Genomic DNA, 72,089 nt, shown 5'->3' on the forward strand with positions numbered 1-72,089 from the left:
AATATTCTGGACCAAGGCTACTTTGTAATTCACTCTCCATGTTTAAAGGAAGGAAATGTGCCTTAAAATGCACGTTGAGGTCTTTTCATTATTTAAAAAAAAAAAAAAAAAAAAAGATAAATAGAACTTTGTATTCATTTATTTTATAAAACACTTTTGCCCATAAAAAAAAGAAAAACAAACTCAAAATTTAAAACTTAGCTGTTTAGATTAAAGGAACACATTTTTAAGCCATTAATATGTTATTTTACATATCGACCATGTATAAAATAAGAATGTTTCTGCCTCATATTGCACTTAAAGTTGTGTTCCTAAATACTAAACGGCTATATTAAGACATTTTGAATTGATGTTTATTTAATTTATTTTATTTATTTAATGGATACAAAATAAAATGAAGACAAAGTAGTATATACAATCATTTAAAAGGAGGGGGGGGGGGGGGGGGGGGGGAGGATTCGATTTTGAGCATGGTGTACAACTGCGTTAATCTGTCAGCCAAAACAGGACGCGGCGGGTCACGCCTTAGCGTGTGTGGGCGGGGCCCAGTGTAAGCCCATTAAGGAAATAGGGGCAAGACGGATAAAGCCTGAGTCACCTGCTGAGCACTTCTACCCACTTTATGAGGTACTCTAAATAAGGACGCGCGAGGTCCGACGGCACGACGCGACTCTCACCAGTCGGAAGATCTTGAAGAAGTCCACGTTGGCGTAGAGCGCGTCCTCGATCTTCTGCAGCCGCGGCTGGCTGAGGGCGCACATGGCGTTGCGCACGCCGTGGAGGCCGCGGCGGCTCGGGAAGATGATGAAGCGCTCCAGCAGCGCCTGGCTACACGCGATGTCCTTCAGCTGGACATCCGGGACGCCTGACGCGAACTACAGAGAAATAAAAATAAATATATCAAGGGAAATGAAGAAGAAATAAAATAGAAAAAACCCCGAATTGTCACCTTTATTCTGCTCATCTGATCATTATACACTGCAAATGAACTATATTTCCTTGACTTGGGTCCTAAAAGCTATGACCCAGAGGTTAGCATTAGCAATAGCATTAGCAACACCCAAGCCTCACCTGTTCTATTCGAATCTGGGCATTGGTCAGCTGGTAGACAACAGACTCGGGGAGCTGGGCGTCTCGCAGCAAGAACGCTGTGAGAACCTCGTCGTCCTTCAGGATGTCCTCGATCTTCAGACCGTGACCTGAACCCAACAACAACAACAGACCCATTTTATTTTGATTTCTACTTCCATGTTTCCTTGAAGTTGAACCTGTCAAAAAAGGGCTTTGACTTAAATCCTGTGAATTTCAGTTTGTACCCCGCCTATTGCCTGAAGGGATTTTACGACAGTGCATGTATCAACCAATTTTTTGTTTGGAGCTTCTGTGACTGATGTCATGCATTTGCATACATCTATTTGTGCTTTTAGTCCTGTTATTTTGGTAGGTTTACAGTTCCTGTTTTTGTTCCTCGGTAGAGACCAAGTTTTTGTAAGCAAAAGACTTTAATTTGAATCTTCTTTGACGGGTGGGAAGCATTTTTGTACGTTTGTTGGTGTTATATGCGGTTTTATTTTGGTAAGGTTCAACTTCCTGTTTTGCTCCCTCGGCAAGACTTTCAGCTGGAGCTGATATCGACCTGTCCCTGTCAACAACAAAAATGTTATATTATTATGAAAGTAGTGTTGTACGTTTGAGTCAATTTGTTTGATTTTTGTGTACTTTATTTATCTATTTATCGTGTGAGTGCGTGCGTGTGTAGGAAAGTCCAACTTCCTTTCTTGTCCATGGTCTTGTGTAATTGATAAGTCTCACCTACACCCAATATCAAACAACTTTTTGAGAACACAGCACTTTGCTTTAGACATCATATGACGGTGTCATGTGTTTGAGCTCGTCTGTGGTTTTATTTTGGTAGGTTCATACTTCCTGCTTTTGTTCCCATGCCGTTGATAGGACTCAAAGCCAGAGCCAGTATTGATGAACGTTTTGTAACCAAAGACTTTGATTGAAATTTCATGCAACCATTGTACTACCTTTCAGTCCATCTGTTTGTGCTATTAATGTTTTTATTAGGTTGGTTTTCTACTTCCTGTTTCTTTTCACTCACTATGACTCTTAGCTGGAGGCAGTTCTGTATTGACCAACTTTTTGTAAACAAAGCATTTTGATTTCGATCTTCTGACGTGTGGCATATTTGAGTCCAACCGTGGTTTTATTTTGGTAGGTTTCTACTTCCTGTCTTTGTTACCATGCCCTTGATAGGACTCTAAACCAGTGTTGGCCAACTCGTTTTTGTCAAATAAAAGGGATTTGATTTGGATCTGAGGGTCTTTATTGGGTGGATAGCTGCCACCCAATCTCCATCACACCTGATATGACGGCCGGGTTGTTGCGTAGCATGTCCATGAAGTCGGAGAAGGTGGACACCTCCTTCCACAGACGTCCCAGCTGGTGCACCTCCGCGTCGCTGAACATCTCTAAGATGTCCGTGTAGAAGCGGGACAATCTGAAGCAACAACAACAAAGAAAAGACGTCAAATGGGTTGGCAACCAGGATTGGGCAAGCCAGGCGTAGTGTGACGATAAAAAACGAAGTCACTCACACTGAATTGTTGTAGTTGGAGACCACCCCCGGAAACTCTCCTCTGGTGGGGTGTCTGAAGCAGGGGTTGTTGGCATTGCAGAAGATGCCATGGATCCACGGAAGGACACCCGCAGACGGCATAGCCTTGTTGGGAAAATGACCTGGAACCAGCATGTGGGAGGAATGTTGTAGAAAGCTAAGCTAGGCTAGCAAGGATACGCACAACACCGTCACATGACATGATGTCACCCTGCAATGGTGTGTGGTCCATGTTTACCTCTGTCCAAACAAGACGCTAATTTTAACACTCATGCCCTTTTGGACTATTTAGCTAACCAAAACAAAAGCACCTACTGACCCATGAAATCTGACTCTTTTTTTTTTTTCTATCTCCAAGTTAATGGTCTTTGTTTGTCCGAATTTTACAATTTCTTTTCTCCAGCATACTAAAGTGTGAAGTTTTGTTGTATTAATATACTGGCAAATTAAACTTGGTGCTGTTTTAGTTCATCACTTTTGCATTGCTTTTGATTCCTTTCTTAAAACCAATTGGCAGGGAACCATCGCATGTGTCTACTGGTGGAATTCTGTGGAATCAATTTTAGCTCAAGTTAGTAAATGTGATTCCAGACCACGTCAACAGAACATGATTTGACTGAAGTGATTCAATTCATTTTCCATGAAAAAAAAAAAAATGCATTTTTTGTATGTAAAAAGTCAAAAATACTTCTGGAAAAAATCGACAAGTTGTATTTTCCTGACTATCTTAAAGGATCATTGTGCAGTTTGTCACTTTTTTTCACTCACGACTGCCACCTCTGGCCCAAAGTGTAACTGCAGCATCTGTTTAGGCTCGTTCATTGTGCGCGTGCGAGTACGTGCATGATCTTAAAATGACAGCACAGTTGACAAGGGAAGGCAGACATGACTTCAAATGAGGGAAGAAAACCTCCGCCCTTGCCCTCACCAAAGAAACTGTAGAGTGTGCGGACCCGCACACTCTACTATAAAGGGAAGATAAAAGCTGATAGATGCAGTCAGAGTAAAACAGTCAGGGCTCTTTGTACTCATCTGGGCATTGGTGGAGCATGTACGATACAGAAAAAGCTTTAACATTACCTTTTTAAACGGCACAATGCACCTTTAAAACATAAGAAAATTTAATTTTTCAAGATTTTTTTTAATAAAAGCACTTTTTTTTTTTTAAATAAATGTTTTAATTTTTTTAGATACACATTTGTATTGAGGGGAAAAAGTATATTACAAAAGCATTTTCAAGAAAAAAAAGTTGCATTTTTCTAGATTAAAAAGTTGAATTTCTAAATATATTTTAAATAGATAAAAAAAAAAAATGTACATTTTTGTAATATGTTAAAATGACTATAAATGGACCCCGCTATTCATGGGTGATAGTTAGTGACCAAGCCTAACTGTGAATGTCATAAAGCCTCGAGTAATTAACACCCCCTTATAACTGCCATGAGAAGAAAAAAAAAAACATCCTGGAAAAAATACAAACACGTGGCGGTTTCCTCTCAAAAGCTGTTCCCGTGTCACGTAATGTCACTCCTCACTTTTTTGCTGAATTCCCAACATGGACAAGTACCAATCGTCAGGGACCAATCAAAGAAAAGCTGTCTTTCATGTTCAATTTGGGGAAAGCCGCCATCCAATCAGAGGAAAGCTTATTTACATTTCATTTAGAGCCCACGCTCACTTGTCATACTCCGTGACGTATCGCTAATATTTATAACTATTGAATCGATGCCTCTCCCATCCTCAGTTGCGTGCTCTTACATTCATGTTGCTGGTAGAGCGGGTTGGCCTTCCTCAGCCACACCAGACCGATGAACAGCAACACGGGCCACAAGAGCTCCACCAGGAAACGGATCTGCAGCAAACGAGCTCATTAGAAACGGAAAGCATTTGAAACAGGTCGAAAGAGCTCGAGATGGACCGTTTTTGTTGTGACCTTTTGCCTTTTTCGCAGCGTCCAGTTCTTCCAGAGCAACAGGCAGATTTGAGAGCCCGTCTTCATGGCTCCCCCTCAGAGGGAGTCATGTGACTTTGCAAAACCTGTGGAAACAATTCGGCAGGCTCCTTTTTGAATAGACATCTCCCCAAACACAAACAAACAAAACCTGAAGTCACCAATTATATTAATTCATACAATACTGCATATGTTATCATTTACATGCAGTCATGATGGTGTTAAGTGCTGGGCCACTTTGTACTCTGTTGCTAACCAAAACAGCAACACCTACAGAAACGCGTAAATTCAAGTGTGGAGCCTTGCGGTAATAATGTGCTGTATAGTAAATGTTTCTGTTATAATATTTAATCACTTTTTCTTGTTACCTTTCCGAGTTTGCATGGTTCTCCGAGTGATCCGTGAAGTCCAATTTGGCTCAAGCAAATGTGTTTAAAGGTATGCCAAAACAACATAGAAAAAAGTATTTTCTGTTTTTAAAAAGTCCAAATATTTCAAGATTTTTTTTTCAAGATAAGTTGTATTGTTTGAGGAAAAAAAAAGTCTTAACATTACTAGTAAATGTATTTTATCAAGACAAATTATTTCGTTTTTGGGGAAAAGGTGTACAAGGTTTTTTTTGTTTTTTGTTTTTTCATGAGAAAATATTGTATTTTTCTAGATTGTAAGGTTGTAGACTTTCATTTATTTTAGATATAAATGACTACTGGTATGTTATATATTTATTTCTACATAGGAAAGGTGTCTGCGATTGGCTGGCGACCAGTCCAGGGTGTCCCCCGCCTACTGCCCAGAGCCAGCTGAGATAGGCGCCAGCAACCCCCGTGACCCTTGTGAGGAATAAGCGGTCAAGAAAATGGATGGATGGATGGATGGATAGGAAAGGTGTATTAATGAATTTAGGATAACTAACTTATTTCTTCTGATAAAGAGTTGTAATTTTCTTGATAAAATGTTGCATTTTATAATGAGTAAATCAAAGGCTGGAATTTTACTAAGTCATATTTTTCTAGACATAAAACAAAAAATGATAACAGTGTAACTTTTTAGAGGGAGGGGGAACATGATTTTTCTAGAGAAAAAGTTGTACTTTCTAGATAAAGGGTTATATTTAAATGAGCAAAAGTCCATAATTTTCTAGTTCCTAATTATTTTCAAAAATAATTTCAATAAAATAAAAAAGGTGTACTTTTCTCAAGAAGACTATTGCAAAGGCCTATTTTCTAGATAATAATAATAAAAAAAATTGAGTTAACAAAAGTGCTTCTGGCTAAAAGCAATTTATGAGATTTTTAATAGCTAAAAGTTTATTTTTTCCAGATTACCAGTTATAATATTGCGCTAAAAGTCTTTTTCTATAAAAAAAAAAAAAAAAGTATGTGAAAAGTGTATTTTTATAGCTTAAAATGTGTGTATTAGTCAGTCATATTTTCGAGAAAAGAAAAAAATGTTTTGGGAAATGTATTATTTTCTAGATAAAATCTAGTTTATTAGGTTTTCTGTGTATTTTTCTGGACAAGAAAGTGGAAATTTTTTTCTTGATAAAAAGAGTGTAAAGTTACAAGAAAAGTTAATTTTCTAGATTTAAAAAAAATCTTGATAAAAAAAAACAGCCATACTTTTCATTCTGTATAAAAAGTTATTTTGCACAACATTATGAAGAAGTCATATTTTTCCAGACCTAAGTCCTATTTTAATTGTTATAATATTCCAAGCTGTCCAAATATTCTGAGCACACAATCAATCCGTTTGCTCAGAGAGAATCTACAGTAGCGGGCTGCCTTCTGCATCCGACCAATCGCTTGTGATTGAGAAACAACACAGGAAACAACGAAACAGACTAACATGGAATTATGTTTTGGTTTTGGCCAAGCAAATGCAACATGTGGAGGCTTCGTCAACCGTTGGCGGATGTAGCGTGAGTGAAGGTTTAAATGCAGACCTCAGAACAAAAACATGAAAGCAATATTATAAAAACTTGTAATTCCCATCCAGGTAAGATGCGGATGACAAGAGTACACGGGGAGTAATTTGTTTGGACAAGCTATGATGTCATGCAGAGGGTGCAGGTGGAAGAAAATGAGCAAAAAAAGGGAGAGTTGATGGAAATGATGATGCTGGAAGGCAAAAATGCTGACACGTTTTGTAATTTAAGTTGCAGGGTCATAGGCAGGTCATAAATTACAAAAAACTTTATTAGAATTTTTTTCTGAGAAGTTTGAAACAAAATTGTAGTAGTATGATAAAATGTTTATTTTGAAGTTTTTTTTCCCAGTCAGACTATCATGACAATTTTTTTTCAATTATTGTTTCAAGAAAAAATGTTAAGTATATAAAGCCTAATATTTCTTTAAAAAAAAAAAAAAAAAACTCATGAATTTCAAAAATAAAGTCAGAATATTACCTGAGAGAAGTCTTTTTTTTTTTTTTTAAATAAAAAATTGGAGATTGAAGTAACTTGTAATTACAAAAATAAAAAAATCAATAAATGAATATATATATATTTTTTTATTGTTTGTGATAAGTCATAATGCCATGAGAATAAAAGTGGGTGGGGCTTTTGCATTAAAAGTTTAAAAGTTGTACCTATTCAAGAAAGAAATTCGGAATTCCAAAAAGAATATTCATTTTTTTTAATAAGAAAAAAGTCTGACTACTCTGCAGTAAAGTCTTATTTTTTTCTTTCTCGAAAAAATGTCATAAATTCTCAATATAAAGTTGTATTATTACCCGAAAGAGTTTCTTTTAACTCAAAAGTTCTATTTTTTTTGTGATAACTTTTTTCAAGACAAAAAAAGTCACAATATTAGGAGACCGAATTGTACTAAACCAACATTGAAAACAAATAAAAGTGTATATAGACACACATAAATCATATCTTGCATGAAGTTTTTTTCCCCAGAGGGATCCAAGTAAGCAGTAGCACAGCAATTCTTCGTATTTCAAATTCTTCCACAGAGCCTGACACTCCATTACGACACGTGGCAATGCAAATGAAACAGTGCATCGTGTTTGTGTGTGAATCTTACCTGAGAGGGGGCAGCGTGTCCAAAGTCCACCGCATGAAGACCACCAGGCTCCAGCAACAAGGTATACGACGCTGCAAACACACGCCCGATGGTCGGACAGAGGTACGGACGGACAGACGGACGTCACTCTGCTCAGCGGTGGCAGCCACAGAAACAGCAACACTCCTAATCTGATTGCTCTAATCTCCCGGCTCAGCTCTGGACCGCCGCCGCAAAAAAAAAAAAAAAAAAAAAAAGACAACAGTCATCACCCATTTTGAAGCCCAACTAACAGAGGGGTGAGAGTGAAAGTGATTTTCATCTTTCAACTTTCTACACTTCTCAACCATTCCAAACTTCAACATGTTCCAAAAGTTTAGACGGTACTTTGCTCTCATTCCACAAATTCTACATTTTTTTATGCAAAAAAAAAAAACAAAAAAAAATCCCCATTCATTGAGGTTTATATCATTACTATTCAAAATTCTAAATATTCAGCTCATTCAATTCACCTCACCATTCAATCTGGTATATTTCAATCATGCAAAACCTTTCAATATTCCACATAATTTTACATTTTTGACCCACATTCCCACAATTCCCTCATACCAAAAATCCCCATTTAAAAGGCAAAGGTAAAAAAAAAAATTCTACCTGCATTGAAATGTTATTTTATAGTGGCGTCATTTTTTGTTAAAGTTAATTTAATTTGATAAGGCGCCATAAGTATTTTTTCTACATATATTATTTTTGATTATAAGTCAAACACGAGGTTCTTTTTTTTTTTTTTTTTAAACATAAAGACTTCTCCATATAAAAGTTGGAATACTACAGGAAAAAATATAAATAAATAAAAAATATATATAAAAAATAAAATAAAATAAAAAGCTGTATTATTATGAGGAAGAAAAATTGGCATTTTTCGAGAGTCAAAATATTATGGGGAAGAGGTTATTTTCTAAATAAGAATTATTTTTGAAACATTATTTGAGAACTTGTTTTTTGACATAATATTTTAGAAAAAATATTATGACAATATACAAACGTGGACAAAACTGTTGGTACAAAATGGTCAATGATATCACTTGAAACTTGCAAAACAATACATTACAAAACAATTCAAGAAAAACATCTTTCGAGATTAAAAACATATTAATGGTAAAAACGTTTTCTTTTTCCAATGTCAAAATAACAAAAGATAGTGTTTATTTTAAAGATAAGCATTAAAGACAAAATTGTAATGTAATTGCTTTTTTTTGTTTTGTTTTTCCCCCCAAAAAAGGTAATTTTGTACACTATAAATTATTTCAATATAGTTCGAACATGACAAGAAGAAACTGAACTTTTTGACAAAGTATTTTTGCTATAAAATCACTTTTTTTTTTTTTTTTTTTAAGAAAAAAAGTTACAATGAGAATGTCTTTTTCAAGATAAAAAAAACAATGGTATGAGAATGTCTTATATTTCAGAAACATTTTCAACTTTGGAACTTCTTATAAATAAAAACTTGTCATTGTCTTAATTTTTCAAGGTATTATTCGCAACATAATGAGAAAATGTTTGTTTTTTTTTATGAAAAAAGGTCAAAATATCACAAGATTGAAGCCCTATATTTCTCTAATGAGAAATGATTTCTCGAGATAGACCACCAATAAAGTGAACGAAAACGGAATGTACATGACATGCAACACATCCGAGGTGAGTCACTCTGCTGAGCGGCTCACCAAGGTGCCTCAGGTGTCACCGATAATTAGGTGACAAGTGTGTCACGCAACATCATAGCGACAGGGAAATAAACACATGATTTCTCAAATTGTTCAGACAGAAATAAACCAGAAATTTGCCATTAAAAAACTTTTTTTTTTAATCTGCGGCGAGAAGTGCCGCACGTCAACTGTGAGGTTGCCACGGCAACCAGACACAACAAACATGCAGTATGAAGAATGGAGAGGAAAATCGATAAATATGCTTTACATATCCACAATAGGAGGTACCAATCATGGTAGAGTATCAGAGCCACACGGAAAAGAAACAAATGACTAAAATACAAAAGAAAAAAAAAAGTTGGACTGTTATGGGATTTTCCAGGAAAAAGTCACAATGTTACAAATGCTGTAATATAAGAATAAAATGTTTTTATTTATTTATTTATTTATTTTTTTTAAACAGACTATTCTGAGAAAGTCGCATTTTCCAAGATAAAAAGAGTTAAAAGTTTTTCAGAGAAAAGTCGGGACTATTTGATAAGTGAAAATGTATTTTGCAGATTAAAAAAGGTTCATTTTTCTGCTAATTTCTTTTCAATTTAAAAAGTTCTATTATGAGTAAAAAAGCTGAAATACTACAAGAATCAAGTTCTCTTTTAAGAAAAATAAAATCCAGTAATTACACTCCCCAGACCCTCATGATAAAAAAAAAAAAAAAATCATATTAAGTGACTGCATGGCTTCAAAGTCGCGCCCTCATCTCATGCATCTGTCAAGCCTTCGCTTCATACCCAAAGTCCAATTACCACCAAATACATCCTTCAAAATCTTTCATTAATAAATATTACAAATACTCACTCCAGTTTTGATATTAATAGTAGGTATACAGTATACAGTACAGTATAAAAAATGCAGATAAACCTCTGGTTCTCACAAAAAAAACAACAACAGAAATGGTAGGGAATCCAATAAAAACATCAAATATGGTATATTTTAAATGTACTGAAAAAAATGAATGATGGCAAATCTCAAGTACGTGGGGGTCCAGTCTATACCATACTTCTCTGACAAAAACCTGACTTTTTTTTCCCTGAAGAATTTCATGTAGTGTGACTTTTTCACAATTATGCATTTGTTGTGAAGAAACAAAAAACATAAGCCGTCAACCCAACCTTGTGTTTTCCTTTGAAAAATACTAATTGTGGCATCTCACTGACTGGTGAATGATTGCGAATGTTGCGAATTTTGGGTTTTGGTCAGAGTTCGTAAAAGTTTGCAGAAGAAGAAGAAGGACACTTTTTATGAAACCTGACAAAAACCGCTCAGTGAGATACCAGCTTAAAGGATGAATGTCTTTAAAAAAAAAAAAAAAAAAAAAAAAAAAAAAAAAAAAAAGACCCTCAAAACATTCCAAATTAGATTCCCCCAGGAAAATCATGTTGTATATGTTTTCCGTGTGGCCTCGATGCTCTTTGGTAGAAGACAATGTAACAACATTTAAAGGAGTACAAAAAAACAAACAAACAAAAAGACAACATTTAGCTTCAACGTTCTGCTTGGTATAAAATCTGCATTAAGTGCATTGCAGGATGAATTTGGGGACACAAAGAAGGGAAAATGATCGGCTGGCTCCAGTTTCAGTGGTTTTTGTTCAGAATGAGAAGATTTTGGAATATATTAGCACTTGGAACACTTTGATGTTGTCGCATCGTCCTGTTCGCTTGTCAGACGAAGTGGGCCTCTCTGTGTTCCAGCTCCTGCAGCCGCCGAGGTCGCAGTCTTTGGTACGTAGCCTTGACCTCGCCGGGGTCCGAGTCGTCAGGGCTGCCGGGCGGCGGCGACTGCGGCGGCGACTGCGGGGGCGACAGGGAAGCCGCCCCGGGGTCGATGGCGCTGTCGGTGGAGTCCTGCGTCTGGAGGCGGGCGGGCGGGGGGCTGGGCGACGCGACGGCGGCGGCGGTGGGCCAGTCGGGGAGAGTCCTGGCCCTGCTGACGGGGGGCTTGTAGAAGGTCCCCGGCGGGGGTTGCAAAGTCCTCGGGGGTCGGAGCGTCAACGGTGAATTGGATGGCGGCTCGTCCTGCTCCGAAGTCCACGCGGGTTTGACGGACACGGCGTAGGGGTTGTTGGTGGCGGTGTTGACACCGGGCAGTTTGGCCATTATCATGGCGGTCTTGGGAGTGACGTCGTAATGTTTGTACTTCCTGTCCCACGTCCGCCGCTGCATGGCCCGGGTGTCGATGAAGGGCGTAATGTAGTAGGCGCTGACGCGCGATGAGCCGCCGCGGGCCGCCGCCGCTTTCTCCGCTCCCGGCGTCTCCGTGACGACTTCCGCCGGCGGGTCGGCGCGCTCCGCCGGCGCGGGGAGCCGTTCCAGAGGCATGCTGATGGGACGGCCCGCCGGCCGGACGCGATTGGCTCGGAGCTGCACCATCGACGCCAGCGTGGACGACGACGACGCGGAGATGGCGGGAGCGGTGCGGTCGAGGCTCGATCCCTCGACGACGCCGTTGACGCCGTCCGGGGTGTCCGTCCGGTCGGTTCCGGGCTGGACCTCCTGGACCTCGCCCAGGATGTGAGAGGACGGGATCACGGAGGAGAACCGCTTGTACACTTTGGCACTCTGCACAGAAAAAAAAGGTGCTTGGTGAGGACGTTATATGGCGGCTTGCAGTTGGGGACTTCCAAAGGATTTTGAATCACAATAAACAAAATGAGAACACATTGTTGGTGATTGATACTAAAATGATAACAGATTGCTAACATATAGCATGCCAGCAAATACAGAACGATACATAAGGATTTTAATAATTGTAGTAGTAATAACAGAAATTATGCAATTAAATTACTAACAAAATGAAGTAGCTGTTCATTTGAAGTAAAAATTGAAATATTGCTTATTATCAATCACTGAAACAGTATTATTCAATTTTAATCACTACATTATTCTTTCTAACAATAATGTAAATCCTTTAATGCAGTAATTAATCGTGATAAAAAAAATTGCATTTGAAAGCAGTATTTTTTTTAATTTTAATGAAATGTGTACATCCTTTAAAAAATATTTTTACTATTATTTAATATAATTTGTTACTAATAATAGTGTAAAAATTTGAATGTCTGTCATTAGGAATTAAATTTTACATTTTATTTAATTAATTTATTAAACTTCAACATTTTATTATGCTATAATAATATTAAATATAATGATAATAATAATGAAAATTATTTAATAATACTTTCATATAAAGATTGATTTCTGTTTGAATGTCTACACAATTACATTCTTATTTGACTTTGTTTCAATAGCCTTTTTTTTTTAAATGTGTTTTACTCTTATTTAATATAATTTGTTACTAATAATAATGTAAAAATGTGATTTTTTAAAATATTTTATTTCATGAATTTATTCAACTTTAAAAATAATTTATTATGCTATAATTTTTATATATTTTCATTTTTATATATATTTTCCCACAAATTTATACTACTGGCTACTCCCACGAATTACTGACCAAAAATCCATCAATAAATGTTTTTCTCCCCCCCATAAACTGATGTTTTGGAAGATGCAAGGATTCTACCTGATGCCAGCGAAATCTGCTCTTTACCTCTTTGATGTCCGTCAGGGAGGCAGAATGTCTGCTGAGGCGCTGCAGCTTCTCCTGTGGGGTGAGGGTGGGCGACGTCAGGCCGGCTGAAGCGGTGGCAGAGGCGCCGTCCGACCCACCCGGGCAGTCGAATACCACCGGGAAGTGTCGGACCAGAAGCTCCACCATGAGGGCCTGGTACGGGTAGTCCACCAGAGAAGACAAGGACACCTCGGCGTCCACCTGCCGCGGCTTCACCAGCGTGGGGCCGAAGATGATGCCCAGGTTGCTCGCCGTCATCTTGTTCTCTTCCGCCTGCTCTGCCACTCTGCACAACACCAACATGTGATATAGTACAACGGAGTAAAAAGTGTGCTGTGGTGTGTTTGACTGACTATTTTCATTCTTGCTGGCAGCTTTATCCAACCAAATCTTGAAATATAAAACTCAAGGAACAACTTCATAGTTTTTTATTTTGTTTCTATCTTTATGCTGTTCAATTTTGTTTGCATTATGAAAGAGAGCCCGAGTAGATGAAGCGACAGTTGCTTCATAGGTTGTAATGCATGTTACCGCCACCTACAGCACTGGAGTGGAATAGCACCTCTTGACATGTCATTGACGATAATGTGAGATTGTTGGGCTGTGGCTGAGGTGACATTCTCATCTCTTCACGACATTTGAGGACAGTCTACCTGTTGAGGTGCGCCATGAGGAAATGCAATGTGCGGTAGTTGGCGGCAGGCAGCTGGCGCAGCAGGTCCCTGATGCGGAGGACCACGCGGTTGAGGTGGACGCTGGGCCCACCGGGCTTCTTGGTCTCGCCTTCCTGGGCCTCGTCCACCACCACGCGCTGGTACTCTTTGGCCAGGCCGATGAAGTCGTTGTAGTAGCGGTAGAGGATCAGCGGCTCAGGTAACTGCGCACACGGCACAATGGAAACGTTACATCTGTCCTTCGCCGCACACAAAACGACGTGACTCGAGCAAACTGCGTGGAACCACGTTACGTTGAACGCATCAGTCGGAACTCTAAATGAAAACAAACAACGGATGAAATTGATGATCTGCTGAATTTACTTCTCCAAGCTAAGACATTTTTTTTTTTTTTAACAATTTTGTTGGAGTCTGAGCTGGAGTTGAGACTGTGCTCAAAGCCGGCCTCTTCTTGTTTTTTTTTTGTTTTTTTTTCAGTTTTCATCTCAATTGTGTGATACGCTCGCTAACTCAGCACTACATGTCTGTGGGGACGAGCATGACATCACCCTCCATCCCTCCACTCCATCCACCTCCAAGAAACTCCCTGAACACTCCTCAGTGAAGGGAAGATACAAGCCGATAGGCGCAGTTGCAGTTAAAAAATAGGGTTCTTTGTACTTACGGTATCTGGGTATTGGTGGAACATGCATGATGTAGAAAATCTTTAACATTAACATTTTAAGCTCCATAACGCATTTTTAATACTGCTTATGTGTTCTTTTTCCAAGTTAATAAATACATTTTATTTATTTATTTATTTTTAGAAATAAGTCATATTTTTCCATTACAGTCATATTTTGAAAATCATAACACTATGAGAAAAAAGTTGTAATTTTTTAGTTTTATTTTATCAATTTTAAAAAGTTGTAATATCACAAGAAAATTTGAATTTTTCAGGATAAAAATCTTAAATTTAAAAAGTTTTACTTTGATTGTTGACATTCATACATTGTAATATATAAGACAGAACAAAGACATCAAAACATCAAGATACTAATTCACATTTTATTGACAAAATGTCAAAATTTTTTAAGCTATATTATAATACAGAAAAGTAGCGCTCTCATTAGGGTCTGACAAATTAATCTGCCAGGCCATTTAATCGTCCAATACTGTGTTAGCAGCCCCGCCCCCCCACCCCAACACACACACAATTTTTTCGTTTTTTTTTTTTTTTTTTTTTTTTTTTTAAACACACAAACACATTACAATGTAAGACAAACATAATGGCATTACCCCTCCAAAAAAATTGCCAAAAATATTGTCTGATATTTGTCAGTTATTATCTGTTGTTAGTTGAAAAAGTTTAAAAAAAATAATAATAATAAAAAATAAAGATGTTTTGTAAAATAGTCAAATGTTCTGCCTGGAATCCAATATTTGTATTGTTGCGAAATAAGGGACCAAAAAATAAGTTCTTTCAATTCATTATTTATATATTTTCAAATTAATCGGCTGATTAATTACCAAATATCAAATATCAGAATCTGCATCGGCCTAAAAAAAGATATATCGGTTGGGCCCTAGTTTCAATTAAGTATTTTTGCAGTTTGACGGAAAACATGCCAAAGGTTGGTCACATTTTCTTCAGTGTTTTCACATTTTCAAGATAGCATTCAGAAACATTTGTATTTTTGTGATAAAAAGTTGTAATGATAACAAAAAAAAAAAGGTCGTGGCTTGGATGGAAGATCTATGGATTTAGTATCATCCAATCAGATTACTCCCATGTAATCCCCTATGCTGCTCGCAGCCTCGTGGAAACGTGTCTCAATATGCACCACAGGTACTTGTAACGACGCCGTTTGTTGATGTTGCCCCCCTCACCTGTCTCAGGTAGAGCTTGAGCACGTTGCTGATATCGTGTGGCGACAGCTCCGACAGCTCCACCAGGTCTTTGCCGTTCTCGAAGGCCTGGCAAAGTTTCTCCACGCGCGACTTGGCGCCATTCACGCGGTAAATGCCCTATGAAAAACATAATGCAAGTAAATTTGCAGTGTGTACCCCTTTTCAGCCAGTGCCTCGAAAACTACGTTAGGGGAGACTGTGCTTCTAAAAAAAAAACACGTTAGTCTGGAGGCTGTTATTATGTGTTTCTCATGAAAATAAAACACACGTAACAGTAAGATCCACTAGGTTATTTACGATCTTGAGGGATCGTTACCTTAATGTTGAGAGCGCGGCTTTCGATCTCAGAGGTGCACTTCTTGATGATGAAGGGGATACCGTCGGCGCTATTTTTGGATGCCTGGGTGAAGTTGATGCCGAAGAGCTGCAGCCTGCCTTGCAGCTTCTTGTGGCCGCACTGGATGGCCAGTGTCTCCAGACACTTCTTGTGGCAGGCAAGCGAACACTGGAAGATGGGAGGGGGAAAAAATTGAGACGAGGCACTGTCATTTCATAAAGATGGCGTACAGTCGTACGTTACCTCCTCGCACTCGGCCCCGTGGAAGACCACCAGGCTGTCGCACTCACGACACTTGGACGGCGCTCGGAGCTTCCTCAGCTTGTGCGTTAGCGCCGCTTTGGACATCTGAGCGTTGCGGAAGGGTCCGGGAGAGCTCGCCGTCTCCGTTACCATCTCGGCCAGACCTGAATAGAACAGAGAAGAATAGTCACTCAGACGATGTGATGTGAGAAAAGCTAGAGGAAGTGAAGTCTGGCCAAGAATATCAGGACTCTCCGAAGAAAAAAAACACACAAAAAAACACACACACACAAAGGCTTGGTATATTATTGCCTAGCATATGCTAATGTTTACACAATAGTGAAGATATGAAGAAATCATTTAAGAAGTCCAAATATATATATATATATATATATATATATATATATATATATATATATATATATATATATATATATATATATATATATATATATTTATTTATTGTCATTTTCTAGAAAAAACGTTGGCTTTTTAGGTAAGAAAGTAGTAATTTTTTCAACTAGTTTTTTTCAGAAAAAGGAAATTTATGAGGATAATCAAAATTTTTCTATTGAAAAGACAAAGTGAAGTAATACAAATACAAAATATAGATGCATTTTTAAAGACTCATAATATGAGAATAAAGTTGCATTCTTTCAGGGCGTTGAAAGAATGTCAATGAACGTGTTTTGTCAATGGAAAAAGGTCATCTTACAGGAAAAAAACATTATGAAAACACGCAGTCTTTCAAAATAAAGTTTAAATTTTTCTCTAAAAGTCTTCGTTTAAAAAAAAAGGCAGATAATTTCAGATAAAACGTTTTATCTTTACAAGATACAAAAAAAAAAACGTAATCAAATGAGGTTAAATTTGTAATCTTGTGTGAATATAGCAGTACTTTTCAAGATTATGAGAATATACGAGTATTTTTCAAGATTAAAATCAGAAGTGATGAACATGAAGTGACATTTTTCCAAGGAAAAATATGTATTTTTTTTAAAGATTTATTATTACTAGATTTACTTAACTGACCCATGAGCTGCCCACAAAGCAAGTGAGAATTGCACAACCTTTGCTCAAAAGTAACATTACTTGGAGTTGCCTGAGAAAAATGAACGAGTGGTGAAGGTCTAACTGCTCAACAAAATTTCTGAAAGCTGACCATCACAGGAAGTAAAAAGACTTTGACTCAGAGAGAGACAAAGGAATACCAAGAATGTAATGTGAGTGGTGAGTGACTCATTTGTCAAGGTTCCTGAGAGTGAGGCCAAATATGTGCCACTTATAGCACATTTCCACCCTTGGAAGATCATTGCACAATTGGAACGAGTGTCTAAAATTAGTTCCTCAGTCGTTCTTTGGAAACCAAAGAAGTGCATGGTAAGTAGGGAGGACAACACTACCAAACATTTCAGTAAAATTGGGGTGAGTAGGTCATACCGTTGTCCAAAGGTGATGGGGGTTCTCTCTCGTCCAGGTCGTCAGCAGAAGACATGGTGCCAGTGGAGGGAGTTCTCGGAAGACGCCGCTTAAAGTCACCTGTGTCGACACATTTAAAAAAACATTGTGAACCATGCAGCACCATATGTTGCCGGCATACAGTAGATGAACAGATACATTATCCATCCATCCATTTTCTTGACTGCTTATTCCTCACAAGGGTCGCGGGGGGTGCTGGATCCTATCTCAGCTGGCTTTGGACTGGTTGCCAGCCAATCACAGGGCACCAGATACATTATTTGTAGTAAATAAATATTCAGTCCCAGACCAATTAACTATAATGAGATACTGTTGCCACCCATAAATAACCCTTTTTCTCTTCATACCTGGACTGGCAGAGGGGGAGTCCATAGACCTGGACTCACTGCTGCCCCCCGCACTCTCCGAATCGCTGCACATCCCACCCTGGCTTCCAGGACTGCCGGAGGTCCAGGTTCGCAGCGGCGGGGCCTGCCCCTTCAACCCTGTGGGGGACAGGTTTGCCGTTAGTCCCGTGAATCAGAGAAACGGACGCTGTTCATCCGCCATTTCATGGATGCTCACCTGGGATGTCGGTGCTGCTGTTGGAGCGGCGCGAGGCGATTCCAGGCCGGCGGTGCAGCGGGCTGTCCACCTCGTCGCCGCTGAGGACGTCGCAGGAGGTGAGCGAGGTCTGAGACAAGTTGCCATGGGATGAGTGGGTGCTGCCCACTGACCGCTTGGTGAACACGAACCTGCAGGAGAGAGGGAACATCACAGCCAGCCATTCTCCAGACTTGAACACAACACAGATCTGCTAATGACGAGAGTTGAAGGGAGTAGCCTGACAAAATGATTCTTTCCATACATGGATCAGACACCAGCCAGTCACAAGGCACATATAGACAGACACACATTCACACTTACACTCACAACTATGGACATTTTAAGAGTCTTCAATGAAGTTAACATGTCTGTTTTTCTAATGTGGGCGACAGTTAAAGTTGAAAGTCAGAAGTTGCTCCCTTGTTTGTGTCTATGTTTGAACATCAGAGAGAACTTCTCATGGCAAGGCGTCTCTTAATGAGGGTTTTCCCTACACATATATAAAAGGGGAACATAAACTTAACATGTCACGACACATGTGAGGTTTGTCTTGGCTTTCATGTACTGGTTTTTACGACTAAAATCAAAGCAAAATAGTATAGGAGTTACTTTTAGGGTAGCTAAACCTCCATGCTCAAATGTAAACACTTGAAGGCCTTTGAGGATAGATGTTTCTTCCAAGCGTGTAAAATAAAAAGAAGTCGGCTCCAGATGTTGAGTTGTTAATTTCTTTTTCATTGAAACAAATTAATAAACAAAAATACTATATACGATAAATGTATTATTTAAACAACAACAACAAAAACACTGTGGAAATAGGTGCTCAAAAAAATGCTACTTTAAAAATGGTACTTGAAAATCTCAATATTGTTAGTTTTTCATTTCTTTTCATGAAATACTACTAATGATAAAAATAACAACAATAATAAAGTTTATATGACTAATAACATTATTAATTATGAAAAATGGTAATAAATTAATGTGTTTCTCTCAAATCAACTCAAATTTAGATATAGGTGCTCAAATTATAAAATAAAAAAGGGAATTTCAAATTTTGGAATTTTTATTAATTTGAAACAAATTAATTAATACCAAAGACACTTTTTGGATTCTATGCATTCTATATATTCTATTTATATATTTATTGTTTTACTTTATGGGGTTAAAAAAACAACAAGGTAAACTCCAAAGATACAAAATACAAAATAAATAAATAAATAAGGTTTTTCATCTTGTAAATTACAATATTTACAACAATATAAAAATGAAATAAAATATAATAATAATAATGTTAATAATAATAATAATAATAATAATAATAATAAAATATAAATATAAATATGAAATAAAGACAATTCTATATGTGAGAAATCCAAAGGCAGTTTAAATGCACATTATTATTATTATTATTATTATTATTAGTAGTAGTAGTAGTAGTAGTAGTTGTAGTATAAGTTAGCATTAGTAGTACTAGTAGTAGCAGTAGTAGTGTCAAACCCTTTAAAAAAAAAACTACACAATCATTTTATTTTCACGTTTCAGGCACCTGTGTTTGAACCCTGATGTCTTTTTTTTTTTTTTTTTTTTAAACGTTTCCCTATGGGTAGTGTGTGTGGGAAGCGGCATGTTTGGACAGAAATGTGAGAGGCAAGCTCTCACACTCGCAATCTGCACACTTGCATTCAAGCCTGCGCCACAGATATTTCCTGAGAGGAAGGCCAACACATTCACATTCTCTCTCTCTTCCTCCCAATCTGACTCATTGTTACTTGTCGCTCCTCTGAAAGTACAACCCCAACGCACGGATGACTTACACGCCGAACAGTTACTTCCATTTGGACAATTGTGCCATTTCATGTGCTGAAAAATGCTCAAAAAGGTCTGGAAAGTTAATTTGTTTAATTTGTTATATAATGACTAGTGCATGGCGCCACATTTTTTCTTTACAGGGTACATGATTTCAAACCGGCGCAATTATTGGAGCCAATAGTCTTTTTGTATTCACCACACCCGTATCATGATGAAAAAGCTTGAAAAAAAATCCCAAATTTGTCAAATAGTAGTACCAAGGTTATATTGACACATTCCTTTTATACAGGGTAAGACAGTTGAAATATCAAGGCTAAGGATATTTTATGCTGGCAAAGAAGTTTAATTGGTTTTCTAGATTTAATTATAACTACCATGTTTCCAGTGGTGGAGTTTTTTACCCAACTGCAGCCGTGGGAGGCATTTTCATAATAATATCGGAGAGATGAAAGATCATGTTAAATATTGCGGTGATCTACAGCATTAAGTCGCTACCCTTAAAATTCATCCGAGGAACTACATGTACTTGTTGCTGCTGTGTTTACCAACAGCGTCTATAAACTTCCATACCTGGTGCTGTCTGAAGAAACCGAGTCGGAGTGCACGCGCTCCCTGGGCAAATGTCGGGGCAGGCGGCGCACAAACTCCGAATAGCACTCGCCGGGCTCGTACAGCTTGGCGCCATCACTCAGCGCTTGGTGATGGGCGGGAAGCGACGCCATCTGTGCGTGCTGCATCTGGAACCAGTTGACCGTCACCTGGGGGCAAGAAGAGCAGGACACAATAATGAATAGAATAGAAGAGTATAATCAGACATTTGATTATACACGTGCCCCATGTCATTAGACCCAAATTCTGCTTGTACCATTTGGTAGAATGCTCTGTTTGGATTGGCACACATAAAGTCTTAATACAGAACAATCCAGTATGTTTGAACAAGAAAAAAAAATTAAGAGAATAAATCAAAATACTAGAAAAAACTCAGTCGGATGCGGTGACATTCCACAAATCTATAAAATGAATTACATCCTACCTACAGTCCCAGAAATGTCAACGTGGTTGGTATGTTCCACGTCCACCCGCTATAGGTGAATTTCCGCGAAGTACAGGTTGTAATAAATAAATAAATTGTTCGTTTTTTGGGGGAGAGTCACGCATCTGCTGTGCAAAAACCAACCCATGATACATTCCCCACTAGAGATGTAACGATAACGGCAATATCGTGGTATCGCAACATTAAAACTGCCACAGTATATTGTCGTCGTCATGTCACGATATTAAAGGCAGCACATCCGTTTAAAAAAAGTCAGGTTGATTTCCATTTGTGCAGTTCTAGCACCTTCTAGTGGCTAGTTTTTTAGTGCAGTTTAACTTTCACAAGGCATGTTTTGGTCCTTATATGTTTAAAATCCATGCGAATGGTCAGATGAAGGGGAACGTAATATATGCTTGTGATCTGACTTAATATGTGGAGGAACGCAATGTGCTTGCATTAGCAAATAAGTTAGTAAGTTATTTGAGATTCTAAGTTGTTTATAAGCATTGCTGTAATGTACAAGAGCACAAAATTGTCTTTTTTTTTTTTTTAAATTAGTATGAGCACATTTTTTACAATATTGTGACCCTTTTTTGTATCGCCAACCTCCCCACAATATCGTGATAATTATCGTATCGTGACCTTCATATCGTGATATCGTATCATGATGTTTGAATATCGTTACATCCCTATTTCCCACCCTACTAAACACTTTTTAACGTGATCAAATTTAATAAGAAAAATAGCTGTACTCTAGTAAGGCTTTTTCTATATAAATAAGTTCATGGCTTTAAATAATCATTAAAAAAAAGGTTTAGTAATTGTTTGGATGGATAATTACTAATTTTATTTTTGTTTAAAGGAAAGGAAAAGTATTATAGCTAACTTCTAAATGTCATGTTTTGGTTCTGTTTAGGGTGGGTTTTGCTTTGTTTTTGTTGGGTTTTTAGTTTGTCATGTTTATGTTCTGATTTCCTGATTTTCCCTAGTCTCGTTAAGCCTTTCCATGTCCACCTGTGTTTGCCTGCCCTTCCTCATGTGCCAACCAATCAGCACCCCCTTCCACTTGTGTCTTGCCCAGCTGTGTCTCGTCGTGTGTAATTAGTGTGTGTACTTAGTTTTCGGTTTTCGCTTCAGTTCTTGTTGGTTCATTATTCTTGTTTCCCCACGTTCATGTTGTCATAGTTTTAGTCTGCTCCTGTCTAGTTTTTCCCTTTGGTATTTTTGTATTCTTTGTCACCAAGCCCTGTTTGCAACTTTAGTTTTTGTTGGATTAAATTTACTTTTTTTTTTTTCGCACCTCTGCCTCCCTGACTCGTCCGCCTTCTGCATTTGGGTCTACCACCACACTTCATAGTTCCTGACACTAAAGGTATTTCCTGGTTCCGCTGACGTACTTTCGACGAAACATGTCCGCCTTTACCGAGCAGTATGGAAATGCTATCCACTGCCGTTCACATTGAATTATCAGGCAGGTATGCCGCAACATTCGTCTGATTATACTTTATGCATATGAGTAGCGAAGTAGTAGTAGACCACTGTAAGTGACAATAACAACAATAAAATGTGTCCCACCGCCTTGAGCGTGAGGTCGCACTGGAAAACGGTCTCTCTGATCTGAGTGAGGATGGTGCGTTTGACATTGGCCAGGTCCATCCTTCTGACGCCCGCGTCAGCCATGCTGCTCTGGTATTGTTCCTGGGCCTCCTCAGCCTAACGGCGCAACACAATGACACGTTCAAGAGATGTGGAAAGGAGTGACCATGGTGGCGTTTAATGGACCTTCTGCAGGGCCTCCTCCTCCAGCCTCCTCTTCCTCTCGAGCTGCTTGTTGCCAGCATTGGGCTGCTCCTCCAGGGAGCGGCTGGTGGATGAGCGGGCCTTCTGATACTCTTCTCGCCTCTGGGCCTTCAGGGCCCGAGCCTTTCGTAGGCTCGTGTCCGCCTCGTGCTGGAATAGAACAGATGCAGATAATGTTAAATGTTCCTTCTTGTATTTTGTTTTCACTTTTTCAATTCATTTTTCGTGTATTAGTATACATGTGTAATATTCACCATTTTCTTCTGCTCCTTCTGCCACTGCTCCTTGAGGTCTTTCCTCAGTTTGTCCAGTTCATTCTTACGGGCCAGGAGAGGCTAACAAGTGAGCAGAAGAAGGACAATGTCATTGTTTTCCTAGTTTAAACATTTAGTCTAAAACAAATTCGTGTAAGTCATATTACTGCTGACAAAGCTTCATAAAAAGAAAACGTATACAGAATATACATTTGATAAATATAGCCTTTTACAAGTATTTAGTTTGAAATGACTGTTATTGGATAAAATAATTGTAATTTTTTAAAATTTACTTTAGAAAATGTTAATTTTATTGCATTCTTTTAGGGTTTTTATAAGGTTTTAGTGCATATTATATGTAATATGTAATGCAGTAAATTATATATATATATATATATATATATATATATATATATATATATATATATATATATATATACTGTATTAATGTGTTGTAAAATAATTTAGAATAAATCATGTTCGAGAAAAATGCAATACAATTTTAAAATAATTCAATTAATTAGAGAGGCTTCTTATAATATTTATTATATTAACTTATATCAATTTTTCCATTATTATGCCATCCTCTTTAAATTGTTTAATACTATTATTGACTGAAAAACATTTGCTTTATTGATCTTATTTTTAAATTATTTTACAAATTATAATTACATCATATTTTATTCCTCCACTATGCAACAACGCTGGACAAACTGCTATAATTTTGATTTAAGAATTAAATGAAAGGAAGCATTCATTTATTGGATTTAATTTTTTGCAATATTAAAGATTTTGCGGTTTTATTTCCCCTCATAATGCATCACCTTGATACATTTGTAAAAAATTGTTTCATGTTAACAATTAATTTACTATTAGTATAACTTTTACAGTTAAATTTTTTGTCATTGCTTTTGAGGTTGAGTTTGAGATGTATTAATTTTATTAATTTCGCCTCACAGGATTAATAAAGTATATTTATCTACCTATTAAGCAAAATCATCAACATGTAGTTGTTCAAAAATATAACAACATAATTGCTAATATAATTACATACATACATCACCCAAAAACACAGGGATCATATAAACTTGAGCAAGCAGCTCATAACCACGAGATCCCAATGGTGGGCAGTGAATGCGTCAACACAGGTAAAGTGACCGATTAAAAAAGATAACATTCTGTCAACTAACAGTGTATTCTTATACTGTCCAACCTGTATGAATTTATTGGTCTGCAAGGCCATGGCGGTTTGCATGAGGAGTTGGTTGTATTCAATGTCGTTCTTGAAGGTGGAATTGTAGATGTCGCCAAAGGGCATGTAGTCCTGCACAGAGCCAACGTGTTAATCCATCCTCTCCAAGAACATAATCATTCATCAAGAAGGTGAGTGGAGTTTAAAATAAATACACAACCTGTTGCGTCATCAGCGACTTGGCCGACTCGGCCAGTTTGGCGTAACTTTTGGCACACTCCATATCTAGAAGACATTAAAAGGACTGTTCATGCCAATTCTGCCAGTTTCATTTAGAAACATGAAATTTTACAGCAATGTCTATCATGAGAAGACCAACAACAACAAAAAGACTCAAAATTACATGCCGGAAAAGACAAAAGAATGTCAGCCATTTTAGTTTCAATTTAGTTTTAATGTCATTTTGGCCATTTCCAGGTGTCCTTCAAAGGCAAACTCATTGTATGACTTTGTCTAATTGCTACCAACATTTGTTTGCATGTCTGTCATGAGTAGACCAACAAAAAAGTTCTAAGAAGAACCTATTAAGGTTATTACAACACTTTCCAAGGGTCCTTCAAAGACAGGTTTCATCCTTGAATTTTTGTCCAATTGCTACCAAACTACAGCATGTTTGATGACTCGCTAAGTTTCACTCAGCAACATGAAATGTTACAGCGATGTCTATCATGAGTACAGTAGAAGCCATGTTCGAATAAGACATTTGTCAGTTGGCACGCCCCCTCCCCGCCCACAAAATGCGACGAGCAGTGCCCTCTGACATTTGCTAGTCAAGATGAGCTGAAGTGCATTCACAGTAATGGCAAAGTTTTCAAATCTTCCTTGTGACTTGTGAGTCAGGTTTTTACAGGACGGCGATATTTCTCCTCGAAGCAAGCAGACGGTGCTTTACATTTCTTTCGTGAAGGGTATCTTCACTCCATCACCATGCAATTTTGCCCAAAAATAAAAGCAAATACACATCGCTATCTGCTGCTACAGAAGTCAGTAAAAGACAATTGCCTCACTCACTTTGACCGATCAGCAAAACCAAAGTTTTTGGACATTGTTCCTGTTCAAGCAGGGCAAAAATGAATTTATATTACCTCATAGTTTCAATGTTTAGATGGCATTTATAGTAAATGGCAAGTCAACAAACACGTGGATAGTTAGCTACCCGGACCTATCGTTAGCCTTTGGCTAAAAACATCAATGGAGAACATTACCTTAGTGCAGACGTAGTAGTTTCTGGTCATTTTGGAGGGATTCAACTGGTTGTGTGGTCTTCCACAAAGTTTGATCCAGCGCAGACATTTTTCATAGTTGTTTGAGGGTTTAGGGAATGGAATAAACCGGACACCTCCTTCCAGTTGGTCGGCGTAACTCCTCTCTCTCTTGCACAAGCCGTGACTACAGCATTTAACCATTTTTATTATTATTATTATTATTATTTTCTTGGCTTTGGATATCCACGCAATGCACCACCGGGAGCTGGATTGCTTTTGTTTGTCTGCAGCAAAAGGCACGTGCCGTCGCAGACATGTCTTGCGTCGTGATTGGTTTACTAGGTCATGCGGGCGTGGTTTGTTGACTCACCATAAAAAAATAGTAAAATAAAAAACGTATCCCTAATAACTAGGTTAGAGATTGGTCAAAAATCTTATGTTGCAGTACTTTACTGTGTGGAGCGGGCCTCACCCATGGTCACTCTTTTCTCCATCCAGGCCAGCAGATCTTTGATGTACTTGGACCAGGCTTTGGCGTACAGCAGGGCTGACTCCACCCCATTGTCATGCTTCAGCAGTATCAGGTCCACCTCCTCCTCGCGTGACAAAGGAACATCTGGGCCTGAGGGGAATGATTACGATAGGTATTTTTTATACAAATTAAATCGGTTCCCAGTAGGGGTGTGAATTGCCTAGTACCTGACGATTCGATTCGTATCACGATTCACAGGTCACGATTCGATTCGATACCGATTAATCCCGATACGAATTTATAAATCGATTGTTGCAATTTTTTTTCATTCAAATTTAGAAAATACTAATCAGTAAGCTTGTAGAGTGTAAGATTTATATGAAAATGTATTATTTATTTATCTGAAATTTCAGTCTTATAGAGGTTGTAATCTGTTTCATGTTTGACCAGCATTAAAATAAAATATTAAGGCTTAATGTTCCGTTCATATAACATTCTTCCATGCTCAAGGTGTGAATCCTAACCCGAAGTCAGACGTTTTGTTGAATATTTTTCCATTAAAAATGGAAGTTTAAAAAGCGATTCACACACACACACACACACACACACACACCCCCACACACACACACACACACACACACACACACACACAAAAAAGGCAATGATGATAAGACGTTGAATCGTTAAGACTACCGAATGAACGATTCTGAGCTCTTAAAAAATAAATAAATAATAATCGTTTTTTTTTTTTTATCGATTCGAGAATCGCGCGATGTAGTATCGCGATATATCGCCGAATCGATTTTTTTTAACACCCCTAGTTCCCAGGTTGTTTAATTAAATATAAACACACCAAAAAAAAACGTTCATGATGTTTTTTGCTGTCTTTAAAGCAACACTAAGGAACGTTCAGTTTGCGTTGATTATGGCGGCACCATATGGACAAAGGTGGTAATGTTATGCCTGAAGGAAGACCTCATTTCCCATGAGGACGAGCACAATGCTCATGCCAGCGCGTGAGAGTCAGGTCCATGGTGGTTCTTGACTGTCCTTTTGTCCAGGTAGCTTCTCTTTTTCTTTTTTCTTTTTTTTTGTCTCCTCAAAACTTTTCAGTTGTTTTGCAACTTCTGCCAGGAAAGTAGTAATCGTGAGTCGACATTCAAATTGAGAAAGGGCTAAGTGACGTATCCATAAATCAATCAGTATATTTGTATTTTTTGTGTGTGGCAGTGTTCCTACCATCCTCCTCAAAGTTGTTTAGTGCCAGTAAAAATAATACAGACCCCCTCAGGCCATGTCAAAACTACCATTCAACTATTTTTAAGTCGATGTGTCATCAGAAGTGTTATGAAAATATTTTGTTAAGGTTGAAAAGTTCCTAAGTGCTACTACATTTAAGCATTTTTTCCCCCCGCCAAAATTTCAATAGGGTATCATGAATCGGTAGTTGAAGTTCTATATTGGTTATGGGTAAATTCTTCTTAAAGACATACTAATCTAATACACAAGTTTTAAGACATGGGTGTGTGGGCTAGTTATGTTTATTCATTCAAAGAAATCTTGATAAGCCAATTTCTTATGTTCTATTGGGCAGGATTACTTTGCCTAAAGAGAGTCCTCATTTCAGTACTATTCTCATATTTCAAGCCCAGTTTTTGCAGTGTAGTGGTCCTGTGTAATCAAGCTGTTGCTTGAATATGGAGGTTTCTTTTGCTCAGATAGCTACCAAGTCAGGAGCAGGTTGGGTCGGAACTCAACTGTAAACCGAAGATGCCGCTTATAATCTGACAATGCTCAAATATGCATCAAGCAATACTGCCGGTCTCTTGAGCTTTTTGAGTTTGAGGTTACAGTGGTTCGGTGTAGTCTGGCCACCGCTTGAAAAAATCAAGCCGTCAATTACATCGCCATGGTGTCAAAGGTAAGATTTAATCATTATATGCCTATAGTTAACTGTGGAAGGGCTTAAAATACTGTGGTGTAATCCTTTTAAGGGGAAATCCAAATCACTCTGAAATACTCTAAAATACTGTGTTGCGCACCACACAAGGAATCATATCACACGCTTGCAGGCATGCAAGGACAGACTCCGAGTGAAAGACTTGCACAAAGAGGACTACATCACTTGAGCTGGGGTGGTGGGGACAATGCTTTCCTCAAGCATACTTCAACAGTAGCCAACAAGCCAATTATCATCTCTCCAACAACTAGTGGCCTTTTTTTCACATAAGGATTTGAACATGTGCCCTCTCATTCTAAAGCCCAAATCATAACAGACTGGCACGGACATGATCGTGGCTTTTGGCATCAAATTAAAATGGTGGATTTTCAGGTAGCCGCCAAGTCATTGCTGGATACTTCTTCACATTCTGTCCCTTTAAAAAAAAAAAAAAAACGCTAGGAGTTAGATGCTAAAACAGAAAACACATGGAGATGAGGAAGTGGATGCCACTGCAGGAGGATGTGAAAATGCTGGCATCTTCTAAAAAAGACAATCGCCACCCCCCACTTCTACTCCGAGCCCATGTGTTTCCCATCCGACGCAAGCCCGCTCCCGAACAGGCCTCGGAATGTCAGACATTCAGGCCAGCAGGGAAAACGTGTGGTCCGGCAGAAATAACAGGGCGGGTCTCCACCTCAGACATTCCTAAATCACGCCGGGAGCTCACAAGTTGACAACGTTGGCCTGCCCTTGGCGAATGCGCCGTAAACACGCCGTTCCACGCCCCTTGAACGATGGAAGGCCGACGCCCACTCACCAGCGAGGTCGTTCTTCTCTGCTCTGTCGTCCTCGGGTTCCACGGCGAGGTTGTCAAAAGACTGCAAAAAAGGAGGAGGAGGACGCAGCTTCACGTGACAAGAAGGCAAAAGCAGACATGCAATTAACAAGCAGCTGTGCTCTTGACACCCAAATTAGCGTTTGTCTTTGAGGCTTTTTAGTTGTTGGAATCCAAGCCTTCAACTAAAACAAGTAAAAGGATTGTTTGTTTTTTTTAAATGAGGGGAAAATGCTTTACCCTGCTTCTTCTGGCCTGGGGGGTCCCCAACCCTGAGCCATTGTCCACATCTCCCATAAGGAAGTCAGAAACTCTGAAACAAAAAAAAACAACACAATATTAATAAAACTACCATCAGGAAAATGTCAACTAACTTACAATGACACACACAATCATTGTGATGCAACACTGGCTTGCTAAAACAAATGTGTAATAGTGTTTGACTTTGGCAGGATAACCCCAAATTGTACACATTGCATCTAGAATAAATGGTGGACCAGTCTGGACTATTTTGAGGCTGCATTAGTGCGAGTGTGCTAGTCTTCGTATCAGCTTCCCACCACTCTAAGACAACTTAATGACACCTTGCTGTTCGATTTAATAAATTGAAAAACAAGGCTTAGCTTGGGTTAGCCTCTGACCGCGTCAACACAAACTGTATTTAATACAGTGGGTTTAAACAACACATTCTAAATCAAAGTGATGCTCCACTGGCTTGCAAAAAGGCATACAATGTGATTGGCAATGCTTGAGCTTATATTTTAGCATCTTTGTGGACTAGCCTGAGCACCTCTGAGATTGAATTAATGCTTGCTTTGCATCCGCGCTAACATGACTTCTCTAAGTTGCAAAACAAAAAAAGTGGTCATACAGTTCAACTTTGAGGCATACAAGTAAAATAAAACAATGTCTGCTTGGTTATTCTAGCTCAATGTTTAGCACCTAAATTAATTAGTTTGGCTTAGCTCAGCTTCTGCCAATCTTCATGCCGACGCTATGCTATATAGACAACAACATAGTATTCCTACTTGGCAATGCTGCATCTCTTACTGTAGTATCTAAAATAATCATGGACCAGCATAGACACTGCTCATATTGTGCTAGCATTAGTGTTGCTAAGGTTACAGTGCTATTACACCATACCAATACGCTGAGACAACATTTTATATACTGCATTGTTATGTTCTTGTTTAGGATGCACAATCATTTAGTTTCCTCACTTTAAAAAGCTCTCACATTGCCTGTCAGTCATCTGAGAAGTCATGAAACATGGGGAAGAGAAAAATGTTTCTATAAGTCTAATCATGTCATATCTTAATATCATAACTGTTTCGCGTAGGCAGCGTGAAAGCGCACACTGTAGACGTAATATCCGACTTTGGTTGGCTTTTGTGTAAAAGACAGTCACCAGGAAACCAAGGAGTAAATTTTGCTACATTTAATTAATAGTTCAAAGTCTATACTAAAGTGAAAACGGTTCTGCACTCACACATTGCCGAATGTAAACGCCAAGGTATCGATGGACGCATGAATCTCGCCAAACGTGCCAACTACGTTGTCCGGTCTGACTTCCTTGAAGTTGATGCCTGCAGAGAGACAGAAAAGCAAAATATCACTGGCCTGGCAGAGTGCGTTTAATCCAGATGTTTTATTTACACAGTAACAGGCCAAATAGCCTCAGGCTGTTTTCCAGAGGTGGAAGTCTTAAGTGTCAAATCTTCAAGTTCAAGTTTCAATCAAGTTCAAGTTTCAAGCAAGTCAAGTCCTTACTTGGGTTAATAGACAAGTCACAAGTCAAGTCATACAATCTTGCCAACATATGAGGTGTAGCAGAAAGATCCAAGGACTGGTGGCACAAAATTATATGACGATATATATTTTAAATCTGTAAAAAAAATAAAAATACACATTTTTTTCCCCTTTGAACTTTCCAGTATTCATGCACTCCTGGAGCTTCTCTGCGGTTCCTTCGTCGTGGACGGTCCCTTGACTTTAGGAAATGGTGGCGGGGGGGCTGATCACATGCGGCCAGATTGTGTGAGTATGGAGGTTGCTCCAGCACTCCAATGTTGTTCTTCTCACTCGTCCTGGAACATTTCTGAGACACCTACATTCGCTCTTACCTTTGAGTTGCAAAGGTTGCATGTTGACATTCTCTTAATGTTTTTAAAACCATATTGTTGAATCCAAGTTTAATAGTCCTTAGATCTCCCTCCATGACACTAGCTAGCTTGAGGTGGCCTCTGTAGTCTGCATGACAGCATACTGGTGTGTTACCTGATTTGCGGATACCACACAAAAAATCAACACAAGACCTGTCAAGTCAAATGTAAGTCGAGTCTTAGGAAAACCAAATTCAAGTTGCGTTGAGTCTTCCATAAATTGCAGCCAAGCAATCCCAAGTCCTAAAACTGGCGACTTGTCTGACACTTGTCAAGTGCTCGTTCCCCCTCTGCTGCTTTCTTCCCAAAAATTACACATAACTGTTCAGGATCTTAAACCAAAACAGTCACCTTTCGACAATCTTGAATTCAAATCCAATCCAGGGTGATGTAGTCCGCAATGAAAAAGTGTGAATTCTCGCCCATCCTTCGGAATCTTGCAGCAAAAAGTTGAGGACCGTCGAAGGTGAAAAATCTTCAGGAAGCACTTTCCTCAGCAAGAACGCCGTTTGTGACTAAAGTGGCAGTCGGTGACGTTGGACGTAGTGTTTCCTGTCTGGGCTGTAACAGGAAACACTCGTGCACAGCTCCACTTCTGTCACTCTCTTGCTTTCCTTAAAAAACTTGAATACGTAAGGCTAAGGTCCAAAGTCCGCTACTGTTTTTTGTTTTCTTTTTGGAAAGGCTTTACCATTTTCGGTCCATGACGGCAAATTCCTGGGTGACGGCGTATTCCCCCACCAGCCAAAAAGATCTTATTTTGCGTTTTGAGAAGGCTCTCGAGAAGCGCTGCTGAACGCTGCTGTGCGACTCCGCACTGCACTGGCTTCTTCCTCAGGACATCCTGTGGCTCTCGGAACAATAATTCCAGCGCTTGCCCCCAACTCCCTCCCATCCCTCGACACTGTTGATTCACTCTCACCTAGTTTGCGTCTGAAGAATTGGAACAACAAAGTGACGTCGTCAATGCTTGCGTGTCCAATATTTTCCTATTGTGCCTTTTAAATTCCTTCCTAAATATGTTATAATGTAATATGTTTAAAAAATAATATTACAAAGTATGTAACAATTAATTAACTCATGTTGTGATTTAATGTGATTTAAAGTACAAAAAAGACAGATTAATTATAATTTAAATACAAAACATTTTTAAGTGATATTTTACAGATAAATTATGTTTCTCTCTACACACAAAAAAATGAAAAATTTAAGTCGTACATCAAGAGATAACAGAGCACACTGTGAACTGGGGACAAAAAAAAAATGGAGCGCACAACCTGTAGGGGTGCTGTTATGCCAAGTATTACAGTACAAGTATTTGATCATTAATTTTGGACACTTTTGTTGCTGATTGTCTATATAAGTGGGAAAATGCATGTTTGGATATTTAAATAACATTGTTGTTTTTTTTAATATATATATAATTTTAAAAATGGAATAAAAAAAAAACTTTTTAGGATTCACAGCACATTTATAATTAAAAAATATTCTATAAATTCAAAAAAATTAGGACAATTTTCAATAATCACATTGTTAAAGGGATACTTGACTCACTGAGCCATTTACAGCAGTAAAAATGACATCACCTGTGCTGAAGAATTAGGTAACGACCAATCGTGGCTCAGTTTACTGACCAAACCCAGAAAACAGGTGAGCCATGATTGGCCGTTACCTACTTCCTCAGCACAGATGATGTCATCATCAGTCGACAGCAAGTAGAAAAAAAATATACTTTTTAAAGGTATTAATTGTACATGATAAATAATGAAGTTATCAAATTCATTTTGGATAAATATTAAAAAAATATTAACTTTTCACTGCTCAAAATTGTTCAATGAGTCAAGTGTCCCTTTAATTTGCTGTTTGATCATAATTTATTTTTTCAAAAATACATACAAAAAATTCACTCATTATTATAATTTCTCATTAAAACAGTTATTCATATATTTTTTAATTGATGTTAATCATAAATCAAATAAAAATAAAAATTAATTACAATTACACTATATTTTTAAATGTTGCCCCGCTACTTTGCGGTTTGGTTTCTGTGGGTTCAACTGTATCGTGGATTTTGATTTGTGACTCTTTGTGACATTTGTAACGCAGTTTCTGGTTAAAATAAGCAATTTTAATTAGGGATGCACGATAATGCTATTTTCAACCGATACCGATAAGCCAATAATTTAGAAGTGCCGATGTCGATAACTGATAAGTAAGCCGATAATTGTTTACCAAATTAACTTGAATACAAATATGCTTTTGAGTCCTACTTTAAGTCTAACAAATACATTGAAACATTGTATAAATTTTGCACAATGTTTCAATGTATGTAAAGCACCATGAAGCTGAATTTTATTGATATGAGCCACAACCACAACAGATGGACCAATGTGGCATGTCTATAATTATTGCTGGATTTCTTTATTATCTGGTTTATCTGTATGAAATCAAATTGGCAATAATTATCGGCAGATTTCTCTATTATCTGCTTTATCTGTTTGACGTCAAATTGGTCGATAATTGCCGATAATTATCGGCCACCGATATTATTGTGCATCCCTAATTTTAATATTAAAAAGATAAACTTGAATGTAATTATTCAGCCGACGTTTCAACTTAAAAAACAACTCATGCTCTACTTCGCGGCGTGGATTTGGAACGTATCACCAGTGAAAAGTGAGGAAACACTGTATTATTAAAAACATTCCATTAAAAAAAAAACACTGCTCAAATATAATTTACAATGGAAAAAATGTTAAAAGAACTACAATAAATTATGAATTACAATAAAGAATGAATGAAATGTAAAAAATAACTCACACTGCACACTACGATATCATGCAATTGAGAAATGGCAAAAAAAAAAATGCAAGTGCATCATATTTTGGGTGGACAAAAGGGAGGCACCTATTTCTTTTCACACTTTGATCACCAATTTTCCCTGGAAGTGGGAAATGCCACTCTCATATAGCGGCTGCAAGACGAGTTTGTCCTTGACATTTTCCCACATGTGAAAAAAAGTGCCTTTGGGAGTCATTCAGAACAATGAAGCAGCAAGCGGCACACGTTAACGATCGGTGTCAGCAGCATCTGTAAACGAGTTGGGCGAGCGTGTGTTTGCGGTGTTTGTCTAAGTGCGCGCTGGCGGGCTTCCAGACGCCGCAGGTGTCGCGACAAACGTGGCGAGGAGACACAGCGAGGCCTGTTATCATGCAAGTGTCGCGCTCCTCTGCGCTTACTCATCAGTGTTCACAAATGCCTCTTCAGGATTGGAAGCAACCGTTTTAATCAGAAGCTTGAAGAAAGTCATTTCAGGAAGAGGCACATGAAGCGAAGAACAACACAAGCTGACTTGAAATGATCATTTAATGCGAGGTTCAGACTGGAAATGAAATATCGCGTCGCCTCTTGTGTTCGCGTGCTGCGGTGTCATCTTTAGCAACGGGAATAATTGGCTGCTTTAACGTCTCGTGCAAATGTGGATGGACACTGGCCGCCTCTCACGCCTTGTTAGCAACAGACGAAGGAGTCGTTTGCAAACAGATGCTGGCGGACCTTCGATATCAACTAGGTTAGCATTAGCGAGAACAAAGCTACAACAAGCTAGTTTTAGCGTGGGTATCAAACCCAACCCGTTGTCGAAGTAAGTGTATACTCTTGCCTCTGTATCTTTGACACACTGCGTGCACAGATCATGTGACCGCATGCTCCAATAAGAGCCGCATATGTGCAGTGGTGCGGAAATTAATGGGACAAAACAACATCCTTGGTTCTCCAGTCGGCCAGGGTACACGACGTGGGATCCCGTTGCTTAAAGTACCCATTATTTCCGTGGAGTTGGTACACTGCGGCAACGGCTAGTGTAGGCTTCCACAACTATACTGTGTTTGAATCAGATAAGTTAATGTCTTAGTAAGCGTGTTAAGATAAAGCGCAATTTAAGTGCACTACATAGCTTTTAAAGTGTTAGTTTGGATTTTTTGACATGAATCTCTCTTTCATCCTCACCTCCAGTGTGTGCGATCAGCACTGACTTACCCCTGACAGCGTTCTGTGACACGAGTTCTGGTCCGGTGTTGGACGAGAGGAAAATAGTCCAGCAAGCTGGCTGGGGTCACGGAAATAAAGCGTTTTTCTTCTAAAAACAATTTGTTCTAAAGAGTGATACATTTGCATCACAATACTCCTTTTCTGAAAAAAAGTCAGACGCCATTACGGCCGGGCACTACTTTTCTGTTAGTTCGTATCACTGCGCTCCATAGACAGCTGATCGACGCGCTGCAGACATCTGATCTGCGTGCCTTCCGCCTTCGACAAGACGAACAACTTGTAGATTAGTACGCGTCTATTAGCTGCATGCGGTGCACCGCGCAGTGATACGTAGTGCCTGGCAGTAATGGCGTCTGACTTTTTTCAGAAAGGAGTATTGTGATGCAAAATATATCACTCCTTTGAACACAAATTGTTTTTAGAAGAAAAACGCTTTATTTCCGTGACCCCAGCCAGCTTGCTGGACTATTTTCCTCTTGTCCAACACCGGACCAGAACTCGTGTCACAGAACGCTGTCTGGGGTAAGTCAGTGATGATCGCACACACTGAAGGTGAGGATGAAATAGAGATTCATGTCAAAAAAATCCGAACTATCCCTTTAATATTTTGATCAAATTGGATTTTTCACATGTTGGACTATGAAGCTTTTTTTTTTTTTTTTTTTTAGGGAAAAGTGCAATACGCAAGCGATTCAAGTTTATTCGAGACTTGGTCGTAAACGTGAATGAGAATCTTTATTGCTGATGATGGCCCCGAGACCAGGCACTAAATTTTATATTAAAAAAAAACATCTTCATTCTAATATACATATTAGAAAGTATACATTTCTATCATTTAAAAATTAACAATACTTAAACAGTCAAATGTCAACCATACAATATAATGATTTCTTGAGCTCTCAATAACTATTTTGGTTTGGAATGAATGTTTTTATGTTTGATCTGCTGCACATGTCATCTAGACATCATTGAAAATAAGGGATTGCCCTTAGTGGCCTAGAGCTTTCCAATTAAAATAGCTATGAAACAAAAAACAGTTTCTCCTCAAGAGAAAATGGAGCATTCTATAATGACATAGAAATGAGACAAGTGCCCCACACCCCCAGCCCCAAAATGCTATTTTTGCCATCTAGATGCATTTGGACACAGCCTAACTGTTCTCTTGAAAGGCAGATCGTTAATTAACAGTCAACATTCATCAGTTTGATGCTCTATAAATAATGTAAGCATCATTTACAGTTCAGTAATAATTTACTTGGATTGGTGCCATGTTTCCAGTGTGATTGAAGTGCAATGGACCATGCTGTTTCCTTTTTGGCATTGTATACATGCATTCCCTGGCACTGGGTCATGCCTCGGAGCTTTCAAAATAGAGCAGGTGAGCGCGCTGTGACATTTCTAGGCCAGGTGTCGCGTTAGCAGCATGCTCAGTTAGCCACCGCTTACCTTTCACCTTGGCAATGAGCGTGCCGGCTTTGCCCAGGATGTCCACCGAGTTGAGGGCCTGGTGTTTGGCGATGACGGCCTTGAGGACGCGCAGCAGCTCGGCCAGGCGCTCCTGGACCACCTGTTGGAGAGTCTCCGAGCTCTCTGGGGAGGAGAGGAGGAGGCACAAAAGTGTGGTCGGTTCAGTTGCTCGGTACAAAGTCGCAGTCACACTCATTCTTGACATTCTTTTGGTCTTTGCAACAACAACAAAAATCACTTGGCGCATGCTTATCTTGCCTTAAAACACACAATACAAGTGGACGTTTTGCTTCTGGGGCCCTAAAACCTGTTTAATTGGCCTCGTACACAACATTGTGGAGTGACCACATGTCACAATGTAGTAGCATGCTAATTGCAGTTAAAGACACCATGTAATCTCCACATAAGATAAAACGATCTAATATGTAGGAGGCAGATTTGGAAAAGCAAAGAGGTCACCCCAGAACATAAACCAGGATGCACACAACATTGTGGAGTCTCCTAGTGTCAAGGTCTACTAGAACACTAATTGTCAAATAAGGTGTTAATGCAAGATCATCTTATGAAGTTGGAACATTTGGCAGAACAAGTCACCCTAAAACGATCATTTGACACACATTTTGGAGTGACTAATGTGTCACAATTTACTAGAATGCTACACACTGTAGATTCCACATAATGCAATATTATTTATTAGAGAACAGGCAGACTGAACACATAAATAAATAAACTTGGACGCACACAATATTGTGGAGCAACCACTGCAGACAACCAGAATGATAAGATCATCTATTATGAGGCGGACCGGACAGAGCAATGAAGTCTCCCTGAAACATAAACATGGACTGGACATACACAACAATGTGGAGTGACCACAATGTGTCTAGGACGCTAATCATTGTAAAAGATGCCTCCACGCAATACAAGATTATCTATTACAGAAGAAGCAGCCTGGGCACAACAACAAAAGTTACAGAACATAAACATGGACGTACATAACATTGTGGAGCAATCACGTGTCAGTCTACTAAATGCTAATGGTCGTTAAAAATGTTTACATCACAAAACAAAAGACCATCTATTACAGAGAAGGCAGACTGAGTGGGACCAAACATGAAGGTACGCAACAATGTGGCGGGACGACATCTCAGAAATGACTAGACCGCTAATTGCTGTGAAAAAGATGACGTGTCTCCATAATTCAAGATAATCTATTACGGAGGAGAAGGAGTGGATGGAATAAATAAGGCACAAAAAAATCCTTTCAAATAAACTGAAACAAAATGAATGAATTGGTCAAACAATAATCCTCTTTAAAGAGAACAAAATACCATCATTACCACCAAGATCTCCACACTTTTAATAAGTGACTGTCTGCATGCTCCATAGGTGTTGCTGTTTTGGTTAGCAATAGCATAGGCCGTCAACAGTGGAGCAACAGCCGGCAGTAGATGAAATGGGCGTGGGAAGAGCAGTAATGAGGGGCTGTGGAAGCAAAACGAGGCCCCAACCAACCATGCAATCACACATGTGGGAAAAGACAGAAGGGCGGAACTGAGACAGGAGGCTTTCTGAAATAGAACAACAAAACAGGACACAAACAAAAAGTGAAGCTTTGGAAGACAACACTTGTGGTTGGCTGAGATGCAGTGAGGAAAGAACAGTGACACGTTGCATCACGTCGCAAATGGTGATGAAACACCTGTCAACGGAAGAGGCTTGTGTGACAGGAAGCTCGGTGACAATGCGCTTTCTTGTGGTTCGGTGGTCGCGTGCGAGGCGCCTAACAACTCGTGGCTCTTAAGGTGACATTAAGATGCAAACAAGGCATATTTGGGGATTAGACCGGCACTGTTAGGGCCACCTGTGAAATACTCGACATATGCTGCATTGAATTAAACAGTAACCAAGACCACAATTTCTGGATCGTGGACGGACGATTGATTGAATGATTGATCGACTGACTGACTGATTGACAGACAGACAGAGATTCTTTTAGAAATACATGTCACAAAAAACAAAAACAAGGAAGTGGCAAAATCTTTTGATGCGGTGTGAACAACACGGCAGTACTTCAATCAGACAATGACAAACGATAGCATCATTTATCACTTCAGAGACCGGTCACACCTTTCTCGGCATTATTGGCACCTTTTACGGATAAAGTAGGTGAACGATGTCACGTCTTGGCAATGCGCAACAGGTAACTTCATGTCTGTGTGTGTCTGTGCGTCTGTGATATGCGGGGAAGGGAGGTGGGCAGTAGAGTCATCTGGTTTTCATCAGGAGGCAGGCGGGATGAGAGGCAGGATTTATTGGAACGCTGAAGGAATTACAGGGGGGAGTGAAAATGAGAGGCTGGGTGTTTTTCTCAGCCCTTCACTCGACGTAACATATGCACTCATGCACACGCGCACTGGCATGCGCACACATCAACACACACACACAAACACACATTACGCATGCAGAGTAAGAATCGTCCAATTTCTCCATGGATTTAAATGGTGCCTTTCCACTTCTAGAAGCTTTTATCCAAGAGCTTCCGGTGTTTCGATCACGGGAACTTTCATCTAAATGTAGATTGCGTAGCCAAAAAAAAAAGCCCCTGCTCCATGGTAATTACTTTTTGAGCAAGGACTCCCGAAGAGATCTAATCTTGGAACCTTTCAGGGACTACCAAATACAGTACTAAGTGCTAAGAACTAAAAGTTCCAGGAGTTCCAAGTTCCAAGACGAGACTGAAGACGGCATTTTCATCTGTTGCCGTAATGGGTCTTATAACAAACGTGCACAACATTCCGCGTCGTCCAATCAGTTTGAAGTATTGTACAGCAAGTCCCTCCTTTCCCAAACGGATCTGCTGAGTGAAGTTACAGGTTGATAATGTGAAGAACTACTGAGTGAATCACAATTAACAATCTGGCTATTGACTTTACCGTGGCATGCCCCTCCCCGCCCACTAAATGCGACAAGCAGCGCCCTCGGACATTTACCGGTCGAGATGAGCTGAAGTGCATTCACAGTAATGGCAAAGTTGTCAAATCTTCCTTGTGATTTTTCGGTCAGGTATTTTCAGGACGCCGATATTTAAGAGTAAAAGGGCTTTACATTTTTTGAGTGAAAGGTATCTTCACTCCCTCACCATGCAATTTCACCCATAAACAAACGAAATACACAAAGGAAATACACATCACTGCTGCTGCAGAAGTCATAAAAAGACAGTCGCCTCGCTCACTTTGACCGATTGTCGGCAAAACCGAAGTTTTTGGACATTGTTCCTGTCAAGCAAGGTAAGATTGAATTTATATTTTACCTAATAGTTTCAATGTTTTGTTGGCATTTATCGTTGGTAATGGTAAGTCAACAAACGCGTGGATGGTTAGCTACCCAAAGCTATCGTTAGCCTTTGACTAAAAACAACAATGGAGAACATTACTTAATGCAGACGTAGTAGTTTCTGGTCATTTTGGAGGGATTCAACTGGTTGTGTGGTATTCCACAAAGTTTGATCCAGCGCAGACATTTTTGTAGTTGTTTGAGGGTTTAGGGAATGGAATATACCGGACACCTTCCACTCGATCAGGATAATGGATCTCTCTCGTACACAAGCTAAGCCGTGACTACAGCAGGACGCCAGTTAGTCGATCGGGATAACTGTTATCACTCTTAAACAAGCCGTGACCACAGCGTTTAACCATTTTTATTGATTTTTTTTCTTGCCTTTGGATAACCACGCAATGCAACACCAAGAGCTGGAATGCTTTGTTTGTCCTTAGCAAAACTCACATGCCGGCGCAGACATGACATCTTGCGTCTTGATTGGTTTACTAGGTTATGCAGGTGTGGTTTACGGTAAGGTCAATTGCCAGGTTAACCCAGAACTATAGGAACGTGAAATGGAGATGCATCATCAACGACCTTTGGAGAGAGGAGACATTTGTCATCAGACTAAATCCCTCATCAGTGGTTAGCAAATTCGCGAGGTTCCAGAACCTTTGCGACATATATCAGGTTGGAACCTTGTGGTTGCTAGAGCTACAATTACAAAGAACTAAACATTAATGGTCAACTTATTATTTAATTTGTTTTACTGTTTACAATTGGGCTACGTGTAGGGAGTGGCGGCCTTAGCTCTATAGATGAATTGCTTTGTAGTTAAAGACTTATGTTAACCCCTTGCAGGCATGTGACCGGGCGGGGTCACATGCCTAGTAAAATTGCGAAAAATGCATTTTCATTACACTTTTGAAATATACTTCCATATCGTCATGTCTCAAAAAAAAAAAAAACTCATGAGGTTGTAAAAAACGTTTTCGTGATAGTTGATGTTTTGCAACATTTTTGTTTCCATTACCAGGTTGCTCCTGCACAATTTGCATTTTGCGCATTTCTGAGGGTAATGGAAACTCAGCTACTCATCAATGGCTTCCCAAGATTACAGAACAAAGCTAACAGGGGAGACATAAGGCTCACCTGCTCACCACGAGACCTCCCCTGCCACTCCTACGCACCCATGCCTGGAGAGTTGCTCTTTGAAGTACCCCCACCCTCCACCACTTAAAGCCACTGACAATGGACCCTCATTAAAGTGCTCACCCTCTTTCCCTTTCGGGTATGTTCAGCTCGCCGCTGCTTGAAGCGCTTTAACAATCAAAGGAGAAGCAAGAAGCACACACTGGATTAGCATGAAGCCGGAGCCCCTCTCAGTTTGCTGCATGCAAACGAATTACCGTCCCAATCACGTGTTTTCTTTCCTGGAAGGTTTGAAACGGATCTACTTGTTCACCCCCTTTTGTAAAGATGTTAGACAGACATGATGGAATTAATAAAAATTAGGAGGGTGGGTATGATGGTGGTTGAGTTTGTCAATAGTCGACTTCTGGTCGTTGAAGCGGCAACCAACATTACAAGTTTCGCTCTCGCCATGCTAGCTTATCCCATTGCACTCACAACAAAACAAGAGCACCCAAAAAAAAAAATCTATATAACTGTCTAATTCTTAGCCCACTGATCAGAGTACAGTGCTGGGGTTTAGTTCCCCTTTCTGAGCAAGAAAAATAACCAATATATTGTTAAATTAATGACGTGTAACCATGTGCCAATCATCTATTAGCTTCGTGTCCAATTGGACCACTTAGATCACTGACCACCCCCACACTCCCCCCACACCGCAACCATCCACAATGACAGAAAAACACGGAAAAAGCACGAGTGTTTACAAAACAGAAAGGGGAATGAAGCCATGAGCTCCGATCTCAAGTGACAGCTCACACTGACCGCTTGCTATTGTTTGCGCGGGAGGCTGCCTGTTCACGGTGGTGTGTGACAGCACAGAGAAAGCCAGCGAGAATCAGCCATGAGTGCTTTTGTCACAACAATGGCATTAGAAAAAAAAGAGGCCTGGAAATGCGCTGCCTGATTGCGGTGATGGTGGCTGAGCAGGTGGTAGGGGGGGTCCGTGCCATTGTTTTTGGTAGAGATAACAGTGGTCAGGGCCTGCATTGTGGAAAGGAAGAGACACCCCCACCCAAGCCCTCATCAGTCACCCCCACCGTCCACCGCCTCGTTTCCCCTTGCCATGATGAGACCATATCCCACTCCCACTTTTAGGAACTGGCATGGAAAAGGAGTGTAGAATATTTGCAGCATTTATGCAATCTCGGTTGCGCTCTTAAATTTGGATTTACCAGAGTTCTTTCACAGAACATATTAAGTAAGTGTCAGGATGTGTTACTGTTGTACATATACTCCAGGGATGGCCCCTGACCCCATTTGGGATGGCTACTTGATGAAACACCCCTCGCCCCCCTTTTTGTTGTATTGCAAATCTTAAAAAAAATTAAAAAAAATAAAAATAATTCAGAAATTGCTGATTCACATCCAGTAGCACTGAAAGAAAGGTTGTCTGATGTTATCTTGCAGTAAATAAATTGGATTTATTTTAGCAGATATGTTTTTGTGTTTGGGATTATTTTTCAGTTTGACACCTTTGGATAATTAAACATGCCCCGCACCAAACAGACCCTGTTACTGAGAAACAAACTTAACATGAGTGTTTAAAAAAACAAAACAATGCAGGCCTACATTTGGTGTGGGGGGTCCCCGACATAGGGGGAGGTCAATCTAATCCAAAGCTTCAGGTGGTCTGACAGAGGTTATAACCCCCCTCAAGTCCCTCTCTCTCTGGCTGATAACAACCGGCAATCAGCGAGCCTGTCTGGACACGTGATGAGTTTCACACAAAACAAGCCACAGCAGCTCCAGTGAGAAAAGTACCCTGGAAAAAAAATGGCTTTGAGTGCTTTTTTTGCCAAGAGCCTGGTTTGTCCGACCCCTTCCTTGAGGATTCAGGCAGGGTGACGCATGTTGACTCAGCCCACCTGACACAAGTTGCGCTCTCTATTATTCACTTTGAGTCATTTCTACAGAGAAACGTCAGCGAAATGGCATTTTAAAACAAAAAAAGGGTCTGATACAGGAAACACATGTAACAAATTTACATTGCCAGGCCACATGCAACGTGATCTGTATCAGGTGGAATTGTTTTGTCAGGATTCTGTCAGCAAACACGACTTACACCCCTCCTCAACCCCTCGTCCAAACAATTTTGGTCACCGCTGCCTGGAGTTTTGCATGCGTTGTTTGGAGGCTGAGCAGGGGCCACAGACGTTGCCCAGACAGTAAACAGCATGCGCTCCATAAACAGCTACCTGCTTGAGAGCGGGTGGGGGTGTCACTGTGTGAGGTCCGGCCTATGCCTTGGGTCTCTTGATACAGCACCAAAGCAACATCCTTCAATCAACATCAATTGGTAGGCTGTGAAGATTCAAAGTCATAGTTGTACACCTTTTACAACTGATTTTAATGTGTTTCCGCAAGTCCCATGGGGGAAATACGCAGCGTCAAAGGCTGAGGCTGTAACGGCAGGTCTACATCAAAGGCACAGAGACAGAATTTTCCCTTCCCAGATAGTACGAAAGACTGAATAATGGCTTTGTAAAGGGGAATATCAAAAACCCGGGACCGGGCTGTACGGTGTCGGTGTAACACATGGTATGCATTTAATTGTAGTTTTGTGATCCCCTTTCACATCGTTCCTGTTTTTTTCCTATCTCAGTGATCTAAGTCAAACGCACTGCAATGAAATTTCCCAGCTTCCAAGGTGGTATCATTGTTGGAATGACAGCCGCGTAAAAAGGTATAACAGCAAACCGGGACAAGAATGCAAGTAGCCTGGTATGTATGCTATGTTTTTAAAATGTTATTACCATTAGCCTATATCTGGGCTGGAATATTAAAACGCTTGGAACACGTTCATATTTGAATGCATTTGCATCAGCCCCTTTACAATACCCCCATGTTTTTTTTCCTGTTTGTAGTCTGTATTAAAAGTCCAGCTTCTGAGGTAGTATCAGAGGCAGCAGGACATCAGTTTGATAATAGAGAATATCAGAAAGCCGAGACCTAGTTGTGAAGTTAAACACCTTCGTTTAATTGCGTTTCTGTTTTCACCTTTCACTTATTCTTTTACCCGAGTCAGTGGTATAACAAAGGCACCGTTACAGGAATAGAATAGTATGAAAGGAGTAGTGTCAGCAGCAGAAGGACAGCTGTGTGAAATATCAGGAAGCTTTTAAAATGTTATCACAGGCATATTTTACACACCACACCTAATGCAGATGCTGTCTATTAGGAGCAGGCTCAGTGTGAGAGTGATCTTTTTCAATTTGTATAGGTGTAGGACGTCTCCTATGTACCTGAAGTCTCCTATGTATCTTTCTCATAGTTGCCATACTTTCTAGTACTCCTGAAAGTATGGCAACTATGAGAATGTGCCCTGGAGATGACTTTTGCTGCAACAACAGGGTGACGCACAGAGCTGCAAAAAAAAAAAAAAAAAAAAAAACTGGTCCCAGGTTGTAAATTTCTCGCCTCTCCTTCACCGCGACCAATCCACTAGACAAACATCCCCCCTGGCCCATAATCATAAATAACCACCCCAGGAAACACGGTGCAACCAAGAGCTCGCACAAAAACATCCTTCACGTGGCATCACGGGAGGGGGGAGTTACAGCCCCCGACAAATCCCACTCTTTTCTTTCTCCCGGCCCATTAAGCCATTATGTCGTTAGGATGGCTGTCGATTGAAGGCGCCACCCGCGAGCTGCCACTTGAGCTGGCACACTTGGCCGGGTATTTCATGCCAACCACTCACGATTTATGGCCAGTAAAGAGGGACGTAACTGGGTGGGGACAAGACATTTCATTTAAAAAAAAATGAAATCCATCCATTTTCTAAAGTGCTAGTTGGCTTCAGGTCATGGAAGTCAATAGCCCCTCTCACACTTGCTATAAAAGCTTTGCCCCAAAATGAGGTGGTTTATTTCCTTCTCAGTACCTTTCATGTAGAGGGAAAGGCTTTGTCGTGAAAATGGCAACATGTGATGCCGTGCCGGGTTGACCCTGGGAAAAATTTTGGCCTTCTACAACGATTGTCGTCATGATACTTTACAAAGGAGAAAACTACAGCACATTTGAGTCAGTGAACTCAGAACATAGCTGGGTCAATTTGATCCGGCATTCCGTACCGGTGCAGACCCAGCTGATAATACCTCCAAATCCAACGGCAACCCGCGGAAAAGCCAGCTTTGACGTGCAGTGTGAAAAGCACTACAAGCGGCTTTCCTTTTGCGTTACGGCTCTGATAGATAAAGGCTAGGTCACGTTCACCTTTACTTGTTCTGTCTTTGTACCTTTCACACAGAAAAGCAACCTGCCGAAAAGAAGATTGGAGTGGGAAAGCGGCAATAGGCGGAGTGCCTCCTGATTTACAGCTCTGATGCTACTGCCCCCAAAGACAGAAGATAACCAGGTTGACACTACCCCCAAATCTTGGAAATTGCCATCATTCCGTGTCTGTACCATTCACACAAAACAGAAACCCAATAGTGTACAGGGGGCTACATGCGACATCCGACTTGTGTTACTCTACAAATACTACGCTCTACTACTACTACTATCATTCGGAAGATTAAAGATGTATTCAAGGTTCTTTTTTCTTGCTGTGTCTTCTGAGTGGATCATCTAAACAATTGGTTCCTGATCCTGTCAATCAATGTAACATAACGACGTCGTGCGTGCTCGTTCCGAGCTGCGCATACGCAGCAGGAATGGAGATGAAGATGAAGATGAGCTCGCACGTTCCGACATTTGATAGGTGGCTTCCCCCCGGACGAACAGGAGAGCTGGTAGGATGGTCTTTCGCATGCGCATTTTAAAAAAAAGTGACACACGTTTGGCTTCTACTTTCCAAGAAAAATCTTTGAATATGCTTTTAATGCAACAATGACAGGTTTCACAGGCAGGTGGCGTGAAAGGAGCCACAGTGACGCGACGACGGCATGCAGTATTGTGAAATACAACAATGCAGTTTGACTGGAATACAATACAATCTTATCAACATGTTGCGATGGCACTGACAAACACTTTTCTTTGTGGAACGAGGGTAGAGTGAGTGCTATATTTGACACCTTAGTAAAATATTTCAACCGCAGTCACGCAGTCGGAAAGGCTGTGAAAAATAAGATGCCCGACGTTCTTAGACAAAGAAAGACTTTTTTTCTAAGGACGCCCTGAGGGCAATGTCCAGTAAAACCGGCCACTGATGCGTTGAGTGGGCCCTGCGAGCAAAATTTAGCTGGCTGGCCGTGGGTTATTCCAGGGAAGGGAGGCTTTTTCCACGTCAGCGTGGCTCACAGCTACCCTAGTACTGCTCTATTGAAGGCTCTGCGCGGCCACAAGTGAACATTTGTTCTAAAGGAATGCCGAGTATGCGAGAGAGTGGGGGGGTGAGGGGTGCGTCGGCTCAAGCTAGTACGTCGAAGACGGCTTTATTCTATTTTATCACCCCCCCACCCGATTAAAAGCATTAGCCAAGGCAGGACAGGACGTGTAGATATAGTATAACGAGCAGATGCTCAGAATGTCAACAAGGGGACAGAGTTATGTGACACCCCTGGCACATAATGTGACAACAAGTGCATTTATCCAATGTTGAAAAAAAACTAGTGCTGTCAAACGATGACAATTTTTAATCTGATTAATCACACTTTTTAATTTTAATTAATCACGATTAATCAGCTAAATTACTTACGTATTTGCGTCATATAAAATAAATACAAAATACTGTACCGTAATATTTTGACATTAACGCATTTTATTATCTGTAAGTCATTTGCAAACATTGATTAAATGCATGTATTTAATTAATTAAACGCAAATTACTTTTGTTTTATCTAAAGTCCCGTCGGGGTGTTTTTTAAAGCGAAATTTACCACCGAGCACACCAACTGGAGTCATTTTGGAACAACCAGCGTAGGAAATGTCGTGCATTGACCTCATCACTGACTTACGCAGCCTTCAATATAACCATCCGCGGTTACGTTCAAGGCTCGAGTGCGGTCAAAAAAAATAGTACGATTAATATGCGTTAATACGTGATTAATGCGACATTTTTCTGCGATTAATTACCGTATTTTCCGCACTATAAGCCGCACCTAAAAGCCTTCAATTTTTTCAAAAGCTGACCATGCGCCTTATAATCCAGTGCGCCTTATATATGGATCAATATTGAGCCGCAACAGGTCTCGCTGTCAAGACGCTATCGTGACCCTGCACGATCGGTGACGCGCATGCGCAGAAGATCCCGCCATCTTGGATCGCTAGCTAATACTAATACTTTACCTCAGAGAAATAATGAGACAAGGGAAGAAACAAGGAACACATGACAAAAACACCAACCACAGACAAATGCACCCAAAAACACCAAAAGAAAACAAAATCCCAACCCCACAGAACCAAAACATGACAGGGGGTGCTCTTACTGCTTACAACAAATATGTGAATTATAGGCCGAAGTTAGAATACTTGATTGCATTGTTTTCCAATACCTTCCTTTCAGTGTACCACACAAAAGAATTTTCAAGTGCAAAAATATGCAGAAAAACATAACCTGACAATTTTAACTTTAGTTTTAGGCCATGTATATATATATATATATATATATATATATATATATATATATATTAGGGGTGTTAAAAATCGATTCGGCGATATATCGCGATACTACATCGCGCGATTCTCGAATCGATTCAATCTTTTTTTTTTTTTTTTTTTTTTTAAGAGCTCAGAATTGTTCATTCGGTAGTCTTACCGATTCAACGTCTTATCATCATTGCCTTTTTTTTTTTTTTTTTTGTGTGTGTGTGAATCGATTTTTAAACTTCCATTTTTAATGGCAAAATATTCAACAAAACGTCTGACTTCGGGTTAGGATTCACACCTTGAGCATGGAAGAATGTTATATGAACGGAACATTAAGCCTTAATATTTTATTTTAATGCTGTTCAAACATGAAACAGATTACAACCTCTATAAGACTGAAATTTCAGATAAATAAATAATACATTTTCATATAAATCTTACACTCTACAAGCTTACTGATTAGTATTTTCTAAATTTGAATGAAAAAAAATCGCAACAATCGACTTATAAATTCGTATCGGGATTAATCGGTATCGAATCGAATCGTGACCTGTGAATCGTGATACGAATCGAATCGTCAGGTACTAGGCAATTCACACCCCTAATATATATATATATATATATATATATATATATATATATATACACACACACACACACACACTGTGTCAATCCAGAAGCAACACAATGAGTGAGATCTGGCAAAGCACGATTTATTCATGATGTATGATGTCCTTTAACACTAAATCACATTTATGATTTTTTTAATGTTTTTTTTTTTTGCCATGAAGTGATGACTTTGAAATAAAAATCTTAAGCCTTTCTCACATGTGAAAGAAAAACGTCTTCTTTGACAGAGTTGCATTTGAAATACAGGATGTACAAGAGAGTGTTCAACTAAAACGGGAGACAATGTTAACATTAATAATGCACACTAAGCATGAATATATATAATATTATTGGATCTTAATGGACATATTGTCATTGTCCTCTGAAAAACAATTATGTAATATATATATAAATATATATATATATATATATTTTTTTTTACATTTTTGGGATGTCTGCATTCAGTTTCATCCCATAAACGGAAAGAAAGAAAGAAAGAAAGAAAGAAAGAAAGAAAGAAAGAAAGAAAGAAAGAAAAAAAAGACAAAAATGGACATAAGTGTTTTTCACAGGACAGCGACGATACAAAAGGATGGATTAGGATGTAATTCACACAAAATATCGTTCTGTCAGCCATGCATCATCACACCCAAATTGAGTTATCAAATAAAACCTACTTATACATTTACAGTTGTGTTTTAACATCCAAGTCGTAGAGTAATGGTGGAAGCCATAAAGCGGCAGGTGGCATAAAGGAACCTACAGGGGCGGACAGCGACTTTTCTGGGAACGGGGTCAGGGTTCACCCATTGGGTCACAAGAGCCTCACCTTCTTCAGACCTGACCTAGTAGTTGTGAGGAGCGGAGGTGGGGAGGTGGCAGTGGGTTGCACACCAATAGCTTTCCCCCGGGCCGTGAGCTACTAAACTAAAAGCCTCAAATACACCTCAGCTAAGGTGTTAAATTCCTGGGTTAACTGGTTCCTGCTGTTCTGGCTCACGCTGCCGTTGGTGTAGCGACGACATGTCGGACCGTAATGGAGGGAACACAGAGTGCGTCATCTTGTTTGTTTACATTCGTTCAGCTTACACGTGGTGGTGATTTGCAAGCTTAGCACTTTGGCTCCATTTTTAATATTATTAAATTATGGGCTGTATCTGTCTGTCAATCACAGCACACTCCCGAAGGTTTTGAACATTAGCATGCTGCCTAGTATTTTTAGATTTTTCATCACATTTTTCTCTTTTAACATGTATAGTTACGTACTTTTCATCTAAAGCTTTTTATGTCAAATAGTTGTATAGTCGTTGTCTAATATACAGTGTTCCCTCGTTTTCCGCTGGGGTTAGGTTCCAAAAAATACCCGCAATAAATGAAATCCGCAAAGTCGTTAGCTTTATGTTTTACAACTCTTATAAATGTTTTAAGGCTCTAAAATCCCCGACCGCACAATTTATACTTTTCTCATTGAGGCATTTACATGTTCTCACATTTCTCTCTTGTTCAAACATTGACAATGTTCAAACCTTCATAAATTTTATAAAATGGGTCTATTACTGTAAAAAAAATATGCAAATTGCACTTTAAAAAAAATCCGCGATACAGCGAGACCGCGAAAAGTGAACCGCGTTATAGCGAGGGAAGACTGTATGTACATTTCAGCAAATATGTATCTTTTTTTAAATAAAATATTTCCCAGTTTATTAAAAAAATAAATAAATCTCACTCAAAAACACGACATTTCAAAGTAATGATTCAGTTACTAGGTTTGGTCAGTAACGTCAGAAAATGACAAAAAATTTTGATCACAGATAACCATGATTATTTTGCTCGCTGAACTGGTAACTCGTCTTATTTTTCAGCATGCATCTGATGAACAACTGGCAAATAACCAGTACGAATGCTTTAGTTGTACAGTGTAGTACAGTGCAGAGCTCCCCACACCCACAAACAATTACACGCACTGTGAAAAGCTAGCTTTTTATCCAGCCTCAACAGACTGAGGGATTAAGCCTTGTGACAGCGAACGATACGTAACGCCATTATTATTGTTGTTGTTATTATTGATGCATTAAGCTGCTTACAATATCAGGAGAGGACACTCACAAACCTTTTGCGACGTTCATTGAACACACGCACAGGCACATGCAATGACTCACTCACGGAGACCGTCCTCCTCCAAGCACAGGAATGGTTAAACAAATCACTCCCGCTGCCAGGAGCGCTGTTGGACCTCAGCGTGTTTGTGTGTGTGCGTGTGAGTGTGCATTTTTGTGTAGCAGTGCAGTAGGGGTCAAACTGCAGCTAAGTCATCGTAGCATAACAAAGCAAATGGAGCAAACCTTCGCCCAACTGGGATAAAATATTGATCTCAATGTATCGTTTTACGCTTGCAATTTGTAGCAATAGACCAGTGTCAAAAATCTGTCGCAATGTCAGGACCATGATGTATTGTTTTTTGCTTATGAGATATTAATTGATCAGTTTTACACAGGAGAAGGGCAAATTACAGTATAGGTGATGTGATGTGTTTTCTCACAGTACACCAGTGGTGTCCAAATTCCGGGGCCATTTGCGGCCCGCCGTCCATTTTTTCGTGGCTCAGTTCAAATAAAATAAACAAAAATGTTTGGAGATGGTCAAAGTAAGAAGGCATGGTGTTGAAAAACATAGGTGCTATTAAAACTTATTTTAAGTTGAACTAAAATTCAAAAAAACAATTTCGTTAACGAAATAAAATAAAAATGAAAAGTATGTCACACAGAAGTGACGTCATCTAGCAGCAGCCAATAGAAAAGCACCTTCAGATGACATCGCTTCCATGGTGTTTTTTGATTATTGCACACAAGTAATACACATTTAAAAAAAGTAATACTAACACTGAAACTAAACTAAAACTAAGCATTTATTAAAGAACTAAAACTAATAAAAACTAACAGAACCACCCTGAAAGCTAATAAAAAACTAACTAAAATTAAAAATTCCAAAACTATAATAATCCTACTGCCATATTACAAATAAAATGGTTTATATACTATAGTATTTTTCTAAATATGCAAAAGCACAAATAAATTATTTGTACAATTTTTAGGACTAAACACAATTTCTCTTCATAACATTATGTGGCCCTTGCGTCCTTCTGAGTTTCTTTATGTGGCCCTCAAATTAAAAAGTTTGGACACCCCTGCCGCACACTAACAATATTGAAGCAGAAAATATTATACTTATACTAATATACTTAGTGTATACTAGTATACTGTATATATTTGAATCAGAGTGGGACAATATATATGAATATCCAGTATAAATACCCATGTGTAAAATATTACGTAATTAGTTTTGTAAGTCAGGTGGGCACGACATGAGCATCCAGACTGCAGTCCAGCTATTGATGACGTTAACGTTGTGTCCAAATGTTTATCAAAACACTGTTATGGCCATTGCGAATGCCCCGTGTCTCACCTGGACTCTGGAAGGCTTCCTTAAGGTGCAGCAGCACGTTGGCGAACCACCTGACGTCGTTCACCAGCATCATGACGTACTCCGGGTCCACTCCGGGCGGGCATGACGCCGTCACTGATGTACCCGATGGATCTGCGCCGCTCCGCGGGTTGTGGGAGCGACGCCTGTGCCCGCCGTCCCAGGTCTTGGTGGAGCCGGCCGACAGCGAGCCCGTCAGGGAATTGGAGTGATGTCGAGACGCCCCGGGGGCGTGACCTCGCTTCACGCCGCTGCCTTCGCTGCTCTTACGGAGCATCCTGGCAGCGGGGTGGTGGTGGCGGGGAACTAGTTTACGACGCAGCCAACCAGACCATCAATGACTCCTCCTAGTAACACACAGGATCAAGATGATGGTCTCCTTACTAGTGCACGAGTTTAGTCACATAAGTGGATACAGTAGGAAGATATATATTGATATTGTGATGTATGATGTTGTAGTGTTATGATACAATATTCATACCAAGTGTCAAATATTGGTCAGTTTTAACTAGGGGTGTCCCGATAAAATGTTCTCACATCCAATACGATGCCGATATTGCAGATTACAGTAGAGTACTGTCCGATACGGTTATCGCTCCAATAAGATAGCAACACAGGAATTATACATTGTTTTTTTCATTTTTTAGTATGAAATGTTCGAAGAGAGGGCGGCACGGTGGATGATTGGTGACTGGTGGATGATTGGTTAGCACGTCCACCTCCCAGTTCTGAGGACTCGGGTTCGAGTCCTGGCTCCGGCTCTGGGTGGAGTTTGCATGTTCTTCCCGTGCCTGCGTGGGTCTTCTTCCCTGGGTACTCCGGTCTCCTCCCACATTCCAAAGACATGCATGGCAGGTTAATTGGGCGCTCCGAATTGTCCCTTGGTGTGCTTGTGAGTGTGGATGGAGGTTTGTCTCTGTGTGCCCTGCGATTGGATGGCAACCAGCCTACTGCCCAAAGCCAGCTGAGATAGGCTCCAGCACCCCCCGTGACCCTTGTGAGGATTAAGCGGTCAGGAAAATGGATGGATGGATGTTAGAAGCGACTTTATCAAGTGAAATTATGACCTATTTATGCCAAACTTTTGGGTTAATATGAGCGCTAATATCTGAGATTTTATAATACTGTTTTTTGACTGATATTGGACTGATATTTGCTATCAATATCGGATCAGGAAATCCCTAATTTTAACTAGAGTGAGACAATATATAGATGTCATCATGTATTGTTCTCCCAATACACTATTGCTACTAACACATCATCGATCACTTTTTTACTGGGATTGTGACAAAACGTGACGTATCACTTTTCTCTTAAAGTATGATATCAATAAATACATTATGTCAAATATCAATCAATTTTAACTAGGGACGATGTATATCGCAATACATCATTTTTGTTTATAATACAGTATTAACATAAAGGGGTTCAACAATAGTCACATTTATCAAGCGGTATGACAAATATTAATATTGTCATGCATCATTCATGGTCTTTTATAATACACCTGACAAATAGCCATCCATCTATTTAATGCTCACAAGGGTCGTGGGGGCGCTGGAGGCAATCCCAGCCAGTTTCAGCCCTGATAAATATCAGTTTTATAAATATAGACATGGCTCTTTTATGTTGGCTTATATTGCAGTATCAGTACAGAAGCATCAAATATGAATAGTGAACAAAACATTGATATCGTGATATACTGTGTGTTCAATGAGGCGCCTGCAAGCCGGCAGCCTACAGGTCTGCTAACTTCTTTATGTAGTTTTCTACTCTTGTATTTACTCATTTTACTTATTATTATTATTATTATTATTATTATTATTATTATTATTATTATTTTTGTATTTATTGATTTTACTTTTGTTTTATGTTTGATTTTACGTACAGTACTTTGCTTCTGGTTGTTGTAACAGTGCTCTATAATTTAAGTTGTGCTGAGTGTTTTTTCTAGCATCAATTTCAATCAAATACAACCGGATGTGACAAAATAAAATGATATCGTTCTCTGTCAGTATCAATACTGTAGCGTCAAGTATCGTCATTAATGATCCAAATATCATTATTTTAGCCATAATATTTTTAATACAGATAATAAATAAATAAATACAGAAACAAATATATTTTTCATCCGCTATGCCTTGTGTAGACAGCAGACAGCATTATCGACATTTGATGCTGAGTACCGAAGTCCGATAAACATCATGATTACTTACAACCATACGATGGAGATTTTTTTTTATGATAAAACATGAGTCATAACGTTCGATAAACCTTCATCCCAGGGCTGATCTAAGGTGATGTTCGGTATTGTTATCAAAAGTGTTAAAGAGCATATTTACAATACTTAGTTCGCGTATACAGTAATACTAGCTTGGAATGTTGTACTGTACTGTATTCAATCTTCCAACATCGGTTATGAAGTATTTCGCTGGCAGAGTCTAAAGAAAAAAACGTGCGTTTTCACCACTCACCTGCCCAGCACATGGACATGGCAGCAAATATATCCAGTCAGTTACGGAGCAAAAGTATTCCCTTTCGAGGTGGGGAACAATAGAATAACAACTTTAAAAGAGCACAGCGTGGTAAAAGCGTCTCGACTGTAAATGTACAAGCAACTGGAGCCCAAGCAGAAACAACTCTCAAATCATTCGTCATGAACGAGTCCGCTCGTCACGTGTGGCTCGAAACGATTGTTGATTGGTAGAAGACATAGCGAAGAGGGCAGGGCCCTGGTGACGCTTGCTGGACAAGCGGACGTGTGGGGATTTAAAAGCTTAATCATCAAATGAACCCAAAATGAATGGCTTTTTTTTGGTCGTGTTTAAAGTCTAGTTGTTATCTTGAGGGGAGCGAATCGTCAGACGCGACAGAAAGGGGTTGATAAGCATCACGAAGTCATACTTGGTTACAGTAGTGTTGACTAACTGCACTTGTTTCGAGCGCACTTCAAGGTATCGTGAAAAAGTTGAGCTATTTGAGCACAACCATTTCACAACAGTTATTTGATGTTTTTTTTTTTAAATACAAATCACTCATTTAAATTAACATATAGTTTACTCCTTATGGTTAAATATGGTTAAGTATGAGATTCGAATCCATATTTGGGTTATTTTGGGTAGTTTGCGTTGCCCATGCTGCCATCTAGTGTGCAAAGATATCAGCGCATCTTGGCTTCAGAGATGATTCAGGCGCTTGTGGTTTGTTTTCTTTTGTACAGCCACAATATTAGTACACCACAAGCTAATGACATCCTATACAAGCGTGGTTATTTTCTTTTAAATGAATGTAAGAACCAAGAACGTGTTTTCTTTAATGATTGACATTGTCTCTCTCATTATCGTTACACAAGCAATATCAATCATCGTTTTTTTTGTTTTTTTTCCCCCCAGATCTAAACTAGGTGTGGGATAAAATGTCAACGTGGCGTATTGTTCAATCGTCAATTATAGTTTGAACTAAGCAAATACAAGTACAGGTATTGACCAGTTTACACACGAATGGCATCCAAAATATCAATGATATATCATTTTGCTTTATGATACAGTATCAACACACAAGCATCACCTATTTTTCAGTTTTCAAAAAATCTCAATAATAGCTATGCATCGCGTTTTCCTAGCAGTACAGTATAGATACTGATTTATCACTTTTAACTGGGGTTGGGATAAAATATGATGCATCGTGTCATTTTCTATCATGGTACACTATGATACCCAAGTGTCAAATATCGGTTTTAAAGGGAAGGAAGCCCAAAAAAAAATTTTTCTTTTATGCTGTATGTGCCCCCCACTTCTGTAAATTGGGCATTCTAAACAGTGTTTTTAGAATCTGAGTTAAGCAGTAGAATCCACCTGCTATCCATCTCAGGATGCGACCATTTGCCACTTGCTGTCAAAATGACATCACAGTCAATCAGAGCTCATATAATTACAAATCACGGCTCCTGTTTTCTGAAGCCGAGCCGTGATTGGTTATTATTTTTGCCCTGAACAGTTGTGATGTCATTTTCAGTAGACAGCAAGTGACAATTATTGTGATGTACAGTAATATTGTCCAGTACAGTGCAATATCCACACCACATAAATATCTATCGGTTTTGTAGCGACGTAATGAATAGTAACTGTAACAAAACTTAAAGGAACATCTGTACAAGTCCGGTGTGCGTATTTCACAGTACACACAGTGAAAATGACAAAAACACTGGCTTCATCTGCGTTTGAATTTTATTTTTCATATACAAAAAAAGATGTCTTATCTACTTTTTTTTTTTTTTTTTTTATATTTCTACGCATTTTCCAAGACAAAAGTCATACATCTCCGCACAGGAATCATCACATCAATGGGGAAAATCTTGTCACTCACTCACACTCAAACAGGGGCTTTCTTTGCATTCACACACAATAATAATTGTCATAAAAGAAAAAAACATACATACAGTAATAGAGCACTTTTGAACAAGAGCGGGCCAAGTCTTTTTTTTTGTGTGTGTTAAGAACAGACATTAACATAGAAAAAGCCTATTTTTCAATGACTAATGTCTAAGTCAAAGATTTGTTCCCATTTTGACATATAGGGGGCAGCCTTTTATTGCACAAAGCATGTTTTTCAGGTTGGGTGCATGTGCATCTGCATGTCAGTGTAATGTTTTTTGTTTTTGTTTTTTTTCTTCCTTCCACTATTGCACTCAACTTTAAGTGGCGACCAAAATGAAGTTGGCCCACTCTTGCTCTCTGTAGCTCAATTCATTGTTGTTGTCCTTTTTACAGATGACGCCAAGTTACAGAGGTACTGTGTGAGGTAAGTGGTCAGAAGAACTGGAGGTGTTTTTGGGAGGCATTAGTGTGAAAGCACCTGGGTGGACCGTTAGGGTGGGAGTGGGTGGGGTCGTTGTTGCACACACAGCTGAGTGACCATCAAATGATATTTAAATGACTATTGCTGTGTTAAATATATTGCTGGACCCTCAACTCAGACAAACGCACACACCACTGTGCACATCAATCGTTCTGCATGATCAAAAAAAAAAAAAAAAATAAATAAAAAGTTTTTTTTTTTTTCTTAAAACATTTTTAACCCCCAAAGCCAGAGAACACATGACTGAGCACTTTTTTTTTTTTTTTTTTTTTTTTTACAGAAATCATATGAAAGTCACCATCTTTGCACAGCACTGCATGTCTAAACTATTACGTCTGAACATCACATCGGCAGGTTATGTGTTTATTTAGAGGTAATACTGTTTAAAAAAAAAAATGAAAAAAAAAAAGAAGGAAAAAAAAAAGGCTCGCAAAAGCATCGGGAATCATCTTTTTGCTTGCGGCCGACACACAGAAGCACACACACGTGTGCTAGCTACACAACACCTGATAGCCACTGCTAGCCATTCTTGGGCAAAATAAAAAAAAATTATACCATACAGTTAAGACCAAAATATATAATTTGTAGAACAGGTATTTTCTAGCCGGACATCAAGCTGAAAGGAAACTTTGTTATTGTGTACAATTTGGGGTTTCAAAAGGGGCTGAAAATTTCTATTGCTTTGACTCAGAGACTTGGGAAATATTCATTTCAGTCATAAGAATGAATGAGAAAATATGACCAAAGGGGTCGTTTTTAAATGTCTTAAATCCGAGTAAGTTTCCAGAAACTTGTCACAGGAATTTTGGAAGTACTGATGTTGCCATGGCAATTAATGGAGGTTAGCTGCGAAACATTGTCCAACGTTGCAGCATTAGTGCACAAATGTACAAAATACACACCTGTTGATTATTGGAAAGGGGTGTTTGCAAAATTGGTTTAATGATTATTATATTTAGAAGTGCCACCTTCTAATAATTTATTTAAAAAAAAATTGTACTGTATTCTCCAAAATTTGAGAGGTTTTAGTTTGTCTCGAGATGAAAACATTTTAACAATGCTGATCTCAACCATTGTAAATCAACTATAAATTTACAACATTGGACCTGATTTCTGATAAAGCACAAGAATAATTTCTTCAAATTGACATTTGAGCAACTATTTTAACTTCTATCAATTACTTACATGTTCCGGCTAAAAGAGACCCATTCAATCAATACAAAAAAAAACAAAAAAAAAACAAAACAGTTTCTAAATAAGGCAATTTTGGGCTTAACTGTATATGGGAACCTTTAAAACATACATTTAAAAAAAAAAAGAAAAAAAGAAAAGAAACACAACCTCACAGAAAAACAATGTGTCTAGAGCGTCATCTATTTACAACAATCAGCGTCTCATTTTTTTTTGTACAGTGTGACAACTGCTAGGGCTATTAAAAAAAAAAAAAAACATTTTTTTTTAAGTTAAATTACAATAATTTTCCTTTGAAAAAAAAAAAAAACTAATTAAAAATCTCAATAGACAAATAGGCCCGTCTGACAACGTTTAACCATCTGGACTTAAAAACAAAACATACAATCAAATACATCATAAGAACAAAAATAAGTCCATGTACATGTAGAAAAAGAAAAGCCTGAGGTAATTGTTCAGAAGATCTGAGGTCAGTCTCGGAGCAGAGGAAGCAGCTTGAGGGCTCGCCCCTTCATCATCATCATTATTTAACACACAAACACACACGCACACAAAACACGAACGACAACAACGTTAGCCTCGTGTCACGTCACTGATGGTTCTAGAGCAGGCTAAGAATACAAATCCTTGAGAGTCCTGGAATAGTCAGAGCAGCATAAAAAACGGACATTCAAAAATGTATGGAACTTGTGTTCATATGACAGCATGTAGACGACGACGACGACTGCATGGCATTGCATCGGCGAGAGACGAAAAAAAGGCAACCGTTTTGAGCTCTCCCGGCGTGACGTACGTGGAGGACTGAGGTATCTGGGGACAAATGACTGACTTGAGCGAATCCGTTCGACACATCAAGGGGAAAACACAGAAACAGACATGTTGCTTGTACTCAAGTATTGCGGCTTGTCCGCTATTGTCACTTAGAAATGCACACGTACAGCACAAAATGGCTCATACCCCGGCTGTTCGGAATTTGTTGAAAGGGTGGCAATTTTGTAGGTTGAGTTCCAATTTTAACTCTGAGTCACACGATACCTGATGGCTCTGTCTTCCAATTTCTTTATTGTTTTCAACTACTATCAAACTGTGCAAAGTTAGCATGCGACTTACACAACAATACAGGTCCCAGTATGACAGCAGTGGAGAACCACAGGCGAATGTTATTTCTCATCTTTCATGAAATATTTGTTGCTTTGCCTGATGTTTGGACTGATCTTGCTAGCAGCCGTTAAGTGGAAGTCACAAAACATGAATCACTTGAAAAATGAAGTTTGCCCACTCGAGTGGCGAGGAAAATAAAGCTATGGATATCTATCCATCTATTTGGATTTCAATTTAAATATATTCAGATTTTTATATTTTAAAACAATATTTTGACTCAAAGTACTGATACGTTTATACAAAAGCATTTTGTGACTGTCCAATGGAAGACAAGCATCTTCATTTTTTGGCCAGTTATACAATATCTTTAGCTGAAAAGTGAAAGATTTGGCGATTACACTGTAACATTCATGTTTACTTGATAAATGCATTATTGCTCACTTTGCTCTCCTATAAATAGCATTTAGCAGATCAGAAATGATGCAGCTTTTTTTTTTTTTTTGTTAAAAAAAAAACGGGATGATAAAGATTTTCAAATCTTTTGTGTAGGTCGAAAAAAAAAATCCTTTTGTAAAATATGCAATCAAAATTATGAGTTTTTAAAAATAAAGTCAGACATCTATCCTCGTTTTTTCTTTTTTTTTTTGGGGGGGGGGGGGGGTGTCTTAAGATGTTTTGTTGCATTTGAATAAAAACAAAAAACATGCATGCTTTTCATTGGATAATGACAACTGACACTTTTTTTTTCATTTAACGGTATGCACATTTGGAGACATTTTTCATTGGACAGTCCTCAAAATATAAAAAAGTAAGAAAAACGGCAAATATTTCATTAATTTCCTTGTGTAATTACTAAAAGATTAACTTTTTTGAACATTTTGGCCAGGATATGACTCATTTTGTGCTTTAACTGCATAATCAATCATTCCCATCCACTCACACACATACATAGTTAAAAATCAAGAATGTGTAACATTGCAACTCCAGACAGCATTCGTCAATGCCCCCGGCACCGGCTAAAGGAGTAACTACAAATAAAAGCGATGAAAATGAATAAAAATCATCATTAAAATGGGGAACACGTCCATAATGACAGCTAGCTTGGCTCTCCCTCTAACGTAAGAGGACATATGCAAGAAAGAAAAAAAAAATAAAAGCCTATTGGATACCTGAGAGGTAGTTCCCCGTGGGACCACATGGTGTCCCTAAAATCTCCAACAAGTCCAGCACCCATTTTAGCTTGATAAAACCCACTGTGCTCCATTATATATATATTTATATATATTGTATGATTTATTTTTTTTCTTAACTTTTCCTTTTCCGTTGGGAGCGAGGCATTCACAGGTTTAAAAAGTAGGGGAGCACACTTTGAAGAGTTTCTTTTAAAAATCAGAGAAGCATCGACCCCTGAGGAAGATGAATCTATTTCATTCTAACAGTCTCAAAATCCTCCAGAGGTTTTGAAGCTCAAAAGTTCCTTTCACGGGAAGGGGATCAGGAGAAGAGTGTTTTTAAAAAATGTTGAAAAATGAGGTAATTAACAAAAAAAAAAAAAAAAAAAAAAAAAACAATACATGAGGTAATAACGACTTTTAGTGTTGCCTGTCGCACAGCTTATATACTACGTCCAAAATACAGCAGATGGATGTGTTAATAAGATCCAACACCCCAGAAAAAAATACCAGTATTGGGGATAAAATAGCAGCTGCATGTTATTAAATATTCACCAAGATCCACTGAGTTTGGGTTTGAAATAAAGAGAAAAAAAAAAATCAAATAAAAAAATGTCAGGAGTACTGCCCGTGTTCAGGTACTGGACTCTTTGGGAGGTAGGTCCTCGTTGGTGAGTGACGCGACGATGGAGACGGGGCCGTCTGAGGTAGTGCTGCCGGTGGTCCTGGCGATTTGGCCGATGCGCTCCTCCACGCAGCCGGCCGACAGGCGGGCCTCGGCGTCGTGGTCCCAGCATTCCTCGATGGTCTCGCTCAGTTGGCTCAGGCCCTGTGGGGGAAGGATGGACACGTTAAGAAGGCTACCTCCTTCGTTTCAACCAATTAGTTTTTTTTTGCATTTACACAAGTCTGAATTTTACCGTTGCTCTTAATCTTAAAGGTAGAGTTTCCATTGTTTAAACATTTTGTCAGATATGTTAAAACTGTCTTGAATGAGAAAGTAGAGTAGAAATTTTCTCCTGTCAGGTCTGGTATGCCAAGTACTTTGCATTTTTAGGTGTAAAGTACTCCCATACTTCGGACGTCGGTCGTTTCTTCTCCCCTGGACTCGCTGCTACTTGATGCTGCGGTCGCTGCTATTTTTTAATTCAATAACTGTACCCCGTCGCGCTGCGCACAACGGAAGAAAAAAAGGAGGCAATTCCGCTTCTCAGTTTCCGCGTCATCTATCGATTAGAAACAATAGACACATGCTAATTGTATTGTGTCATTGCTAGCTTGCTTCACACTTCGACAATTTAAAAAAATAAAAAATAAAAAAAATACTCCACACTTTCTCCATTTTTGACCCGGCCCCTGCCGGTACACGTAGTTTGCTTGTCATGACTTCCGGGTATCCGCAAACCACAACGATCGTTGTCCTCCATTGCTACAGTGTAATTGTGCACAATATACGTGCATTGTACGTTCTGTTTTTTTTTTGTTTTGTTTTTTTGCTCCCTGTGTTTTGTCTGCAAGGTAACGTATATTTGGTGGCCCAGACATTACGTGATGGCGCCAAAAGTGACGCATCGACGTGCATTTATTGCGTAGACGTATTTTTTGTTGTTCCAGCCCTAGTAGAAATTATGGTCTTTTGAAAAATCATCCCTTTTCAGCACTTTTTTTTGTGTTTTTTTTTTTTTTGTCTCATCAAACTACTTGATCCTACGATGGCGTATTAGGGCCACGAAAAATGGTAAAAATAAAAAAAATAAAAACTTCAGAGAAATACACGTACCGTACTCCTTGAACGTTTGCGTCAATACTTTTTGTTTGGGTTTTCAAATGAGGAGATAGCAGTGATTAACCATATGATGTTAAGCATTCGCCCTTTGAAGCATTGTGTACAGCCAGCAAAAAAAAGACGCCTTTTCAAAGGTCCATACCCTGAGGATCAAGCATTTAAGTTAACTTGTTAAAATGTATATTTGCTTGTACGTTTTTGTTTCCAAAATTATTATTTACACATTCTACATTTTGGTATTTTTTTGTACAAGTATCTAAGTTGATGTATCGAATCTGCCGCTCCCATCATTCACTTGCATTTACCTAAAGTATGCTAGCTTCTGATTGGTTAGTGCTAGTCAGCTGATAGGGGATCAGGAAGCGTCACTCTAGCTGCCTGTATGACGAGTAAAATTTAAATCAAGAATGACTTCATTACCATCCGACCTTTTCATTTTATAAATAGTGTTCCATTAACCACCAACAAATCCTCAAATGATTAGCTACGCTACGTGTATTTCTCATAAGTTTCTGAGTTCTTTTCTCACAAATCTACCACTTTCTAAACTCGCAAATTTCCCACTTTCTAAAGTGGCAAATTTGAGAGGTTTTTTTCTTGGAATATTGCCCCCGCCCTTTAAAAACAATATATTCACACGTGGCCCTAATACGCTGTCATATCATCCTGCCATGGTCTATCGTGATAGATGTCCCTGCACCTGGCCGCATAACTTTGTACACTCAAAAAAATTACTCACAGGATGTTTTAGCCAACAGTCTTTGATGACTGGACGCATTTTTTTGTGCACGACCACATCCTGCAGATCCTCCAGGGTTGGATGCTGCCCTATTTCATCCTCAAACGGCAGGAGGTATTCACCCACGGCACCTGAAAAGGACATTAGAAAAAACTAATTGGGTCCCACTTCTTATTAATCAACTAGGGCAATCACAAGCTGCCTTCCAGGTGGACTCACCATCCGTTTCGTTGCAGCGGGACACCAGCTCCCACAGCACCAGACCCATGGCGTACATGTCGATCCTCAGGAAGGAGTCTCGCTGGAAATTGATGGCTCCCTCCAGCACCTCGGGAGCCATGTAGCGCCGTGTACCCACCTGATGGCACCAAAACGAGTTGGGAACAGACTTAATGTGGATACAGTACAGCTGTAAGCCACACTGCACGTTGCACGTCAATGTTTGCCATTGAACCACTCGTTCAATGTGTATGTGAGGCTGAAGGTGCACAAGGTGGGTGTCTGCCACACAGCAGATGCACCCAAATTGAATACTTTCCTTGACAATGTGTTTTGGCGAGAATGTGTATATTGGGATTTGTCTCCATGCCAATTATAGCCTGTTACTGGGTCACTGAGTTCACTGATGCAAGAGTAATTTTTAAATTTGGCTGACACTTTGGCCGCTGTTGGAGCATAGATTTGCACGAAAATGGTGTCTGGTTTAAACAAAAAACAAGTGGAAAGTGAAAACCGGCAATTCAAACAGACTGAAATATTTATTATATTCAAAGTGGGGAAATGGAGAAACGGGGGAGTCTCTTGTTATACTGGAAATGATTTGGGGTTGACAAGACTGACATCGGTCAAAACGAGCAGAAAAAAATGGTCCTTGTGAAAAGCAACTCGCCGACACTTGTGTTCCACCATGAACTATGAAGGATTACGAGGAAAACTACATGTCTACACAAGCAATGCTACTGACTAAAGAGGTCTTTTCAAAACATTAATTAATAACGCTGAGCAAGACACACACTCACCGAATTGAACAAACACTGTACCATTGGCAACTAAACTATCTGTCAAAACATCACGGCTGCATTTGTTGACTTTTGGAACTGCGCTAACAGCTGTACCTACCGTCTGTGTTACGGACTGTTTACAAATTCCATATTCCGCGGCAACATATATGACAAAAATCACTATGTATCAAATAAAATACACATTTTTCATTCTGACTACGGTAGCTGGAAATGGTAGATGTTTGTTGTATATGCCACATGGAGACATTGTATGAAATTGACGTTGTCAGACATATATTTACCAGAAATCTATTTCAACACATTTACTCATATTGATAGCTCTAGTAGTTGACAATGGCGGACCATAACTTGCTGTTGCTCAAAATGATGATGGTGATGATATTTGTCATTATGGAGTAATAGGTGACATTTAAGTGACAGACATAAGTAGCTTCAGGAAAATAGTTTGATTCTATTAAAAAAAAAAAATATCGATATCAAAAGATGTCATTGTGCTTAATATATATATATATTTTTTTAAGACCTTTATGTGCGCATAGATTCTCAGTCATGCAGGGCTTGGAAGCATGTCAAGGTTGAATTGATTTGTTGTAATTATTTCAAACATGGAGCAAAATTCCATTTTTGTTACCTGCCCATGAGTGTCTCCTGGAGGTTTCCCCGGTTCAAAGCGGGCGGCGAGCCCAAAGTCTCCGATGACTGCGGTCAGGTCATTTCGGAGCATCACATTCTTACTCTTGAAATCCCTGATGAGAAAGAAACTGTCATTAGCCAACCGATCACAACGCATTATCTCAGCTGTCATCTTTGGGCCTAGGTATACAGTACCTGTGCGCGATGGTGGGTTTGGGCTCTTCTCCCTTGTTGCTGGGAATGTCCTCGTGCAGATAGGCTAAGCCGCGGGACATAGTCTCAGCTATGAGGCACAGCTCCCCCCAGGTCACAGTGTTGCCCTTGAGGTGGTCGGTCAATGAACCCTGAAACAAAACGCCAAGAGTGTTAAAGACGTGATGACTTTTTTTTTTTTTTTTTTTTTCTCGACACTATATAGTCAATAAGTGTTTGGTTACGCAAAGCAGATGCTACTGTAAACAGCACATAGCCCAAGGCATACAATTTCTCTGCAGCCATCCTAAGCTTCGTGGTGACTGGTCGCTTTTTTTTTTTTTTTTTTTTTTCTTGTGCCACACGTGTGTGTCAAGTCCATGCTCCCGCTTGTGTGCTATGTTAACTCCTCGGGCTAGTAATGAGTCGCGATCAGGTCACTAGGCGAGCGTCGGCGCTGCAAGTACCGGTACCATATAAAATGCAGTACATTACCAAATTAGGACCGGTAAACCGTGCATCCCTACTATGCCATCTAATGTGCATTGAGCATGCAGTCAAATTTTGATGATCATTTCCATGAAAATGGGGGAGAATGTTTTGATATTCAACCCCCAAGGGCAGTTTCAATCAACATCATAAAATTCATAGGCATGTCTTTGATGAGTAGTCCCACAACAAAGTGTCAAGGACCAATGCCAAGAATTTCACACAAAGTCGGCCATTTTTGGTTCTGTTCGAAGCTGCCATTTAGGTTGCATCATCAATGTTTGATGAAGCCCCCCAAACGATTAGCCAAATATTAGCTTTGTATAGCCGTTGAGTAGGTTATCAGTAATTAAACAAGATCTGTATTATGGCTCAACAAAAGGCAATAAATCACTCCTTAATATACTCTGGCCACCATCTAATAAAACTGCGGTCTTAATAAAAGCAGTGATGCCCTTTTGCAAAGGTAAACAAAAGGCCTGGGCCAATATTGGAAAACACACATGAGGTCGGGTCAGGCCAGCACATGGGCGCCTATAGCTAACATTAAAAAGATTGAATTCTCACTCTCTCATGAAACTCGGTGATGAGCCACAGTTCCGTCTCCAGGTTACTGCCATGCTTCTCAGCAGCGATATAACGCAGGATATTCTCGTGCCGCATGCCCGGTGTCAGGAAGATGTCCCGCTCGTTTTGCCATGACTGTTTATCCTGCCCAACAACAATGGAGGGATGTCAACTTTTAGACCCTTTTCATGTAAAAATCTGAGTGTAACAACGTTGACCCACCTGTACAGGAAAAATCTTGACTGCAACATATTCGCTCATGAGTTGGGCTTTCCAAACGCAACCAAAGCGTCCCCTGGCTTTGATTTCCAGCAGCTGCAGGGGTTTCAGGCCCACCAGGGGCGATGGAGGGGTGGGTCCAGGGTCCTGACCCACAAGGAAACAGATTTTTTTTTCCAATTATTATATTGATTGATTATATTAATACCGTATTTAGCATCTTAAATTACTGGAATCCCTCAATTCCCGTAAGCCATGACAGACGAAATCCATGAAGTAGTAAGCATACATTTGTTTTATCATTTATATAGTTTTAAAGCATTATTTACAATACCAATACTTCATATACATGTGAGGAACAGGTATTTTTGTCCACAATGTGTCGCCATCCTACCATAGGCCTTCTGTAGTATCAGTGACTGAATGTGTGTCACTTTAAAAGGCAGGGCTTGGCCTGTTCAGTGATGTGGACCAGCGTTTAGATCTTGTACCTTTTCTTGTTGTAATGTGATAATTCAAATAACTGTGATAATACTGGTCAGCATAGTTGTGATATTAATTTTTCATCTGGCTTCATCACTATTCTGTACACATCTTTAAGCGTTCTCTTGCCACACAGACAATTCCTTTCCACATTTCCATAGATTATAATTGAATGCACTCAACCCTCACCATTTCCTAGAGTGCCTGTGAGGTGGAAATGAGAAACAATGTGGCTTTCATTCCCTGCATGGATCTCTCTTGCCACAGAAATGAACTACCATAAATATGGAATTTGTCACCCATCTCACCTCGCTCAGGTCCACATGGCCGTAAGGCGGCTTGCGGTGACGGTACATCCACAGGGCCAGGATGATTGCAAGGGAGAGCACACAGAGCGGCAGCAGGGAGTAGACAAGCACATTCAGCATGGACGGCACTCGGGGTGGAAGCCGGATTTTGACTGTGTGGGAAGAAAAAAACGATGATTATAAACCATGCAAATGATAGAAAACATTTGTATTACTTTATGGATGAAATGTTTTACCGCAACAAAGTATTTGAAGGTTATTGCTAATTGTGTATTGACGATCTCCGAGCAGTAGTTGTCTTATGGCTAGGGATGCAGCAGTTAACCGGTTTCACGATTAACCGTGGTTTTTAACCTTTAGGATTATCTAACCGCAGCCGAGCCGTTCAACAACACCAGTTATTTCCGCTTACAAAAGCTCGTTTGTTTCCACACGGTCCATTTAGCGGGCGCACAACAACACAAGGCTCAGCTTTGAATGCACGGGGAGAGTTGCGTTCCCGACAGATGGGTTCCGAGGTGGCCTGGACCAGATTGAGTGTACGTGGGGAAAGGGGAGGCCGAACTGAGGCGGAGGAGGCGAGTGAGGCGAGGCGGAGGCACCACGGGGCGCGACGGTCGGGCTCTCGGCACAAGTCGACGTCGCCAGGAACCAGCGGCACACTGCTCACCGTGCCGCCGCTCTGTCACCGACCGACTGCCGGCAACCTCCCCGACCCCAGGGCACGGCCGAGCGGGGAGCTCCCGCGAGCCCCTCAATCCACAGCCGAGCACTACAGTAGATAGGCCATAGGCTGAGACTTTTGAAGCCGCGGGCCCGCCATCTTGGTATTCCCAAGAAGCGTATATCGGCATTTGACTGCAAAATGCCCACGTGTGTAGTGGTAAACTGCACAAATTGCCAGTTAAAAGGCCGTGGACAAACATTTCACCTGTAAATATGATCGAAATGGTTTATGTTTATGTACAGCACTTTTTATACAGCAATGCCTGTTCTTAAAGCGCTTTACAAATAAAGGTGAGTTGAGTTGATATGAGTTGAGTTGAGAAAAAAAAAATATATATATATATATATATATATATTTATTTTTTATTTTTTTTTCCGACTAGCCTGGCCCAGGAATAGCGAAAACCCACATAATTGATGTCAATTGAAATGCATGAAGGAAAAAAAAATTAATTAAATTAAGCATTAAATAAAAGCTGAAATTTGCAGGGCTGATCAATGACGCCGATCACCGATTTTGCATAAAATGCCAAATATCATCGGATCCCGATCCAGCCGATCAGATCGGTGTAATGTCTTACTATTTTTTTTTATATGTTTAGCATTATCACTTGGACACACAATTGCACCTAATACTCTTGCAATGAGCAAATCCCTGACGTACATTTCTTTTATCAATACTGCGATATCTGTGAGTCTCTGATATTGATGTGGTACATCAACATTCATATTCAACTCCAACACATCAAGAGCAAGAACTTGTGTATGTGTTGCATATATACGTGTGTATATACGATGTGTCTGCGTGTGCATGTGCGTGCGTGTATATTGCTTCCTCACCCACCAGGGCAGCATCACCTATGATATATAGATATACGGTATCTCCTAGATATATAGACATATAGCTATATAAAATGTGCTTGCCACTAATGTGGGAGCTATTTTTCACTGGGTCCACCCCTCACCTCGGTTGCCAATGCTGATCAAGTCGGGGAGGTGAGTGAAGCGCTCGTTGCAGTAGTTGCCCTCGCAGCAGCAGAAGAAGACCTGAGGGTTCTCGTCCATGGAGACGCACTCTTGCCTGAAGCCACAGGATGACACATACAACACACACCTGTGTTAGTGGTGCAGAAGAGTATTACAGCTATTTTTAATGGCGGCGAATACATGCTGAAGAACCTTTTTGTGGGAAAAAAAAAATATTTTGATTTGGATGATTATAACTGGTGTACATTTTGAATCCGTTAAGTTGAAAAGAATAAGCAGGGAGTGAAGCTTTGCATTGCAGTGTTAGGTTCTCTTGCTAGATAATCAAAGCACAATCACCAAGTCTGATCCTCGTGGGCCCATATCCTGCAGGTTTTTGATTATTTCCCACCTCCAACACACCTGATTCCAATGATTAGTCTTATTTCCAGGCTTCTGCAGAGCTTGCTGATGAGCTGATCATTCAGGGACTACTCAATCACTTGAGGACCAGAGTTGGTGAGCCCTGTCAGCTATTCAAGGCTCGAAATATATATATATATATATATATATATATATATATATATATATATATATATATATATATTATTTTTTTGCCTTTTGCCAATCAATGACTTCATTTGACGAACACGTTTTTATCTGCTGTTTCAATCTGAAATGCTTTTGCAATCTTCCTACACCTTCAACCGAACAGCTCTTCCGCCGCCCAATTATGTGACATAAGCATGTTGTGCCATTTATATACCCGCTTGCAGTATTGCTTTTCAATGAGTCTATATGAGGGAAAAAATGGGAATTTTTACTTGCAAATACGAACTTGCTGCTTTTGAGCCTTGCTATTGCTTGATCCAATTCACAGAAATGCTATTCTTCCCCAAAACAATCCAGTGTAGCATAAAACCAATTTTGAAGCCGATGGGTCAAATTACTACATACATACAGTTGCTTTCTGCGAACGTAGGAGCTCAGATGGTGATTTCAGTGTTTCTTAAAAGTACATAGAACTGCATCAGTGTTAATTACTAAACAAATTTCAGAAAATTTCTCCTAGTGAAGGGTTACGAATACTATTCATTTCTTCCTCAAATAAAATAATTTCTTCTATACTTCATCAATGTCAGAAGCTAAACAAGCAACCACAACTCCAGAATCCAAAGCAGAAGCCTGTCAAAGACCCCAATAAACTTCTCCAATTTAGAACAGACCAGCTGGGAACATTCCTACACAGGTGCAGGATTTAGTTATTCACTCATGCCTCAAAATATAATGTAATATTTTTATTTTTTTATTTTTTGGACTGCCCAACATCAGAAGCTAAAGAGAAAAAAAATACAACCTTAAAATTCCAAGCTGAAGCCTAATAAATCCCTGATTGAAAGACAATTCCAGTATTCCAATTTTACTGTTTCTTCTCCGTGCAGGATTCAGTTATTTGCTTATGCTTTAAAATGGGCAAAATGTTGGATGTTCCTTTTGAACTCTAGATCAATGTCAAAAGCTTAACAATCAACCCCAACTATAGATAGGCTGAAGCTAGATAGGCTATCAACACCCCCACTCAACGAAGGCACAATAACACAGAGTTATCTTCTTTGGTTACAAATTCCGTTCTTCACTTATGCCTCACAACCTGCAGAATAGGATAGTCTGGAATGGATGGGGGAAAGCTGCAAGCTACACTGAGCGTTATATTGCACACGCATGTGCAGTAAATCTCGGCGTACGTAAATCTCCACCCATGTCTAATTGAGACCTGACCCCAATATTTTCAAAAACAGATTATGAAAACAGCTTTCATGTTGCCTCAGCATGTTCTTCCACACTCACTGTGTACATTATGCAACACTGAATTATTTAAAGATGGCGTATTCTATGTACAGTGTCCTTACATTCCTGTGTGCATCGTGGGTATTTAGTATTTTGGACAGTAACAAGTGACTCCAACCCCGTAGGTGACACTAATGTGCATTTAAAAGTGATATTCAAGATGAGGCCAGCAGAATTCCACCAATGCCAGCAGACCGGAAAGCTCGAATTGTGCCACTGCATGAAAACAAGTCGGCGTCTTTTCATGGATAGTGGCCTAGAGAATGTTAATACTCAACTACTAAGAGATCAGACTGCAGCATTGTAAAATATTTTCTTCATTGCTCCTTTCACATAGATTTCCAACAAAATTCAGAAGCTTACACTGACCATTAAAAACAGCTTATTTGTAGTAAACAGTAAATTTCGTAGTGTAGATTTTATTCTCAACAAAGACTATATCCAGTCCCATTCTAAACAGAGTAATTTTACACTTGGAAGAGAGTAAAATATTAATAAAATAAAATAAAATAATAATCATTAAGGGTTGAGGATGATCCCACAACCTTCAGCATGGGAGATGGCCTACCACTTGAGCTATGCCACACCTAATATTTGTTAACATATTGCTGCTGTGTCCAAATGGAGACCAAAAATGATGGCGGTATGAGGATTCCACCTGACACATATACTGACACGCAATATGAGTGGTTATATTGGTTGTCTCCCAACTTGAAGATTCTGCGATCATTCCTCATCCCTTGAGTGATTTTTTTTTTTTTTAAATAATATTTTAATCTCTTCCAAGTGTAACGTTTACTCTGTTTAAACTGGGACCACTGACCTATATTAAAGGACTGGATGGCCGATGGGCCAAGAAACTTGAAATCGCTTGGCCGCCATATTGCTCCTCCCAGTAAACCTTTCTTGGCTTACGCGTTGTGTACGGAAATGACGACGTGTGTAGCAGTACATTGCGCAAATCGACAGTACCAAGGCCGTGGATGAACATTTCCCCGGTAAGTATGATTGAAATGGAAAGAGTAGATTTAGATTGTAATGTATACATATATTTTATGGCTTTTTTTTTTTTTTTTTTTTTTTGCCATTTTATGTGCCCACTTATTGCATTTTGTGTTGGACGAATGCTTGCTCCTTTGCTAAACTTCTTGACAAGTACATCATTGCCTGCTTCGTGATACTAGTTAGAATTAAGTGAGAATAAATAATGTTTGTATCGATAAAAAAAGTCAAAAGGTGAAATAAACATTTTTTTCCTACATTGTTGATTATGGTTATACCAAGACTGTCGGAAACTCCTAATTACGAGTCGACCGACTTCTGTTCATGTGCTTTGTTGTTGTAGCAAAAACTACACAGAGCAGCTGGTGTACTCTCTTTGCTCGTAAAACCGAACAATTACTTTAATTACAAATAATGAGATCTAAAAGACCGGACATTAAATTGTGTAGATTCTAAAACAACCCTGCTAGCGGAATATAATGTTCAACATTCAACAAGGAAACAGTGAGTAATTCTGAAAGAACAGAATTAATTGTTTCGTCCATGTTAGGTTTGTTTGTTAGCACCGGCGTCAGCGCTGGCTTCCTGGTTTTGTCACAGTTGCATGTCCCGCCCCAAACACAATGTCACTCTGTGATTGGCGCGAACCATAAGTGCTTCGGATCGGTGGAAATCAACGTGACTGGTACAAGATGTAATCTCCGAAGTTTGTGAACTTGTGAATACCGCGAGAATTCATCTTGCGAGAGCAAGGTTACGAATATAGTGCTCTAGAATTCAATTTACTCTACAAAAATTAACGTAACGTAAATGTAAAAACCTATGTTTTGTGTTTTATTGTTAGGGCCTGCGGCAAATATGTCATGTTCTGTTACTTTGAGCCCTACTAACGTAACTTTAGTGACAAGAGGGAGAAGGAGAAGAAGAGGGCAAGAGAAAGAGGGAGCAACACAGGCATACAAAAACTGTTGTTATATAAATTTGAGTTTGCTGACTAATGCCTCCATAATCCATAATATATGTAACTTACAACATGTTAGTGTACCAAACAGGACACCACATTGCATCATACACATATGTTGCTAATGTTAGCTTCCAGACATGACTATCCATATGCTAGAAATGGTATCAGGCATCAGCCACAACATGCTTGTCAGTCAGAGACATGGCATCAAGCCAGCGGGAAAAGCGTGAGACGAGGTAGTTTTCGATCAATCAAATCAAAGCGGCAAATAAATAAATGCAG

General features: G+C 39.5%; 3 protein-coding genes across 6 annotated transcripts in view; all 3 read right to left on the reverse strand.

The window, feature by feature from the left end:
• Positions 1 to 7,752, reverse strand: part of abca4b (ATP-binding cassette, sub-family A (ABC1), member 4b) — a 42,338-nt gene extending 34,586 nt beyond the window's left edge. For both annotated transcript variants that reach the window (XM_077524039.1, XM_077524031.1), the window contains exons 1-7: positions 7,604 to 7,752; positions 4,557 to 4,660; positions 4,382 to 4,475; positions 2,604 to 2,745; positions 2,370 to 2,506; positions 1,072 to 1,199; positions 678 to 875 (exon numbers count right to left, since the gene is read on the reverse strand). In XM_077524039.1, coding sequence (XP_077380165.1) covers positions 678 to 875; positions 1,072 to 1,199; positions 2,370 to 2,506; positions 2,604 to 2,745; positions 4,382 to 4,475; positions 4,557 to 4,622 — 765 coding nt within the window. In that variant the 5' untranslated portion in view covers positions 4,623 to 4,660; positions 7,604 to 7,752. The remainder of the gene's footprint in view (positions 1 to 677; positions 876 to 1,071; positions 1,200 to 2,369; positions 2,507 to 2,603; positions 2,746 to 4,381; positions 4,476 to 4,556; positions 4,661 to 7,603) is intronic.
• Positions 7,753 to 10,661: 2,909 nt separating this feature from the next.
• Positions 10,662 to 54,149, reverse strand: LOC144020506 (rho GTPase-activating protein 29-like). Its single transcript, XM_077524065.1, has 22 exons — positions 54,017 to 54,149; positions 51,525 to 51,889; positions 36,390 to 36,533; positions 30,221 to 30,317; positions 28,972 to 29,044; positions 28,714 to 28,774; positions 25,955 to 26,104; positions 24,438 to 24,502; positions 24,239 to 24,349; positions 23,026 to 23,106; positions 22,754 to 22,921; positions 22,547 to 22,684; positions 20,506 to 20,693; positions 18,106 to 18,275; positions 17,889 to 18,026; positions 17,503 to 17,601; positions 16,063 to 16,226; positions 15,799 to 15,987; positions 15,462 to 15,599; positions 13,572 to 13,795; positions 12,898 to 13,204; positions 10,662 to 11,909 (listed from the first exon to the last, which is right to left on the reverse strand). The coding sequence occupies exons 2-22, from the start codon at positions 51,817 to 51,819 to the stop codon at positions 11,013 to 11,015; spliced, it is 3,897 nt and encodes a 1,298-aa protein (XP_077380191.1). The 5' UTR covers positions 51,820 to 51,889; positions 54,017 to 54,149; the 3' UTR covers positions 10,662 to 11,012.
• Positions 54,150 to 55,750: 1,601 nt separating this feature from the next.
• Positions 55,751 to 72,089, reverse strand: part of LOC144020514 (activin receptor type-2B-like) — a 21,524-nt gene continuing 5,185 nt past the window's right edge. For 2 of the 3 annotated variants that reach the window (XM_077524082.1, XM_077524074.1), the window contains 9 exons: positions 67,993 to 68,108; positions 66,302 to 66,453; positions 65,514 to 65,657; positions 65,292 to 65,435; positions 64,239 to 64,387; positions 64,042 to 64,156; positions 62,608 to 62,746; positions 62,389 to 62,519; positions 55,751 to 60,692 (listed from right to left, as the gene is read on the reverse strand). In XM_077524082.1, the coding sequence (XP_077380208.1) occupies positions 60,498 to 60,692; positions 62,389 to 62,519; positions 62,608 to 62,746; positions 64,042 to 64,156; positions 64,239 to 64,387; positions 65,292 to 65,435; positions 65,514 to 65,657; positions 66,302 to 66,453; positions 67,993 to 68,108 (1,285 nt within the window). In that variant the 3' untranslated portion in view covers positions 55,751 to 60,497. Of the gene's footprint in view, positions 60,693 to 62,388; positions 62,542 to 62,607; positions 62,747 to 64,041; positions 64,157 to 64,238; positions 64,388 to 65,291; positions 65,436 to 65,513; positions 65,658 to 66,301; positions 66,454 to 67,992; positions 68,109 to 72,089 lie in introns of all 3 variants that reach the window. The other variant, XR_013283909.1, reaches the window with a different exon arrangement.

Source organism: Festucalex cinctus, chromosome 1 (genome assembly GCF_051991245.1).
Source record: "Festucalex cinctus isolate MCC-2025b chromosome 1, RoL_Fcin_1.0, whole genome shotgun sequence".
NCBI lineage: Eukaryota > Metazoa > Chordata > Actinopteri > Syngnathiformes > Syngnathidae > Festucalex > Festucalex cinctus.

Bases quoted from the DNA above. Each gene is read 5' to 3' on its own strand.
- LOC144020506 (XM_077524065.1), bottom strand. From the start codon at position 51,819: ATGCTCCGTAAGAGCAGCGAAGGCAGCGGCGTGAAGCGAGGTCACGCC. The intron at 20,694-22,546 runs GTGGGACACATT...TCTTGCCCCCAG, and splicing joins GCGACCTCACGCTCAAGGCG to GTGACGGTCAACTGGTTCCA. The intron at 18,027-18,105 runs GTGAGCATCCAT...TGTCCCCCACAG, and splicing joins CAGCAGCACCGACATCCCAG to GGTTGAAGGGGCAGGCCCCG.